General features: G+C 37.3%; 4 protein-coding genes and 1 long non-coding RNA gene across 6 annotated transcripts; 2 read left to right on the forward strand and 3 right to left on the reverse strand.

Annotated features, from left to right (window-relative positions):
* Positions 1–972: 972 nt before the first annotated feature.
* Positions 973–11,263, reverse strand: LOC121414719 (retinol dehydrogenase 8-like). The gene is made up of 6 exons (XM_041607784.1): positions 11,111–11,263; positions 8,641–8,901; positions 5,073–5,252; positions 4,188–4,281; positions 2,396–2,610; positions 973–1,894 (listed from the first exon to the last, which is right to left on the reverse strand). The coding sequence occupies exons 1-6, from the start codon at positions 11,124–11,126 to the stop codon at positions 1,746–1,748; spliced, it is 915 nt and encodes a 304-aa protein (XP_041463718.1). The 5' UTR covers positions 11,127–11,263; the 3' UTR covers positions 973–1,745.
* Positions 11,264–19,146: 7,883 nt separating this feature from the next.
* Positions 19,147–20,363, forward strand: LOC121414806 (high mobility group nucleosome-binding domain-containing protein 5-like). The gene is made up of 2 exons (XM_041607861.1): positions 19,147–19,755; positions 20,160–20,363. The coding sequence occupies exons 1-2, from the start codon at positions 19,147–19,149 to the stop codon at positions 20,361–20,363; spliced, it is 813 nt and encodes a 270-aa protein (XP_041463795.1).
* Positions 20,364–22,480: 2,117 nt separating this feature from the next.
* On the forward strand, positions 22,481–44,087 carry LOC121415069 (polyamine-modulated factor 1-like). Its single transcript, XM_041608152.1, has 5 exons — positions 22,481–22,681; positions 36,002–36,110; positions 39,421–39,524; positions 41,330–41,528; positions 42,649–44,087. Exons 1-5 carry the CDS (start codon positions 22,503–22,505, stop codon positions 42,727–42,729), a joined length of 672 nt encoding a protein of 223 aa, XP_041464086.1. The 5' UTR covers positions 22,481–22,502; the 3' UTR covers positions 42,730–44,087.
* On the reverse strand, positions 24,858–29,569 carry LOC121415070. Its single transcript, XR_005969947.1, has 2 exons — positions 28,105–29,569; positions 24,858–27,096 (listed from the first exon to the last, which is right to left on the reverse strand). It is a non-coding gene; the product is annotated as an uncharacterized LOC121415070 (long non-coding RNA).
* Positions 44,088–50,122: 6,035 nt separating the features above from the next.
* On the reverse strand, positions 50,123–56,397 carry LOC121415071 (kxDL motif-containing protein 1-like). 2 transcript variants are annotated; one of them, XM_041608153.1, is made up of 4 exons: positions 56,305–56,397; positions 52,482–52,766; positions 51,557–51,603; positions 50,123–51,234 (listed from the first exon to the last, which is right to left on the reverse strand). In XM_041608153.1, exons 1-4 carry the CDS (start codon positions 56,334–56,336, stop codon positions 50,909–50,911), a joined length of 690 nt encoding a protein of 229 aa, XP_041464087.1. In that variant the 5' UTR covers positions 56,337–56,397; the 3' UTR covers positions 50,123–50,908. The 2 variants fall into 2 exon arrangements, with proteins under 2 accessions (XP_041464087.1, XP_041464088.1); XM_041608154.1 differs by lacking the exon at positions 56,305–56,397 and adding an exon at positions 53,285–53,440.
* Positions 56,398–72,089: the final 15,692 nt, after the last annotated feature.

Genomic DNA, 72,089 nt, shown 5'->3' on the forward strand with positions numbered 1-72,089 from the left:
AAGTTTATTTTGTTGAAATACATTACTACAAATCACATCTTACAAGTTTTCAATTAGATTACATCTAATTTTATTTTATTGTATTTTTTATTGTTATTTCCCTCACATGCTAAAAGGAAAATTCAAGATTTAAAATGTGATAAAGGTTCAAACACAAATACAATCTTACACATATTTATAGAAACAACATGTGGAGATACAATCATTTTGGTATTTATGATTTTGCATGATTAAAGAGGTTGCTTTGTGCTCGATAGATCGCAAAGAAGTTCAATGTTAAAAGAAGAGGAGGGGTCACTTTATGCAACCAAAATCCTCATATTAATGGGAAAATGATATTCTAATGAAGTTGGAAGCAAATCTGGCCTTGAAACAAAATTTTCTCTTTTTAGGGATGCATAACTATACCAACTATGCCCATAAATCCATTGAACTTTATCATGAGTTGGACAGTTTATGGGTAAATGGAAATTGAATAAGATAGGGGCACTTAATAGGGTTAGGGATGAGGTGCAATTCTGCTAAATGACTATGGGAAGGGATGAGGCGAAGGGGATACTTGTATCGTGTAAAAAGTCCTTCGGAAGCGCATAGAGACATATTAATAATGTGATATGCGCTCTACTATATGGAATGTATATTATTATTATTATAAAGAGGTTTGTTTTTTATCATTGGCGTACCTGCATAATAAATAACGAGGTTTAATCAGGTCAAGATCACATTCAAAGAGAAGATACATTTAGGGCCCCGTCTTACAAAGAGTTACGATTGATCCGATCAATCGTAACTATGGACGGCCAGCAACATCTATTATGCATGTTTGTTCAAAATATTTTCTAACTATGATGTATATTCATGCATTCGTTGTTTTCTTGAAAATTCACTGTGCTACTTTTTGTTTAAAAAGGACATTTTGCAAATTTACTGTAGAATTTTTTTTCTCACATTGATGGATTTCCACAGAGTTACGATTGATTGGATCAATCGTAACTCTTTGTAAGATGGGGGCCCAGAAGTCATGGGTGTTAATATATAGGCATACTATTGTTTGACAAATAAAAAGGGGCATTAAAAAAATCAAACACGAGGCGAGAATAAGAAGCACCTGCTCCCTCTTTCCCTTTGTTACACCGCGTCCAATTTAGTTTTAAATGAATTACCCACATATTACAAGATATTCTGCATTCTCCTTTTAAGGTATATATATATATTTATTGCAGGAATTATATACTATAACATTCACTTGTTATAAATACAATTTATTGAATATTTAATCGAAATAAATCAAGGACAACTTCCCGTGGGTTCGACTGTGCGACTGGATTTAAATATATTAAATTTATGAAAAAATGTGACCTAATTGCTTTTCACCCTTTTCTCTCTGTTTCCCTTCCACCATCAATTTCTTCTCTTCTCTCTCTCTGCTTCTCTTCTCTCTTCCACTATTTCTATTCCTTTCTGCTTTCCATTTCATTTCCTGTATCCACTCATATTTACATGTATTTTGAATATTTTACAATTTTTTTATTGATCAGTGAGTATCGATTTAAAATTATTTATGAAATACTTTGTTACATATATGTCTGTATTGAAGTTTGTTCGTAGTACCATAAGTTATTTTTACCTTGTTATTGATGATTTTGTTTGAAATGTAAACTTTTGCAATTCGGCTTTGGCTGCAAAGAAAGGATTTTTAATTAACCATTTTGAATTGAATTGAAAAAATATATTTCTTAAAAAAGTTACTTCTTGAGTGAGTCGGGAATGATGTGAGGTACGATAGTTTCACAGAACTCGTCTCCGTAAGGATCCACGAAGTATTTCTTGGCGTAATCATAGCGGAGTTGGCTGGTGGGGTTCCGCAGGTGCGGTTTCTTGGACTCCAAAGACTCTAGATTTACAGGGGAAACAGAACGGGGAAATTATTACGTGAGCAATATTGCATGAGAAAATACAAAATATGAACGTTAATTCTCAAAAATCTAGATGATATTACTGGCTTATACTGTTTTATAATCGAAGAGTATATGAAACAGCGAGTTTATTTAACATTTCTAAATGCCAATATACAGCCCCCTATAAAAAAACAATCACGGGACCAGTAGCGGACCGTGACCCGGAGGAGACAAAGCATGGGGGGGGGGGGGGGCACTGCATTGTTTGTGAACAATGCCGTGCCCCCAATGCTTTGTCTCCTCGGGGTCACGGTCCGCCACTGCACGGGACGATGACTGTTCGTCCAAGTGTTCGTCAGACACTTTCGCTAAGGCTTATTATAAGCACTTTGATCTTAGAAATTGCAAAATGAACCTCATTCTATCCCCGGTTCTTTCCATGCATCCTTTCCCCTTCCCCCTCTCCGGCCCTGAATACAATTTTGTTATCATCAAACCTTTTATGACATTGGCAATTTCTTCGGGCGTCTGATTCTCTTTCTCAAAGTTTGGATTGGCAACGAGGAGTTGGATGACCTTCTGGCAAATATCTCTGGACTCCTTATCGATGTTCTTTTCTTCTGCGAGCTTGAGGAACTCTGGTTGGTTATTAGCTGATCCCATGTTAGCAATGAAATCAGTCTTCACTGGACCCGGTTGGATACTATTCACCCTGCAAAAACCACCCATCAGATAAGAAAAATTAGAAAATGTTGTGGCGTAGTGTCAATAATAATATAACAGACAAAACAATAAACAAGAAAATCAAGCCATGATGTAAAACAGTGGGAGAAGAAAATTCTTGACACGCAAGTCAAAGAAAAAGAAACTGCTCAGGAGAAGAATGACCCACATGAGCTCTTAAAAAAAGTGAAGAAGCTTGGACGGAAAAGGGAAAAGGTAGAGCTAGCAGTAAATAATAAAGATGGTGTAATAAAACCAGCACACCATTGACTGTAGGAAGCAGCAGAACACCCAGTTTCCTCCGGAGGAAGATCCTCTACAAGACATTCCTGATCCACTGCCAGCATGCACTCAAATAAATAGACCATTCACAATAGAGGAAGCGAGGTCTGCCCTAAAACTGCTTAAAAACCAACAGAGCATACGGTTGGCACAAGATAGCTGCTGAAACTCTGAAAGCAGGAGGTCTGAAAATGAGAGTTTCTACTGAAAATCCTTAACGTTAAATGGTCTGAATAGAACTCTCCTCAAGACGGGAGCAGTAGGCGCGATAGCTTAGTCGGTTTAGCGGGGGTTTCGGATTCCGGTGACCCGGGTTCGATTCCCACTTGGTGTGCTAGTGCCCTTTAAATTGGTAAAGGCATTTATACTCATTACCAGGTCCCTCGGAGAGGACCTTAAGCCGTCGCGTCGGTCCTCTGGTTGCTTAAACAAGTATTCATGCTTTCTTAGCTATCAGGAAATAAGTCAACACCAACTCCTGTGCTCAAGAAAGGAGAAAAACTGAATCCAGCTGACTACAGAGTTATTACTCTGCTCTCTATACCTGGGAAAGGTTTTTTTTTGCAGAATGATTTTTAATAGAATTCAGGCGACCATGGATGATCATCTTGCAAAAGAACAATGTGGCTTTCGCAGCTCACGAGGAGCGACTGATGCCATTTTTGTGGTCAGACATTATATGTCTATAGTGACACACTGTCACATGGTGACACTTGATTTCTTCATACTCTGTCACACTGTGCCTTCCTCTACAGGTCCGTTATGGGGGGGCGTTTTTTCTCCTGTTATACGCTGAGTTGATATGTAGTGGCTCAGTATCATACTGATCCACTACTTACTTTGTCAAATCTATCATTCTGATGTTTTACATCTATATAGAACATCTGTTCTACCCCAAATATGACATGATATTTATATACGTACATTCCGATGAAAAACAAGAGAAAAACAAATGAACTGAGTAGTAGCTTTTAAAATATATTAAATCATGGAGGTATTTATTGTTTTTCATCCGAGGTAAACTTTACAAATATGATACCTTTAAAAGAGAAGACAATTTGTTAAGCAATGTTAATTGATTGTCAGATGAGAAAATAAGTTTTCAAAATTGACGATATATACGATCATAATTATATTCAAAGTATATGTGGACACCAGCACCAAAGAGAAATGGTTGAAGCTATATGTTTGTAATTGATTGTAGTTTTTTAAAGCAGAAGTACGTTAATTGCTCAACACACACGCAAAGAAAATGATTACAATGATTTATTTCTATCAACTTACCAAATACCAAATGCTCGGTAGCCAATAGAAAGTGACTCGGTGAAGCCTTCTAGAGCGTATTTTGAGGCTGCGTAGATCTCTCCAAAAGGCCATGCTATGGTAATTAAACAGTGAAATCGAATTGTTGCATTATTTTTCACGTTCAAATAATTTGATATATGTCATGTTCCAAATATGAATACTGAGTTTTCATCATATCTTATTCCACTGAGAACTCTTATTTTTACAGAGATGCAGCGAACTAATGCCACTTATAAAGTATGTCACATAGGCCCCGACAAATGTGATATCACGGTGTACAGAGGAAACAAGTGATTTTGATTAAAGGATAACAAAATAAAGCTTTGATACATCAAAATATTAATAATCCTGCATGTTTTAACCCTTTATAAACCCTACTGTCCTAAAATCTCAGAGGACATACGGTTACACTTACAGGCGGTATGATTGTAATAGAGTTTTTTTCTCAGAATAATGTAAAGATAATGGCTAGGGTTTGATTAATTTGGGAGGTTAGGTTTTATGTTTGGCATTTAAGTGCAGATTTTCCATCGGAGCAATTACCGCCGGATAATCATGAAACCTAATAATATTCAACTTATAGTTTTAAGTAGACAACAATACCCAGGGTAGCCACTTCAGTTCTGAAAACTGTTCACCCAGCGGGCCCTGCTATTATTATTACCCTTGCTTTAGCTGGGCTGCATAGGCGCTCAAGCATTCAAGGGATTTCTTCCTACCGGGTACCCATTCACCTCACCTGGGTTGAGTGTAGCACAACGTGGCTAAGTTTCTTGCTGAAGGAATTTACGCCATGGCTGGGATTCGAACCCACAACCCTCTGTTTCAAAGTCAGAAGGGCCACAACGCTCCATAGTTAGTTACCTGTTATACCAGCTACACTACTGACGTTCATGATGCGACCTGAACGTTGTTTCTTCATTATAGGAAGAACCGCTTTCATCAGATTCACTGGGCCGAAGAAGTTGGTATCGAACAACTGACGCATCTGTTGCTCGCTGACAAGTTCAACGTAACCCGATGAGCCATGCCCCGCGTTATTGACTGTGGGTGGAAGATAATGAGAGAACTGGGATTATGTCACAGTGACACCGAGATAAATCGGCTCCAGGGGCCCGTTTCATACAGGACTTGCAACTGTTGTAACTTTGCCATTATGACGATTACCTTGGAAACCTTGATTTGATTGGCCGCTAGCTGAGCCATGTTACCAGAGTAGTTCCCCGGGCATGCAACTACTCTGGTAACAGCTAGGGCTCAGCGGCCAATCAAATCAAGGTTTCCAAGGTATGGCAAAATCAAGGTTTCCAAGGTATGGCAAAGTTACAACAGTTGCAAGTCTTTTAAGAAACGGGCCCAAGATCAATAAACTATTTATGATGACTCGGTTTGGAGTCATTTTGGTCGATGTGACTGCACCGTGATGACATTTTATCGTCACAGCGAGCGGCAATATTTTTTTTTTCTTCATTTTGGGCTTCATTTACGACGGAGTCGCTCTCGACGCACCAATTCCTTTGAACAGCTGAAAGGCTTTTATCGAAAGTGGTCGACCGGGACAGCAGATCATCCGAAGGCTTGCACCGGACGAACAATTGCAAATATTTATGTCGTTGTCCCGACTCATGTGACAGCGCTGCTGTCCGGATCCACCAACTTTCGACAAAAGCCTCTCAGCCATCCATTGTCATTAGACTTGCATTTTGAAAGGAATAGGTACGTTGTAGAGAACGGCTCCATCTTTAATGCGAAAACTCTCTGATCACACCAATTAATTGCCTCCATAAGGGATATCATAATTACAATGCTTGGATGTTTTATCCACTAAAGTCTGTATCATATATTCGACAGTTACCATAGCAACAGTCAAACACCTGTGCTTTTCAAGATTAAAACGTTACAAATGTTGATGAAATGCTCTGGATCCAGACATTCATCCAACAATATTAGGCCTACGATATTTGCAATGACACCATTGGTCGATTGGCTTGGAGCAAACGACTTCATTATGCTTTTGAGAGACGTCGGTGATATCTGTGACCATATATGTTTCGGAGATACATCGATGACATAATTATGTGACCATATATGTTTCGGAGATACATCGGTGAGGTATGTGATTATATATAAAAGTTTCAGAGAGACGTCGGCGATATAACATGGTCATGTCATAATACAGACTTAATCTAAAGGGGGTGGGGTGCGGCGATCCTTTTCAATAATTTATCCCTCTTAACCTATGACAATTACAAAATAAATATGTATACAGATAGGTTATACTTATTATGATCTCTCTTTTGTGTAGTAGTACCAAACGTGGTTTGTTTGTTGAAAGCAAACAAAGTGCCTCGTTAATCGCACTCCTGGTCATATCATATCAAATACTGTATTCCTCGCTGCTAACGTAATCACTCTTATCAAGGAAGATACTGACAGATATATTAAAAATTATCCCAACCGTAGTTTAATAAGATTCCTGGTAAATCAACATAAGACGAAAACATACAAAGTTAGAGATGTCGGCTGGGAAGCAGGTCCCTGGGAACGATTTTTTTTTTGGTGGGGTGCTGAAGTTAATGACAAGCAAAAAAAAAAGGTTTTCACTACAAATTGAAGGTCGTTATCGTTCCACAAAGAAAAAATGACAAGCAAAAAAAAGGGGGAGGGGTTCAACACAACCTTTTTGTCTTTTTTTTACATACATTTCTCACATTTTTACACACCTGCCAGAAATCCAGGTGTGTGATGCCTATATGGAAAATAATACACGCAGCACCCCCCCCCCCGGAAAATCTTGGGGGTGCTTCAGCACCCCTAGTTCCCCCTCTTCCCAGGGCTATGCTGGGAAGCACAAATTGTGTGATAGAAAGTGGTTAAGAATACGATAAAAATGATTTCCAAGAGATCGGGACGTTTTTTTCGTTTGTGTGAGAAAACAATCTTGCTTTACCAAATTTGAATTTATCCCCACTCCCCCCTGATACTCTATATTATCCACCGAGACTACAGATTCAGAGGTCATGTGGGTATTGACCCCTCTATCCATGGCCATTGTTTTGTTTTGTTTTCTATTCCTTTTACTTTTATTTAACAAAAATAATAATAAGCATTAATTAGCATTAATTCATATTTATATATAATAAGCATTAATTTATATAGCGCAGCTTTTTCAATCCACATGAAAGTTGCATTCATGATATCTCCATGACGATAACCTTCTCTTTTTTTAACCTCTTGTCATTTTTTTAATGCGAATGTTGTTCTCAGTGAGGGATGGTGACCCTTGATTTTATATATCATTTTTTAAAGTGCCCCCCCCCCTTTGGTAGTCCTGGATTGCTCCTATCCCCCATTCAAACCTCACGTACCGTGCACGTTACGGACGTGATCATTAATCCAAAAACAAAAAAGAAATACATATATTTTATAATGTCGACCCTAATAAAGAAATATGTTTATAAATCTAATGTCTCAAATAAATTTAAAAATGTATAATTAAATGAATAAATTGATAGATGGATAAATAAATGAATAAATAGATAAAATAAATACATACACAGTTAATTGAGTTCACAAATTCATAAAATTAAATCAAGTTCATCCCCACATTCGCTATATGCAAAATACAAAAATAAAGGTACACACAATAACACGATGAAAGTGACAGAAAGTTGTTAAAAATAAAATACAAAATATTGAATAATTGAATGTGAGAGTTTGGAAGGATGTGGGTAACAAAGGCCAGCGATCTACAGTCTATAGTAGTTGTTCCCTCTCGATATAATTCTATAAACACTTTTCTTTTTGGGAGGCACGTGTATACATTCTAAAAAAGAAGAGATCCACTCCTCCTCTTGAAAATACAGGGATAATATATAGTTTACGGATGAGATTTAAGTTATTGTTTTCTCAATATGGAACATCTTAAAAAAGCATTTGAAATCATTTCAGTTCCAGTTTGATAATCATTGCGGACATGTGCTTTTATCAAATGGATGTGCACAAGAGACAGATGGAATGGCAGATGATCAAGTTTCACATTTGCAAGCTGCCAGTGTAGGCCTATTATTGAGCGTTTCAGGGGTCTTTTTTTAATGAATTGATAAAAAAAATCAATTTGGATTTTACACATTGTTATACAAATATAATTGCCTCAATGATGCAATGAATTATACACTTATATCACAACTTATGCTATGCAAGGATCGAATAAAGTTCATATTCACTGTATGGTACGTGATTTATTATTTCTCTTTATCAGGTACATTTCATTAATAGCTCAAACATGCCTTCTATTACACTAAAATTGCGACCACATTTGAACGTTTCAAAACGCCACAACATCAAAAATGTTTATACCGAAAAATAATAATTGGTGTAAATGGGACAATATCATCGGGCAAATGAGGGTAGATAAATAAACCACACTAACCAAGGATATCGATACGCTTGTGCTTATCGAACACCACTTTGATTGCATTGTCGATGGAATCTTGTTTGGTCACATCCAGTGGGATGATGAAGAGGCTCTTATTGAGGGTCGCCCCTGCAGCCTTCTCCAGCTTATCTTTCTTGGCCAAGTTCCTCATGGTAGCGTAGACGATGTAGCCCTTAGCGGGGTCCTGTGCCAGGGTCACAGCCGCGGAGAGGCCGATGCCAGAGGAACATCCGGTGATGATTGCCACGCGCGGTCCTGATAAAATTAATGAATTAATCGAAAAGTAAAAATAAGTCATTTTAATTCGATTAAACATTCATTTTCTTCCAATTGATAGTTTCATATAAAGTCATACACACCAACTTATACGCAGCGGGGCCGGGGGGGGGGGGGGTGTTGGGCAACATATACTGTCCACATTGGTTAAAACGTCATGCAATTCTGGGTAGTTTTTTAATAACCAATAATGTGTGCTTTGGGTGAAAACTACACATTATTGGTTGAAAACTACCCAGAGTTGGATAATTTCACAACCAATTGTTGTGCATGTGGACAGTATGTTGACCCCGGTATTGCCCAACATTTTAAGAGTGCATTTTTTTACTAAATTTTTAAAAACAAATTCTACCAAAATGTGCAAAAATCCTTTAATTTCACTTTATAAAATGCAAAAGCGCTCCAACGACATACTGTCGCTTTGCTCCCTCGCTTTCGCGTTTCTTCATGTATCATTCATACATCAATAAATCAGCCTGTGGTTTTATTTGTATAGAGAAACTAAAATGTTTTTGAGAGGAAAAGTTCTTGTTAAACTACTTGGTAACAATTTTCTTTGCGGTATAAAAGTAATTGAAATTATTGAATTATGGGTCTATGAACACACTGCTCAAAATGATGCTTTATCGGTAAGGGGGAAAAAAGAAGAAAAATCATATGCCGGGTGCATGCACGGCTATTTAGACCGGTGCTGTATTATGTATATGAAGCTTGGTGCAGAGCGTAACAGATATATATCAGGGTTTGCTATACCTGATAAAATTGTGTGATTGACAATGGAAAACCTGTGTGCCATCTATGTATTGTGTTGACATTAAGACCTTAGAAATAATTTAGAAACCTACTGGAAACCATATTCTGGCACGTTTAGAGTATTATATTGGTTGGAAATTCCAAGGGTTGTGGTCAATATTGGTTTATGCGGTTCGGTGGGTATATATACTGTTCATACCACAATTATGATTCAGCAATTTTTTTCCAAGGCAAGCATAATATTATGTAGGTTATGATTTCGTGCTATACCTGTATATTCTCTCGATGGTAGGATTCAAGGCATTTATAGTATGAAAATATAGTATGAAAAAACTTTGACACATTGAAAATATCATATTTCACCCCTTTCCTTTGCCTTTCTCATATTTTCTCTCTATTTTTCTTGGTGTTAATGGCCCCAAACCATGCAAACTGTACGCAAGTGGCTAAACTAAAAGACATACCAAGTTTTAATAAAAGAATCTATGATGTCTGTATACTCACCAGGCAAAAAGCGCTTTATAGATCCAGCTGTTATTATTATAAACCTTAATCAACAGAAATTGAAGTTCTTCTTCTTCATTCTTTCAAGTACAGACTGCCGTTGGCATATTTTCATACTAGCTGTGCTTGTCAAGTGCCTCGATGAATAGTGCTTGTAAAAAATCTGTACAAACCTATTTGCGGTTATATTTTGGAGGAGATATTTCAAGCACAAAACGCTTGACACTGAAATCGCTCTCAACGTTTTCGCAACCGAAATAGATGAAGTTACCCGTACTATTTCGAATTTTGTATATTATTATCTGGATCGCAGAATGGAAATTGGAGGAATTGAGGAACTGAAACATGTTTAACAAGCCGACCTAAGCAAATATTTTTAAAAACTTATCATTAACACTGTCAGATTTCGTAAAAGATTAAGACACTCATAAATGATATTTTCGTCATGGCGAGTCTCTCTCTCTCTCTCTGTATATATAACTCTAAGAAAATTATACATGTACAACCGCTTTGGCAACTCTTGTATTATATATATATATATATATACACATATACTTCACACTTAACTTTACTGTCAACAACACTATACTTACGGACCCTACGATCCTGATGAAGGGCATGTGCCCGAAAGCTTGATGAAGACGGGTATTGACCTTGCTACGGCCCTCTCCATACTACTAATCTCAAATATATATATATATATATATATATATATATTGTGTATATACATACACGCACCAACAGCAGTCTTGGTGATCTTTGTGGCATACGGTTCTCCCTCATAAAAATGAAGGAGAACCGTAGAATGCCACAAGAAGAGAGAGATGATATTTATTCATTACAAATCATTAAATTGATAGCTCAAAGAGTGTGCCTGAACAAGTCTTAATTGCTGTCATTGAAAAATGAAAATAAAAAGAAATATCCTCACCTGTTTTGGTAGCCATGGTAGAAGTCGTGGTTATAAAACCAGAATAAAATCTGTAGATATTGAAGAACACAACTGACTCCAATCCCAGGTCCCGAATAGAATGAAAAATATTAGCTGCTCACTGACCTTTTATTCCAAAGGGTGAATTTTAAAGAGAATACTTGAATACAAAAGAATTGTATAGAGGATATTTGTACATGGTAGTATTTGAGCAAATAATGCGGTGCGCATGCGCATGCTGTACGTGATGCATATATGATTATTAGAAAATAGTCTGGCGTAGCAGACCTCTGACATGGAAACATTTCTTTTTTCTTTTTCAAACAGCGACCCTCATTCCAAACAATAATCAGATCCAGAATTTTGAAGGTAGGGGCAGAGGTGAATTCTCAATAAATAGAATAGAAATGGTTTATTTGAACAAAAGAAATCATTCGCGGCCCAAAGGCCGAATTACAGATTTTCAGACAAAATCATACAAAAATATACATGAAAATTACAACATAATGAGAAACGGGAATTAGAAACACAATTTTGGGGAAAAATCACATGCCTGGGGTAAATACATACATACGTTATTGCCAAATCAGTCATCATTGTAATACAATCATTTTATAACCATTTACTATTTGATTCATTATCATAATTAATTTAAGATTTGATTATTATTATTATTTTTATCATTATTATTAATATCATATTTAACTATCCTTTTATTATTCACATTATCATCATAAAAAATTGAGTATTGCACAAAGAGAAACATTGACACTTTGTATTACACTCATAAAAAAATAAATGATGTTCGTTCATAGTTTACCACTGGTTTATATTGTTACGATGTGAGTAGTTATATGTGATAGTAACTTGAAAAGTAAGGCTATAATTGTGTAGGACGGCTAACAAATGTATTTGAATTCCGGAAGACTTGGCAATTAAAAAAAAACTCTGTGAGAACTCATACATTAATTGATATATAGAGCGATTAGCAAACGTGCTATAATGCAGTTGTTATGAAGATGAAAAAGATTTAAACGACAGAGAGAGAAAAAAAATCTAAGCTCAGTTTGGTGTTGGAAACGTAATTATCTAAAGGCAAAGCAAACACAATCTTCACAAAAATTATGAGAATATTCAGTTACATAGAATTCAATAAGTCAATAAGGTAAGGGATGGCACTTTGTCGAAGTCGTTGAGTCCTACATTTCAATTGTTGCCTGACCCTACTGTTTCTTAGGGTTCTGCCGACATCCTTCGGCTTAGGGATCAGGTGTGATAGTCTTTCATTCTTTTCCAGTTTCTGTGCAAAGGAAAGACATAAATCTTTCCTTCGATCTGCAAGAGACTTTAGTAACCAACGTAGATTGTACACAGATCATCCACACAAAGACCGTGGCTCCTCAATATCCTGATCATGTACATTCTCCCATTCGCTCGCTGGAGCATGTAGTCTACATGACACTGCCACTTAAGATCACTTTGAACTCTCACTCCAAGAACTTTAACAGTGTCCAGGGTTTTCAATGACTGGCCATTAATTCTGAACACTGGGGGCTCAGGAGGCGACTTCATGAAACATATTTGCATTGCTTCACATTTGACTGGGTTGAGGGTCATTCCGTTAAGGTGGGACCAATCTTGTAACTTCCGTAAGGCATTCACAGTGAGCTCCTGGGATTCATATGCAAATCTTGTGTTAATGATACTCATATCATCTACAGTGGCGGATCCAGAGGGGGGCGCCCCGGCGCGCGCCCCCCCCCCCTATTTTCGCCGGATTTTTTTTTTTTTTTTTTGATGGTTATATTTACTGGATTGGTACAATGTAGTAAATTTCAAGGGCTAGATCTAGTCAAAACTATATTTTAACTTACGCTCATGGCCTTTGTGTTCGCACAAATGCACCTCTGTCATACTGTATTGCAATATGTAAATTCCGGAATTCCAGGGCGCGCAAGTCGATTGGTTGGAAAGTTGCACCACTTGTAATCGGGAGTTGCAGTGCAGTGACCAGTGTGAAGATGTTGGATTGGATATCATTTTTTCCCGAAATTTTGTGTTTTTTGTAACATGCGTTTGTCCGTCTTTATGGCAAATACATGTAAATTGTAAGTAACAGATCGCGAGAGAAAGTGTCAACGATGCGAATGATAATGTCTATCCCCGAGATTATTCTTCACTCAAAGAAGAAGCCCTATATCGGGCGCCACGTGCGCAGCATTATCATTCTGCCTTGGTCATGTACGTTTTCACTGAAATGTATAGGTCAGACATATTTGTATTTAATGTAAACTAACTTTTACACTTTCTGGTAGATTCAGAGGCATATTATCCAGGGCGCCCCAACAAAGTTTCGCCGAAGCAATCATTCCAACGAATTATCAAGGAGCAAAATTGTATATTCTCAATCACCAGTCGACCCCACTCCGCGTTTGCTGTGTATAGGCAGCTATATGTCAGCGTAAGGAGCGAAGATTTTATGTGACGGGGGGGGGGGGGGGGGGGGAGAAATAAAAATACTTTCGTGCTGGGGAAAAACGTCCCGAGGACACATTGTGTATTGTTAAAAAGTAGAAATTGTGACATTAACCCCCCCCCTTACCCCATTTTTAATGTTTGATAATCTATAGGTTTGCTGATTACATTATATATCTTTTTAAAAAAAATGCCAGCAAAATCGAAAACGTAAACAATAAAAATGATGAGAATCCCCTTAAGAAGCATTATATTACTTTGAGGTTGTGCAGAATGACTGGATTATTGAAGATGATTTGAAAATAACATGAGGGAAAAGGTTGATTACCAGAAGATGATGTCGTTTTTTCTGTAGTTTGTAACAATTTACTGTGCATTTTGGGGAAAAAGAACCAAATTTTATGCATGTTGCCATACGACTAAACAATTCTCGTTTGAAACACACAATGTAAATACACAAATGACAATAAACAGAATGGATTATTCGGAACTTATCGATTACAAGTCTCAGTTTCGTATCATTTAAATTTGACGTTTCAATCACACGATGCAAGCAAGTGAAGAGCCTTTGCCAAATGTATGTTTTGAATGACCGCTTATACGGTGTGTGACTGGAAACCAGCTCCTAAATGAGTCAGTATGTGTCTTTTATTCATGAAGTTACAGTGATTTAAGTGTGCATTTTTCTTCTAAAGGTGCTCTCAAAATACGACTTTTGGACATGATTTTAGAAAAAGTCCTTGCCGTGGGAGGGGGGTATCCCCCCTCCCACACCCTCCCCCCGCTCGGTCGCTTCGCTCCCTCGCCGCTGGCGCCCCCCTATTTCAAAATCCTGGATCCGCCCCTGATCTACATACTTCCAGTGTAATAGATGGTCACTTTCACAAGTATCGTTGATGACAGCAAGGAACAGTATCGGCCCCAACAATAATCCTTGAGGTACACCAGCGTGAAATGTAGTCCAATCTGACAACAAGACAACGACAAGCCTTATGCAAACAAAAACACATGTCGTGGCAAAGATTCAGAGTGTTCTAGGATATATCTAAAAAACAACAACAGCACCATCGAAAATGACAAATATATAGCAAATATAGGCCAACAATAGAAAAAAATGCATAATAATACATTCTGTAATGACTTTCATAACCAGATCAGGGGCCCGTTGCAGAAAGAGTTGCGATCAAACGCAACTCAAAAAATCTTAGGCAACTTGATTTTCAGTCGAAGCACCCGCATTCGGGACTTGCGCTTGAATAGTTTGACTCTTTCTTCAACAGGGCTCAGAAACATAGGATGCTCTCAACATCATGATAAAATGCAATTCGCTGCTGAATAAAATGAACAATGGTTTCGTTCAATCAAGTGTTTCATAGAGCCGTTTGTAAGTTAGAGCGACTTTAAAAACGGATGATAGACCTTTCTTACGGGCTAAATAATCACCAATGAACATTAATGGTGAATATCATTTACCACAAGAAAGGATCACAGTTCGTAAAGTGACTCTTAACTTAAAAATGAACAAACTTGAAAATGAAATAATCTGCTTCATTTTTAAAGGAAAACCTTTTGTCACTATGAAAATAAATATATTGTGATTATTATTATTTTCATTATCATTATTATTGATTTAAACCACGAGCCACAGAACCATTAATTTTGCTCTATTTTAGTCTGTCTGTTTCCGATCATATTACATAATTTTAACGGCGTTTTCATTTAAAATGATGCCTTAAAACGTAGTGAATATTATTTTCAACGTAACGATAGCAATCATATAATCCTATTTATTTGCATTTGTTCTTAACTTGAGAAGTTTTTGATACTTCATTGGTTTTTAGCGCATAGCTTGAGAATGGCGTAACATGTAGATGTTATTCCCAATTTATACAGACTTAGAAATATCAAATTAAAAGGTAGGGTCTGATGTGCAAGAATAATAACCGAAGTATGATCGATGGCAATATTTATACAATATTGTATAGTCAACATTCGGCTCTGACTCAGTGCGTGCATTTTCCTTGTACATATTATTCTCGCCTCATTTACTTCTCCACACTACTATGAAAATAAATAATCCATTTTTGCTGTGTCATTCTGTCTCTCCAACCTTTAGCATAGATTTTGCATGTTTTGGGGGAAGAGTTTATTGGTTATTAATGTAGCGGTGAAGGTTCTAGAAATTAGGAAAATGGCTGAATACCATGAATATAGCAATGTCATGGAGACTACAATATTAGAGTGGTCACTGATGCTGTCATTATATAACGTGTCCCATTAAAAAAAAGTTCATATTCTTGGCTATTTGTTTCAAAAACAATCAAATAGGCAAATTATATTTTACAGAATTTTCTTATTCCTCCGACAAACTCGTCGAATCAACAGCTCGTTTTTTCTCCACATACATAAGTTATACAAGTCCGTGGCCAATAATATCCCTGTCTCACATGATAGAAAGAAGGTGGGAAGAAGAATAATGATGGTGGATTATAACCATATTATCTTATTATAAGGGTGTTAGTGATACAGTTATGGTATAATAAATCAGATTGAAAAGATAATAAAAAAAAATCAGAAAGAATTTTTTTTCATTTTACTTCATTTATTGAGTTCTGTAACTTTTTAATAAACAAATTAAGAAAGAAAATATAATGATAATAATACACGTAATGAATTAACTGACTAGCAAAAGATTTGAACAAAATTGCATTTTCTAGTACATATATGATTTTAGAAGTGCATGGGTTTCCACTATAAGCCACTATGAGCTAAGTTTCGCTGCGTGGTAGTCAAGTTTTTAATCAAGTTTGAAAAAAATAATATGACTAAACCCAGAAACATTTTTTCTGTTTTTATAATAATAATAATATGTCCACTTAATATATCGCAGTTACTTGCATATACTCAACTGTGCTTTGATACTTGGTTTCATATTATTACCCCGGCTGTAGCTAAGCCGACATATTAATAGGCGCTAAAGCGTTCAAGGAATAAATCCTACCGGATACCCATTCACCTCACCTGGGTCGAGTGCAGCACAATGTGGATAAATTTCTTGCTGAAAGAAATTACACCATGACTGGGATTCGGACCCACGACCCTCTGTTTCACAGTCCAGAGACTAATCCACTGGGCCACAACGCTTTTGGAAATTTAAAATGAAAATTTGTGACCCCCCCCCTTCTTAAAACCGTTCTACTCCCCCAAGTCATATTCCGGGGCATGCATGCACGGTCCTGGGAATCATGGGGTATATCCCCAAGATTTTTCTCGGGTTCTGCTGTGTGCAAATGTTATGCAACACCCCATGGAAATAAGGATGGTATATAATTGCTAAGCTGTAGAAATTTGATCCCACGAACCCACGAATCTCCTTCATTTGGGAGTGAAAACCATTTATTTCTATTATTTTTATTTCTATCATTATTATTATTATTATTATCATTATTGTTGTTGTCGTTAGCAGCAGTAGTAGTAGTAGTAATTGTAATAGTAGTAGTAGTAGTAGTAGTAGTAGTAGTAGTAGTAGTAGTAGTAGTAGTAGTAGTAGTAGTAGTAGTAGTAGTAGTACTAATAGTATATAGTAATATCATTAATTGCTTTTTTTGGTGGGGGATTCGCTTTGTCCAACAACTATATGCTCCTCGTAGACATAAGTTGGTCTTTGGGTGATTTCAAGTACGGTGTTTAATTCTGGTGTTGATGTTGTGACAACATCAACACCAGCCACAACACCGTTCTTGAAATGAGTCTGGTGTTTTGATTGAACTCGGAAACTATGACGTATTTCCGGCAGATCGTGTTCAGCGCTGCGGTGTTGAATGTCGTCTGCTAAACCTGACTTTACACTTTTACAGCTGGTGTTAACGATCTACGTGTAATTTCTCCATTTACCAACACCCAAGGGGTAAAGACGATGGGGGAGGGAAATTAAACAATGGTCATCGATCAGTTATATTTTCTCAACTCTCACATCCTGAATTATTGATCTTATCATTGTCGAATTATCGACAAAGGTATTTTCTTCCAATTCTATAGAATGAGAATTATCGTCTTACTTCATCACAATTGCCCATACACTTTTTATATTTGGGCTTTTATTATAAACCATCAACGCAATAAAAAGTATATGCGTATACACTTCTTGATTTGACACTCAATGCATTGTGACGTAATTGCTGCACTGACGCACACGCATCATGATCTGCGCATGGTAACAAAGTTTACTTTGAGAAATTTCATCACTATTCACTATAATTTTATGATCGCATACCTGAGCTATTGATAGCAAAATCGGGGATATCTTTCATAATTTCAGAGTATTTTGGTCTTGAATCAAACTTTCATCATGAGTGACAAACGTAAGTCATATACAAAATATGTCTCTTCTACGCCCACCGCTTTATGATTTTATATTGAGTATCTCCAAAAACATTTTTTTATACCTTTTCACTTTTTCATCAACCCATTGATTATATTATCAGCTCTGCATCAAAGGCAGATGAATCTACCCTCGATTAATTTCCTCCTTTGGTTTCTTTTTTTAAAGTCAGAAATCAAGTATTCTTGTTATATCTAAATTTACTTACTTTATTAATTATAAATTATTTCAAAGTTACCTCTTAAATGTGATTTGCATTATGTTCCATGTATTGTATAAATGATGATTAAATTATTGATTGAAACCGATTCAAGATATTATTAATGAAGCAAAAAACCAACGATTTTTTTAAAGTGTGCACCTGTGTGCTATAACCTGGAATAATCCCAACGTTCTTGTAGTTGTTAAATTTGATCATAAGAAATGACATTGATTTTATCATTTATGTCTTTTGTTTTTTTAGCAAATCGTGTGGTGCCGAGATTTCGTCAGGAGCTTGAGAAGGTTCTTGTCTGGAATGAGCATATGTTTTTATAATTATGACATTCTGACAAACGTGAATGACGATTTTGTCCAGTGTCTGATAGAGCAAGGAGAACAGGTGACTAATGGACAAGAAGTCAGATGCGGGAAAGAATCGGAGGGAGAGGAAATAGAGGAGTTGGAGATAGAGGGGGGGGGGGAGACGGAGCAGGAGATGAAGGGCGAGGAGGTGGATGCAGAGGAGGGGAAGGAGGAGAAGTTGAAAGCAGAGGAGAAGGAGCTGACAGAGGAGTAGGTAGTGATGAAGGTAGGGGAGAAGGCAGAGATGGAAACAGTAGAGGCAAAGGTGAAGATAGAAAGGGGAGAGCCAAAGGAAGAACTGCAGGCTGCAGAGATGGCTGCATTGGAATGGCTGGAAGCAGATATAGTGGTGGTGGAGGAACTACTGGAAGATGAGGAGGTGGAGACATTGAAGGTAGAGCTGATGACCAAGGAGGAGGAGGAGCTGAAGATTATAGAGATGACTGCAGAGGAAGGGCTCACAGAGCTGGTGGAGGAGTTATAACTAATGGAAGATGAGGAGGTGGAGACAGGGAAGGCAGGGCTGATGGCTAAGGAGGAGGAGGAGGAGCTAAGGATTGCAGGAATGACTGCAGCGTAAGGGCTGGAAACAGAGCTGGTAGAAGAGCTAGAGCTAATGGAAGATGAGGAGGTGGAGACAAGGAAGTTAGGGTTGATGGCCAAGGAGGAGGAGGAGCTAAAGATTGCAGAAATGGTGGAGAAGCTAATGGAAGATAACGAGGTGGAGACAGGGAAGGTAGAGCTGATGGCTAAGAAAGAGGGGGAAGAGACGGTGGAGCTGAAGATTTCAGAGATGACTGTAGTTGAATGGCTTGAAACCGAGTTGATGGAGGAGCAAGAGCTAATGGAATGGGAGAAGATGGGTCAGTCAGGGAACGTACAAATAAAGGTTAACATGGTTAAAGAGGTTGAGGAGCTGAAGGCTGCAGAGATGAACGCAGATGAAGAGTTGGAAGCAAAGCCGGTGAAGGAGAAGGTGGAGGCAGAGAAGCTGACAACGCAGGAATTGAAGGTGGGGGAGAATGCAGAGGAACCAAATGAATCGGAGGATGAGGAGATGAAGAAAGACGAGAAGACTGAAGCAGGGGAGGAGGAACTTAATGAGGAGGTGAAGATCGAAGATGAGGGAGAAATTGGTGTCGAGAGAAGAGACATGCTGGCAGATGAGATATTGAAGGCAAATGAAGAAATGAAGGACGACGAGGAGAAGATGATGGCAGGGAGGGTACATTGGTAATCACTTCCTTGAACAACCTCACAAAGAAGAAGGAAGAGGTGGACAATGAACAGAAGCTGCCCGAAATGCTTGAGGAATCAACAGTTTGCCGAATCATTTCGGAATAATATACTGATTTATATAGCGCAGAAACTATGTTCTACTGCGCTGCAATTTAGAGCTGGTGAAATGCTTGAAAACAAAATTAGAAAAGGGGTTAAAGAAATGTGTGGGAATTATTTGAACAGATATAGGTGTCTAATGTAAGTTTGAACGTTTCTACTGATGGACAGGATCTCACTACATACGGCAAACAATTCCATAACTTTGGGGCTGCACAGGCAAAAGCACGATCATCTTTGTATTACTAGTGGGGATATGAAGAAGCAAATTATTATGAGAACTATACGCAGGTTGTGAGAGTGTCTGTGAACACTGAGATGTGGATGGAGAAAGTGAAGCTAGAGGAGGAGGACGAGCAGAAGAAGATAGAGAAGATGGAGGACACAAAAATTAATGAATTGGAAAAAGTGGTTCCAGAGTTTCAAGACTTTAAAGAGGAGACAAAGATGAGCGGAAAGGATGACAATATCAAGAAGGAAAGTCAACGGGGATAGCACGGACCAGAGAGTCGATAACGGAAGGAGACTGAAGTGGTGGAAGAGACTTTGCTGTTTTGGTTGGCGAAGGCGTGGGAGACACTCTTGAAAATATTTGATTGAAGAAATTGTACATAAGTGTAAATGAATTGTTAATTAACCTAAAAGTATTTGAATTGTGATTTCTCTTGCAGTTAAATAAATTAAGGTAGCAGATAGAGCGGGTGAAAGCGATAGAGGGATAAGAGTTTTAAAAAAGTGGGAAGAGAACAAAATGAAATGAAAGGGAGAGAGAGAGAGGGGGGGGGGGGGGGACAGAAGATGGAAATGTCAAATATAAAATAAAAAATCCGCCAGCGCTTTACGCTCACATCATGTTTAACGAGATTAGGGGGGACGCAGGAAACAACATTGCCAAGTAAAAAAAAAGGATATCAACAAAAAATTAGGGGGGGGGGGGACGTCCTCCACCTCAAATTTAGGAGAAGGGGGACAACAGGACATCCCCGCTTCCGCCGCCTATGACTGTTAATATGTATTTCACACGTAATTATGCTTTTCCCTAACTTTGAATAATTTGGCTAAGACAACCCTCATAAGTACACGTTATAGTTTGCACAGTTTGCCCTCATTCTTAACTGTACCAGTGTACAGTGTTGTTTTTACCCAAATTATTTCGAAAGTTCATTCCATCTCCTTTATGAAATATGCATGGTTATCATATAGCGTAAAAATATTCGGCCTTCTGATTTTCATGCTGCATACAGCATTGAATGAAATAACAGTGAAAATTATGTGCTCCCGTTTCTAAAGGACAAGTCCTCTCCAACAAAAAGGTGATTTGAATAAAAAGAGAAAAATCCAACAAAATCAAACTTCGGATGTAAAATAAGAAAGTTATGACATTTTTAAGTTTTGCTTCATTTCACAGAACAATTATATGCACATCCCGGTCGGTATGCAAATGAGGGAACTGATGACATCACTCACTATATTAAATATTCTAATTATCTCATTGTCCTGTGTAACAAAGTTTTATTTCTCCCTGAACTTGTGGAATTACCATTGTTTAACATTTTATGGCTCAGTCAAGTTGGTCCTTATTGTCAAATGTGTAAAAATAGAAATATTGTATAATTCAATAAAGAAATAGTGAGGGACATCACCAATTCTCTCATTTGCATGTGTCAAAATTGTGCATATAACTATTTTGTGAAAAATAAGCAAAACGTTAAATGTCATAACTTTCTTATTTTACATCCAATTTTGATAAAATTTTCAGCATTATGCTTGTCTGATTTTTCTCTATGGATCAAAATCATCATTTTTTAAAGGTGGACTTGACCTTAAAATCCGCGTGTGGTTTCAATTCTTTTTTCTTTTAAAATATATTTTATTTCTTCCTCTTAATATGATTTTACAATTTCAAATATTACAAAACAAGATATTCACAAAGTATCGCATATAGAAAACAAACAAATAATAGCATATAAATTCATATCAAAATTATCTCAAATCAATACAACTGTACAATTTCTTCAAAACATTAACACGAAAATATTTTATGTCAAATGTTATGACTTTTTTTAAAAAGTGCATAATATAAAAACACAAAGCTGCGGCAATACTTATATCAAATCAAATAATTACTTTTTTCATGAAACAAATCAAATAATTACTTTTTTCATGATCCTTAAGAGGAAGGTTAAAAAATGATATTTTTGTTTTAATTGATATTTTATTTCTTCCCCGTAATATGATTTTACAATTCCAAATATTACAAAACAAGTTATTCACAAACTAAGTATCTCATATAAAAAGAAAATAAGAGCATATAAATTCATATCAAAATTATCTCAAATCAATAATTATTATACAATAAATATTATAACTGTACAATTTCTTCAAAACCCGAAAATATATATTTTTTTCTTTATGTGAAAACTTTTATAACTCCCCCCCCAAAAAAGTAAATAATATAGAATAAAATAACCTCAATATTTATATCATGTTAATATCAAAATTATGTCAAATCAAATAAACTACTTTTTTCATGAATCTCATACATAATAAATATATAATCTTTCACTCACTTTCGTCACAGCATTTTGAAGAGGTACGGTACGCCCTCTCCAGCTACCGCGCGGGAAATTAGAAATGGAGTCTGAAATGGATGCAGAGCAGCAGAAGGTCGAGGAGGGGAAAAATCTCACAGGAGAATCTGAGATTAAAGGAGTTATTTCCAACGAAACTTCAGATGAGCCTGATGGAGCACGGATGATGCACCTCAGGAATGCATTGAGGAAAACAATCCGAAAGTGCATTGATTCTGCCAAGTGAGTTAGTTTGTCTTTATTTTCATTTCAGCCTCGGCTCCCGTTGTTGTCCACCTCTGGCTGCTTCTCGGTGCCCGGACTCCCCGGGGCACAGCGGGGGAGCGTATCGCCTTACGCTTGAGGGGTTCCTTCGAACTTTAGTTCTATCTTAACATTTCGCTTAATTTCACAAAACAGTTATCATGGTTATAATATGCACATCCTGGTTAGTGCCAAAACTAGAGGAGGCTGATGACATCATCCACTCACATTTTTTTTGTATTTTTCATATGAAATGTAGCGGCACAGCTTTGCAAGACGGCCGGTGGCCGCCCACCGTCTTGCGCTGCCCACGTACAAAAAAAGGACGGGAGTCAAAGAATGACAAGTTCGATGAAGTTAAGTTGTGTATCAGGTTTTATTCTAAATCAAAGTCAAATTACATGCTGGATAATAATAAATGTCGCATCTCTGGGCTGGACGACCGACGACAGACAAAAATTAAACCGACATGGCCTACGGCGGCAAAACAAATCGGGAACGAAAAACTGCCCCTTGTCAACTAAACACTCCCTTTTTATCCCCTTTTTGGTCAAACACCGCGTGGCGAAAAAGCCTTTCCCAAGTCGACCCTATCACTTTTGGTGTAATGCGCGAAATTAATCCGCCTATAATGTAAGTATATAAAACGGAACTTAATTATTGTGTACTCCGATTCCAAATTCAAGTTCTTCGGCTTTCCATTATTCTTCCAACTTACGTAACTCTCTTAACCACTCCCCAACTGCTCTCTCAGTCAATTAATCCTCTTTTGCGACTCTTGTCACTTCAGCCACTCCCACTCACAGCTCACTTCCACCAAGGAATTCACTCCTTGCTTCCACACCTGTTCACACTCTCGCTCTCTCTCTCTTTAATCACTGAAGAATGCAAGCGAGCCGAAGAACACGAATAAGAAGCAAAGTAGTAAATAACTGAAGTTCCAATGGACTTCTATTAGTCCTGAACGCCTAGCAACCCAGTCAGTTTGCCCTCTTTCACTTCCACATTCCAATCGCTAGCCTGGCCCAGAAAAACTAGCAAACGAAATCAACACCTTTAAGGAATGTAAACAATGGAAGAAGGCGAACGAACTTCTTTACCCAAACAAACAAATCTCTATTTTCCATCCCGCTATAACTCTCCCCTACTGAATCGATCTGTTCCATAAGATCGCAAAAAATAAGGAAAAAAAGATTTGTTGATACTGACGGTCGTCCATCCATGACACTTACAATTTGTCATAAACAATATAAACATTTCAACATCGTTCTATATTTATGCCAAATATTGTTATTTCAAAATCTTCCCTTTTTTGGCAAATAAATTGCATGTATATACATTGTACCTGTACCTTCTTCAATTAAAAATAGGATTTGGAGAGCTTCTATCAGGGGAATGTCAACGTATAGGCATTGGGAAGTGGATGACCCAAGCTTCCTGCTGCTTCATCGATGACATCACCCCTTCAAAGATAAACACTCCAGACCCCTGAAAAAATGGATTAAAAGGTTAAGTTACAAATTCAACCTCTAAACATCTATTAAACCTTCATTATACCTCTTATGCATAACTAGTTACGTCAAAATACTACAGGTACATAAACATACAGTAGTAATAATAGCAATGATACATGTGAAAAGTAAAATTATCCATATCCGTATCTGTATCCACCTTACAAAATGAAAAACCAACAGCAGTAAATCTGGTCATCTTATAAAAAAAACTATAAATAACCTTAGTTAACAAGTGCATGTTTCATGTCCAAAATGATACTAAAAAATATTTTGCATCAGCATACTTGTATAATGCCCTAGTAAAAGTGTTTATTAATCAATTGAACATTAATCAATGGATGGGTTGTAATTGTAAACCATGAACAATCAACTTCAGGCATTATCAACCATGAACATGTATCATAAACAGTAAACAGTAAATATTTTGATATTGGACAGCATGCATGCACATGTTAGACCTCGCTCTGCTATGGTTACAAATAATGACGCTTATTCTGAAAGTTACAATTATTTTATGTGTTATACTTTCAGAATCATTACTTTACAGTGTTTTTTTTTTATGTACAATTCATCCTTTGCTTCCAATAGTGCACCTCTAGGGTAAACCTCCACATTAAAAAGATAAACAATTGTTTAAAAAAAATCCCTTTTTTCATTTGTTCAAATTTTACAAGTCCTATTACATGGACAAAAAAATAACCCAAACATTACTGTTTTCTACCATTTACCAAGACTTTGGGATGATGTCAAAACTACCATCAGAGGTGGATATCCCATGCCTCCTCCAGTTCTGTTTGACACCATCCTGCCGTCTGATATGTGGTTTTCCTATAAGGACAAATATAATTACATATTTACAGATTAATTAATATCACAAAATATATTAAATGATCCATGTCGGCAAACCAAACTGGGCCAGTCAATCAATAGAACCAAGCAATCATACATATAACCCATAATCACTGATGTACATCATTTATCCCACAATAATAAAAAACTAATTAAATCCAAAAATGTGTCTGACAAAAACTTACTATTCTACGTAGGTATAGCTCCTTCCCCCTTTCTGTTATGGGGTGCATCCGGCAGGGAACGGTGCTCCCAAACCCAGAACAGATCCCTATGTATTTGTATTATGTACCATTCTTTCAAAGTTGAGTCCCCTTCTCCAAAACTTCTCAATATTAGTTATTTACCACCTACTTCCAAATTCATGCTCCTTACCCCACTCCCTACTAATCGTTTCACAAATAATAAAACTGTCATCGTCATAAATAATTGAAGGCGGAGTCCAGCCCAGAGACCCAAGGTAAATTTTTAATTTTTTACTTATTACTTTATTATTCCAATACAGACTTAGGCAAGTTGTATGGATTAGAATGAATGCCTTTATTTTGTCTTTAAGATCTCCTCTGGACGACACTTGTTCCGCTTCTGGTACGCCCACTTGTACGCCCCCATCCGTACTCTGGTTAGACCAGTACTCTCCCCTACTGTTTCTGTAGTTACTCTTTCTGGTACTAAAACATATTCATCCTCAAAATCTTTTCTAGAATCCTTGTAGCTAGCAATGATTTTCCTTCTCTCATAACCCAAAATCTTCCATATTTTGGTCAACCACATCTGATTCAGAAGGTACTTTCCTTACTAGCCTACGATTCACTATCTTTGGATTACCTCCATTAAGGTCGGATACGATAAATATCCTCAGTAAGATTTATCCAATCAACAACATATAATTCATCAAAATAAACATTCTCCAACTTGTGTCTTTTACTAAAAGCACACTTCTTTAAGTAAACAAGAGATCCTATGCCCAGGGGAGGGGAACTTGCAGAGATATTTGCATCAGCTCGGGCCTTATTCCGGGCTGCTACCTTGTCAGTCCTTTCTCTGACAACCTTTTGAGCCCTCTCAACCAACTCGGCTTGTTCTTTAACAAAGTCTTGTTCCCATTCTACATCAGACACACCCAACAAATGATCTAAAGGAATACGCTCTTTCCTACCAAACATAAGAGCAAAAGGGCTGACCCTCGTAGTTTCGTGGGGGGTGGTATTGTACATGTAGACAAGATGAGGCAATAATTCAGGCCATCTACGTCTATCACGCTGATCCAGCGATTTGATTAGGCCAAATAAAGTCCTATTGAATCTTTCAGCCTGAGCATTACCCTCAGGATGATATGGTGTTGTACGAGTCTTACGTATACCATAAAGCCTACATAATTCTTTTATCACCTGACCCTCAAAATTACGTCCCTGATCACTATGAATTCTATTTGGAATTCCATACTTTGTGAACCAGTGCTCTTGTAGAGCTTTAGCTACTGTTGAGGCGTGTTGATTTCTACAAGGGATTGCCTGAGCTAATTTCGTATATACATCTGTAATAACAAGTACATCCTCAAATCCTCCCTTACCAGGATCTAACTTAACAAAATCAATAGCAATAATTTCCAATGGACTAAATGCCATTAGATGTCTCATTGGGGTTCTTACCCGAGGCTGCATCTCCTTTGCCTTAGCACATTTAATACATCTTAACATAAAATTTTATATCACGAGCCATGCCAGGCCAATAAACTCTTGACCTAGCTAATTGTTGAGTTTTATTTCTACCTTGATGTCCCCATTCATCATGACATCCAACTAAAATACTCTTACGCAAACACTGTGGGAGTAAAATTTGAAATATATTACCAAATAAAGGATCAAGAACCTTCCTTCCTAATATTCCATCTTTAACAGTAAAATTAGACCATTGATATAACCATTGTTTCAAACTATCCGGTTCTGAAAAACGTGCGGGAAATTCATCCCCCGGTTTCCAGTGCGCACTCCACCGTTCCCACACAAATCTCAGTTCTGGGTCCATTTTCTGCATTTGAATGATTGTTCAGGTGAAAAGGAAACAAATTAGAAAAAGTGGGACCCAACAAATTTTCCTGGTCAGAAACACCAGACTTCGATTGGATTTCATAAAAGGCTTGCTGCAAAGATTGCAGTTTGTTTCTTTCCAAAATGTTTTTGAAGTAGTTCAATAATACTTTGAGTATCTTATGTCCCCGAAAAACAACTAACTTCTTTACGTGCTGCACCTTCCAAATTTGCTATGATTATGCCGCACTTTTGAGTTTCAGAGATTTGGTATTGTTCACAAAGATCTATCTCTTCTAACCATTCGGTAAAGGAAATGCCACCTTGTCCAGAAAATCTCTCAAGTCTGGTACTTCTATCACTAGGGGTAAACCTACACCTTTGTAATGCTCCGGTTAAACCGGTTACTAAATCTTCAACTAACTTTTCAGCCATAATTTTACTATGTATATGTGAATACTACTGAAAGGAGATGCAACCTCAACTACGATAAACCTTCAGTTATAACACACTTATTATATAGTCTACTATCTAACTCTGGGAGAGAAAGGTAACCAATCGAACCAGACGCAGAACCTAGGAAAAAGGCATTTAGTTAAAATTGTGACATGTGTAAGTCCAGACCACAATAAACATTGGGGGTCTGATATAGAGGTAAGCACAAAATACTGCAAAATCTATATAGATTTTCTAAAGATGTATTTTCATGTGTTGCCAAAGAACACTACCAGAATCTAGATTTTTACTATTATTATTCTGTCTAGTGGTGTATTTGCAGAATTTATTTGTGCTATCTCCTTCAGATCCCAATGCACACTAATGCAAAACAGACATAATAACAAACTGCATAGCTACACACATATCTTAACACATCGTCATGTTGAGAAGATAACGAGTTCATATCTTTTCAGATACATATCAAGCATATCTTATAGTTTGTAATATGAGAGTCTACATTAAATGTGAATGACTGTTCTGGAAAAATCTTAACAAGGGCTTCACTACATACCAGCGACTCCTGCTGCTTCACTCGCCAAGGCTATCGGCTTCCAAACGACAGTGCCAGCTTCCACCGTCGAAGATATCGAAGACAGGGTCTACCACACCACGTCGATGACGAAGATGAAGGGCCGTGTCGAAGCGTTGGTTGGAAGAACGATGTCTCGGAGCTCCTCGATAGCGTCCAACTCCCCGAGCCGGACTAGCGCCTGCGGCCTTCAGTACCTAACCTCAATCCATCCTCATGAGACGACCAAAGGAAAAGCAATCGCCCTGCTGAGTTCCTTTACAGCCCCTTCCAAGACGATTCTCGCGCAGTTAAACGACTCCTCTCACCGCAGTGTAATGTGAAATCACCAGACTTCGTCGGTACCAACTAATCCGGAGGGTTTTAGTGGAAACCAGCTATGCTACCCCGTCAGGTCTATTTGCAGTGGTTTTCACAGGTCCCTCGACTCCTCGCTACAATGCAGCCACGCGTGAGTCCCAGGACGAAGGGTTCTTTCTCCTGAGCTCAACGGCACATGTAAGGTCCCAACGTCGAAAACCCGGGCGATGTGGGGGCTCAATCCAACCCCTGCAGCTGAATTTCTCTCTCCAACGTTAAAGTTAAAATAATATCAATTCACATCCTCGAACAAAAAATAAGCCGGAACCGGTGACATGAAGTGAAGCTATCCTTGTTAAATTTATCTCAATGTCCGATAAACATTGTGTTTATGCGTAAAACCAGACTGAAGGACTAAAACGTTCCCCGAACATGCTGAAGATGACGGTCGACCCCATCCGTACTACCAATTTTGTAGCGGCACAGCTTTGCAAGACGGCCGGTGGCCGCCCACCGTCTTGCGCTGCCCACGTACAAAAAAAGGACGGGAGTCAAAGAATGACAAGTTCGATGAAGTTAAGTTGTGTATCAGGTTTTATTCTAAATCAAAGTCAAATTACATGCTGGATAATAATAAATGTCGCATCTCTGGGCTGGACGACCGACGACAGACAAAAATTAAACCGACATGGCCTACGGCGGCAAAACAAATCGGGAACGAAAAACTGCCCCTTGTCAACTAAACACTCCCTTTTTATCCCCTTTTTGGTCAAACACCGCGTGGCGAAAAAGCCTTTCCCAAGTCGACCCTATCACTTTTGGTGTAATGCGCGAAATTAATCCGCCTATAATGTAAGTATATAAAACGGAACTTAATTATTGTGTACTCCGATTCCAAATTCAAGTTCTTCGGCTTTCCATTATTCTTCCAACTTACGTAACTCTCTTAACCACTCCCCAACTGCTCTCTCAGTCAATTAATCCTCTTTTGCGACTCTTGTCACTTCAGCCACTCCCACTCACAGCTCACTTCCACCAAGGAATTCACTCCTTGCTTCCACACCTGTTCACACTCTCGCTCTCTCTCTCTCTCTTTAATCACTGAAGAATGCAAGCGAGCCGAAGAACATGAATAAGAAGCAAAGTAGTAAATAACTGAAGTTCCAATGGACTTCTATTAGTCCTGAACGCCTAGCAACCCAGTCAGTTTGCCCTCTTTCACTTCCACATTCCAATCGCTAGCCTGGCCCAGAAAAACTAGCAAACGAAATCAACACCTTTAAGGAATGTAAACAATGGAAGAAGGCGAACGAACTTCTTTACCCAAACAAACAAATCTCTATTTTCCATCCCGCTATAGAAATATGAAATATTGAATTGCCAAGTGACTCTACGATTAATTCCTCCCTGAACATGTGGAATTAGCATTTTTAATACTATGGATTAGTCAACTTGGTCCTTAATGTCAATTCTGTAAAAAATGAAATATTGTATAATTCAAATAACAACAACGTCTGACAAAAAATCTGATGCTATAGCGTTGAGTGTTAGCGTGCCTCACCACTATTCAGTGCAGGTGTGAATGCAGTTGGAAAACACTCTGTCCATCGGAAAGGACGCAAATGTTGGTCCCGTGTATAGGAGAGTCACAACCTATGCACGTTAAAACCAATACACTATTCGTCAAAGAGTAGGGTGTTCACCCGGTGTATTGCACCTGCCGGTCCCGGCAAAATTCAGGTCAAGTGAATCTTGATGTTCATATGCCATATAATAATCATTATAATGATTGTGGGCATTAACAGAAAGACAAAACAAGACAAGAAAAGAAATAAAGGGATGCCTGATGGACATCATCAACTGACTCATTTGCATGACACTGAATTGTGCATATCACTGTTTTGTGAAAAATAAGCAAAACTCTCAAATGCCATAAATTTCTTATTTTACATCCGATTTTGATGAAATTTTCAGCGTTGTGCTAAGCTAGTTTTAATTTCTCTATTCAAATCAAAAATTTTCTGGGGTGGACTTGACCTTTAAGCTATATACTAGTGCTGTAGCTCGGAGCCTTCAACTCGGCCCGAAATCGGCTCGGAAATTTTATAAGAATCAAAGTCCGTCTCGGTTCGGTTCGGTAACCCGGAACAGTTTAATTTGATGTGCGTTGTGCAAAAAATGTAATGTTTTGACCTTTTTGACAGTAACTACTGTGGCTGACATCACCCCTCTGACCTTGTCCTCAAAAGAAAAAACACGCCCGAAAATCTTATCTTTTGTTTATACGCCACGTGCCAATACTCTGTCTTGATAATTAATCTATCATCAAACTCTCTACTATACTGTCAACACCGTATTCGACTTTTTTCCTCATCCGCTGCGCACCTGTGCTCCCGCCCTGGCCCTCGCTATGATAGTCCAATGTACGTGTACGTAGCATCTCCGTTCATCAGCTATTGGCTGAGTGCTGGGCCAGTAGAAATACGACCACTCCCATCCGTGATCGCACCAACACACCCAATAATGGTTAACTTTAGTCTTTGCGAGCTGTAATTGGTTCATTCATCTGTCAATTACAGAAGTCACTCTCTGGCCGTAAGCACATGGTCTTGAATGAAAGACCAACATGCTTGGAATGTGTGAAAGCCGAAACCACATTGTTTATAATACCCGGCTGTCGAAATTATTCTTCGCGGTGACCTAATTCCAGATACTCTCCAGACATTGTTTTTGTCAATAACTTATAAACAAGGGCGATGGAAATTCCAGTGGAATGAAGCCAAAGTTGATTAGAAATGGGTTTTGGCTTTTGGGGTACTTCAATACTTTATTAATAGCTACTAGTGATCAGAAAATTGGAAAGGGGATTTTTCATCGTGAATTAAGTCAATGAACTAAACCAATCACAAAATGATTGAAATATAGTTTTAAAAAAAAATAAGACGAGGAAGAGCATTGGGATATATTGTATACTTTTCATCTTTCGCTCTGGAGAAAGAAAGAATCCCATTAATGTTCAACATGTATTCCTATTTCTTTTGTATAGGTAATATTTATTTGTTCATTTTGTTGCAATATTCTCCACAATATCAAAATAAAATGAGATGGAATAACATTCATATCTTTTGAAATCTTGCCTGGTCTTCTTTTTCTTCAATTTCTTTCAAAACATTCTTGTACAAATTTTAAAACTTTGCATGATAATGAATTTTTCTCCCCTCTTACCCTCACATCTCGCTCTCTCAAATTCTTGATTTCAATATCCATTGCTTTCTTCACTCCGTCACACTTTAAATAAACAGAAGCCGTAAATGTACCATTGTAACGCAGGGGAGGGGGGTGGGGGGATTTTAGTTACTTCCGAGCACAACATCGAAACCAAAAAAGTCGATAGTGAATGAGAATGTTTATTTTGATGAAAGAGACATCTGTAGGATGATTGGATCATTGAACAAAGGGAAAGAGACCTCACTTGTTTTTAAAAAGGAGCTATTTGATTTCCTTGCTTTGTATGCCTTTATACAATTAGCCTCAGTCAAATAAGTGTGTATTGCTACATCATGTTATCACTGACAAAATCAAATAAAAGTTGGATGACATTTTCATGTGTTGAATGTTTTTGGACTACATTTATTTGGTTTCTTTTGAAATGGAAGCCAACAGTTATTCGTGAAATAAACTATTATACACTTTATAAGCCTTAATATTGGCCCCCTACGAAAAACAGCATGTGCTGATAGGGTGTTCCATCCCACAAGTGGTAAATAAATAGATAAATACAAAAATAGATAAAAATTGGCAATCATCACGACACTAACCAGAACTCGTCCAGTCCGCTCCCCTCCCCCTTAAAAACACATACACAAGGGGGGGGGCGAACAGATTAGTATATTTCACCCTTGAACAAAAAAGTCATTTGTTTGTCATCACAATCATCTCGAAGGAAATATAATTCTCATTCGGACTTCTTTATGGCCACCTCCGATGACAGTTACATGTAGCTCACAAAACCAAGAAGATTAATGTCAACATGACAACCGGGCCCTCGATCAAGCAAGTGATTGAAACCATTCCTGACCAGGTGATCAATCACATGATTCCATTCACACGCATTCAACATGCACTGTGCACTACTAGTATATTATATGGACACACACATTTTACAGTGCAGCCGCACAGCCACATGTACACAGAATAGACGCAGGGCGGGCTAGGCTGCGGGCAGCGCAGGGGCACGTGGCTCGCAAAGATTGAAAGATTGATTGAAGAAAACACAGCTACATAGAAGTACAAGGGCTAATCATCATGCATGGCATGGACGGACCGGACGACCTATTTAAAGTTATGAATGAGCGGTAAGGCTTGGCTTGAGTCTGCCTCTAAATTTGAAAGGCGTTGCAGGTGAATAGATGGCTTTTTAGTTTAATCGCGATGACGGAAACAAGTTGTATAGCATTCGGGTTAATTTTCCGGGTTGAGAGAGCTTGGCAATGAAGCCCGGTTCGTATTTTCCGAACCGAACCAGCTCAACCCGGCGGGATTCAGTTCGGAAGGTGATCCGAGCTACAGCACTACTATATACAGTGTCACGTGTGTTGTATGTGGACTTGTGCCAGGGTTATTTTTTTTATTTGAAAGATGGATTTCGGCTAAGTATAAGACTAATGTTCAGTCAAGACTTAGTGTGTTAGAAAATCCACATTTAGTACTCTTAGTCTGTATCTGATTAGTTGGGTCAGCAAAATGTTGTTGGGAGACACATCCATGCTAACTTAGTGAAGAGAGTAGCGCAACGTGTGTGGAATGATTTTAATTGAAGTTGTTTCAGTTTTAATTTAAATAACTCCAGGGAGGGGCAATTTACAATCGAGGAGAGGAGGTTATTTGAGTCTTTTATCGTGCTTACAAAGAAGGAATCTTGAAAGACCCTGGCCTTGTGATGAACCTGGAGGAATTTTGGGGTATTCCCCCTTGTATGTCTTTAACCCATGGAGCTCACGGGACTAGCGTGATTTATGATCTAAATATTTCTCCAAATGAATTGTGAATCATAACAAAATGGCCGATCGAGACTGGGGTAGAAGGAGAGAACTTTTCGTTTTTTTGAGGTTCCAGTCTGTGCCTCGATGTCAGGAAACTGCCACTTGTTGAACCTTCATCCATATAATCGTGGTAAGTGCATAATTTCTGTTTTCACAATTCATTGGGAGAAATATTTAGACCATAAATCACGCTAACATTAGTCCCGTGAGTATGGTCAAATACACGGTAAGCCCCTGGGCTCCCTGGGTTAGTATGTCTTGTGTTCCATTGAACAAAATCATTTATCTTGATATTGACGAGACCGGTGTTCATTTTGCATAGCATACAAAGTCTAAGGTTTCTTCTTGTCTGGAGAGATTCCCAACCAAGATCACTAAGTGCTTTAGTGACAGAGCCTCTTCTCTATGATAGTTATCGGTACAAAACCTGGCAGCTTGTGGTTGAACTCTTTCTAATGATTGGATATTTGACTTAGTAGAAAGGTCCCCAGCTGCTGCTGCATACTCTAGCAGTGGTCTCACCAGCATCAGGTAAGCCATGGCTTTGGTTTCCTTATCACAACTCCACAGATTCCTCCTGACTACATTCAAGAGTCCTCTGGGCTTTGGAAACAACTTCCTGTGTATGTGTATTCTAGCTCAGTGTGTTTGAAATGTGTACACCTAGGTATGGATGGGATGTCACGCAGTCCAATTCCCGACCACAAAACTTATAAGGATGTTCAGGAGGATTCCTTTTCCCAATAGTCATTGTATAGCATTTATTGGGATTAAAGTCCACCATCCAGATATCCAGTGTTCCAGTGACTGGAGATCTTGCTGTAGTCTATTGATGTCATCAAATGCTGTCACCGGTGTATACAGAATACAATCGTCTGCAAACAACCTAGACTTGGAGATGATATTACTAGGCAAGTCATTAATGAAACCACAATGGCCCATTCATTGTCCATCTGGGGCACTCTGGATGTTACTAAGGCAGGAGTCGAGGATTGTTCGTTGATGACTACTTATTGAGTTCGATTATTAAAAAAAACTTCCACCCATGAGGTGATTTCCCCTCCAAGGTCGTAATGCTTGAGTTTGGATATAAGACGACGGTGGGGGACCTTGTCAAAAGCCTTAGAGAAATCCAACAAGGCCACATCCACGAGGTAATTGTTGTTCAGTTCCTTACCGATATCATGAATTGTTCAAATAAGTTGTGTTTCTGTCGATCTTTTTACACGGAAACCACGTTGACAGTCTGTGAGGATACTCTGTCCCTCCAAGTGTTTCATCACATAGAATATGTTCCATTACCTTGCAGATGACTGATGTTAAGAAAACTGGTTGATCATTGGCAGGACAGCACTTATTCCCTTTCTTGAATATAGGTGCTACATTGGCTTTCTTCCAGCCTTTGGGTACTATTCCCAGGTTCAATGAAGACTGAAAAAGATCCTGTAAGGGGCAGCCAAATGCTCTGCTCCAATTTTCAGGAACCAGGGAGATACCATTAGGCCCTGGTGCCTTGTTTGTGTTCAAGTTCCTTAAGAGTTTCTCAACCCCTTCTTTGGTGATGGTGAGATGACCAATACTCTTATACTCTCAATTAATTGAAATATTGGAACTCCAGAAAAGAGAAATTTGACCCTAATGAGAGTTTTGCCTGCCCGTATGTTCAAATGCTGTACAGCACCGTTAAAAGTGTTTTTTCAGAATTTTTCATGAGACGTTATGGAGAGGCAAATAATTTTATAAACTTTAAAAAACAAGTTTAGACATGCTAGATATCTGACCTAAATTTAATCCTGTTTTTGTTCACCTTACAGTTTAACCCATATTAAACTGTGGGGGGTCAGTTTGACCCCACCCCCTCAACAAATTTCGCCGCTATGCTGCCAAGCAAATATTTATGACCGCGCCGCTTGCTGACTTTTTACTTTAAAGTCTTGTGCATCTTTTGAGACCAAATTTCCGATGCCCGGGTACGCGGTTCCGAAATTACGCAATTATTTTTGTAAGCGCATGTCGGTCCCAAAATTGCTCAAAAATTTGATTTTGTGTACAAAGTCAATGCAAATTGTGTTTTTATGTTATTTATGATTGCAAAAATGTCCCAACAAATTTCATCAAAAAAAACAAAAAAAACAAAGGTTTGAATATCACAATTCATGATGACGTATTGACAATAACATCTCGGTTATGAGGCGCTGTTTGTAACACAAAGTCAAATTCAAATGATTCTTCTTAGCCCCTCTAAATTCGGATGATCGAATCACCTGTATACACTATATTCTTCTTCAAAGTATGGTAAGTGCTTCTTCAAGATGATGAAGATATAAAATGCACTGGTTGTGTGTGTATGTGTAAAACTTTTCACATACTATTGTGTCACATTGGATTTGTAATATTTGATTGACTTCAAACTAAGCATTTTGATTCATGTATGAACGAATATTTGCAATTTGTTTTGATTTTTGGTTGCAGACTGACTGTACATGTAGTTGTGTGGTAGTGGGCTCAACAATATCTTGTCTCTCTGTCTTTAATAGGTACAGTACCTTCAACAAGCACTACGGGAAGCACATGAAAGATAGAAATCCACAAGCCTTGAAGAGTCTGCTGCAGCAGTTTAAAGAACAGTTGGAGAAATCCATCAAGGTGGGTCCTATATTCACTTGGCCTACAACAGGGTGCTACATACAGCACTTGCCCGGGGCATGTAAAAGTTAGAGTCGGGCAAGTGTTTCTTAGTAAAGACTAACACAACTTGCCCAAATTGGGCAAGCGAAATTCTCACAGTAGAATGACCAAATTACATTGTAGGGTCGATAGAGATATTGACCTTAATTTTGGTCATGGCAGGCAAGATAAAATCACTTTTAGATAATGAAATGCAATAACAAAGTACCGGGTAGATCAGTTCATGTCCAAAGAGGAAAAAGGTCAATGGTTTTTAAAACTGCAAAACTTTCTGTTGAAGAGGAATTACTTTTTTTTGATTTTTTTTTCGGGCAAGTGAAATAGATTTTTGGGCAAGAATATTCCAACTATATAAAAATTCACTTGCCCGTCAGTATTTCCAAAAAGTTATGTAACACCCTGCCTACAAGCAGTTGGTCTAATTGTGAGATAACATAATATAACATGGGCTAATTAAAGTAAACCATTTTGTTAATTATCATTTTTGTCTGATTGTTGTTTTATCTAAATTATACTTGTTCCATCACCCACTTAGTCTAATTCTTAGTTATTGAGGGTGCGTTTATTCGACACTTTTTTACCCTAGAATCATGATTCAAATCACGATTCTGCAGAATCACGATTGCGTTTAGTCGAAAGTGGAAATAAACGTCTTTCAAATCACAAACATGAAACACGGAAAAAGGGGCGTTTGGAAAGACGTTTCTGTAGAATCACGAACGAAAAAGGTCGTATAAACGATATCGTGATTTGAATCATGATTCTATGACGTCATTGTGTCGTGATTCTTCCGTGTTCGACTCAAAGGCGCGCGCTGTGTTTCGTGCAGGTTAATTTTCGTGTAGCAGTATTGCCAGTGTACTAGTACCGGTATATGCCAATTGTCACGTGCATTTAGGAATTATCATTCTGTGTATTGTACCCCCGGTGTTGTACTGTAGCGTCATTTGTATATTTCATTGTTTTCATCAATCATATCTTCAAGTTCCAAAGGCACAAATTGGACTGACGACGAACTCAGGGCTCTGCTTGTGCTTTGGCCTGAAGCAAAAGCATCCCTTACCGGGATTCACAGAAATAAGACGATCTACGAATCCCTTTCAGCGGCGCTTGCGAGGGAGGGATTTCTACGGAGATGTGGCACCGCCTGTCGAGACAAAATTAACAGAATTCGGTGCCAGTACTACGGCTACCGAACACTATTTTCGATGAACCGACAAGATTGAATACAAAACAAAAACAATACGAGGTACAATACACGGAATTCTGGAAGTAAAAGATTTATTTTTCGGAAGCCGAGTAAACGTTGCACAAACGATCGCGCGTTAGCTCGGGCGGCAGCAAAAATCTAGCAGCCGACTTGAAGTTAGAAACACGCGCGAAAATGTTGACCTATACTTCCTGGGTCAAACTGCGCACTGTGATGCGCACTGGATCGGCCCGAATTCAGGGAGAAACAGCGTTAGAAAGATGGTCGTATATTCTGTGGGATCGTGATTCATGTTGCTGTTTTGAATCATGATTCAAATCGTGATTCAAATCATGATTCTGGGTTGAGGTCGCATAAACGCAGCCTTAGTTTTAAATGCCAGGTGGTCTTATTTCCATTTTGTCTTCAAAATATCTTACTTTGTCAAATAAAAATTTGATTCATCAACAGAAAATATTCATGAGCTTGAGATCACCAGCATCAAACTTAAAATCATGATTTTTTTTCCCACTCTGTAGGGGTTGGCGTGGCGATTGGGAAATTAATGCTCTGTTTAGCAGACAGCATTTCATGCCAGTGCTCTTACCAACTGATTTAAATATGTGATGATCCCAATACCATTTAAGTATGATGTGGCTGTTAATGGTGTTGTGGCTATAACACCAAAACTTGTTTTCAACACCGTACTTGAAATCACCCAATGTTTGGAAGTCACAAGAATAGTTGATAAAAGTCAATACTTAAAGGACAAGTCCACCCCAACAAAATGCTGATTTGATTAAAAAGAGAAAAATCCAACAAGCATAACACTGAAAGTTTCATAAAAATCGGATGTAAGATAAGACAGTTATGACATTTCAAAGTTTCGCTAAATTTCACAAAACAGTTATGTGCACATCCTGTTCGATATGCAAATGAGGAGACTGATGATGTCATCCACTCACTATTTTGTATTTCTTCATATGAAATATAATGTTCGAATTTTCTCTTTGTTATTAAAGGACAAGTCCACCCCAACAAAAACTTGATTTGAATAAAAAGAGAAAAATTCAACAAGCATAACACTGAAAATTTCATCAAAATCGGATGTAAAATAAGAAAGTTATGACATTTCAAAGTTTCGCTTCATTTCACAAAAACAGTTATATGAACGAGCCAGCTACATCCAAATGAGAGAGTCGATGATGTCATTCACTCACTATTTCTTTTGTTTTTTATTGTTTGAAATATGAAATATTTTGATTTTCTCGTCATTGTCATGTGAAATGAAGTTTCATTCCTCCCTGAACATGTGGAATTCCATTATTTTAACATTTTGTGCTTCAGGTAAGGAGGTCCTAATCGTCAAATTCGTAAAAATTGAAATATTGTATAATTCAAACAATAAAAAACAAAAGAAATAGTGAGTGACGTCATCAACTCTCTCATTTGGATGTAACTGGCTCGTTCATATAACTATTTTGTTAAAAATAAGCGAAACTTTGAAATGTCATAACTTTCTAATTTTACATCCGATTTTGATGAAATTTTCAGCATTGTGCTTGTCTGATTTTTCTCTATTGATTCAAATCAACATTTTTCTGAGGTGGACTTGACCTTTAAGTGAAACAACGATTAATTTCTCCTTGAACATGTGGAATTAGCATTGTTTGATATTATATGGTTCAGTCAAGTTGGTCCTTATTGTCATATCTGTAAAAAATGAAGTATTGTATAATTCAAGCAATATAAAACAAAAGAAAAAGTGAGGGATGTCATTGGCTGCCTCATTTGCATGTCACTGAGTTGTGCATATCACCGTTTTGTGATAAATGAGTGAAACTTTAAAGTGTCATTACTTTCATATTTTACATCCGATTTTTAATGAAATTTTCAACGTTTTGCTAGTTCTATTTTCTCTATTTACTCAAATCAACATTTTTCTGGGGTGGACTTGACCTTTAATAATTAGCTGACTCATGAATAATAATCTCAGCTTTTCTTATCTACACAAGCATGTAAGATCAACTTTTTCAAATGTTATACATGTTTTAAAGCTGTATGCATTTTGTTTTGCAGGAAGAGATTGAACTGATGATTGATGAAGAGAATTTAGTTCATTTGTTCAATGATCTTGACAAGCTTGTAGAAGAGGCAAGCGATGAGGACACCCAAGTAGCATGGTGAGTATTAACAACAAAGGCTCTTTAAAACACCTGTGTGTAAAAATAATGATTGATGATAATCGCTATATATGTGTAACTTGAAAATAAATATAAAAATTGACCAGGGCCCCATATTACAAAGAGTTACGATTGATTGGATCAATCTTATCACTATGGAAATCCAACAGTGTCATAATTTTTTCTACAGGAAATTTGCAAAATATCGTTTGTGAACAAAGGAGAACACACCAAATTGCCAAGAAATCAATGAATTTATGGATATACATTCATATCTAGAAAATATTTTGAACGAATTTGCATTTTAGGTGTCGGACTTGTTGGCCATCCATAGTTGTGGTTGATTCGGATCAATTGCAACTCTTTGTAAGACAGGGCCCTGATGTCTTATTTGTATTTGATAGATACCTGACATGTTTTTGAGTAGATTTTGGTCCATATGCTCTATATTCAAATTTAGTTTGGAAAACAAAGGACTTGAAAAATTTATGAAAATCTGTGTAGATTGCTCTGTGAAGATGTTTTCGGAAGTGTAAGGATTTGTGAGACAGTCATCAGTCAACCATGATGCAAAGATAATATTCTAGATGTCTAGGAATTTTGCAAGGGATACAGAAAATAATTTTTTTTGTGGCAGTTGGGAGTATTGGTTGACTCATGGCTTAGCATAAAAAGGCTATCTCAACTTACAACTACAAAAGTTGGGGAGGGGACTGTTAGACTGCTAAACCCTGTTACCATTTGCAGGGCTCGACATTAGCAGTGGACCAGGGCAACCAAAAATGAGAGTCGAGCCACCAAAATTCTGTAGAGGCTCACACTTGGTGGCCCGGTAGGGCTCCCAAAGTTTTGATAAATTGTAGTGGTATTGTTTTAAGGCCACCAAAAATGCTTTGCGTGCCACCAAAATATGAAATTGATGATTTTGATGGAATAATCAGGCCACCATGTGAGTTACCACAATTTTACCATATTACGAACTAGCAGCCTTAATAGCATCACCTCATGTCCTCAACTACTCATATCTGGCCCAGTTCATAACCCATGATGCAACATTCTGGACAGTGTAGTCTTGGAATACAGGCCCACTTGAATAATAACACAATTAACTCACCATTCAATGCGTTCGCAATAATTAAGTCGCCAAGTAGCAAAACATGTATGATCCCAGGCCTATCCAAACCATTTTAGCTTCTCTACACATATAAAAGTAGAGGCTATTAGTAGTTTACTCATAAGATATATTTTAAGACTATATTAAAACACACTGTCAACTAGAGACCACTGTATTGGTAAGTTTGCTCCCCCTTTAGCAAATATGACCTTCAATTTGACATAAAGTGGTAGTGGACTGGCAGGACTAAGTACGTATTGAATGAAATGTGTTTAATACCCAGTAAACTAGAACTAAGATTATAGAATTATCAAGGCCTAAGACATTCCAAATTAAACCCAGAACAAAAACTCTTATAACAGTTTGGCCGAAACGGTAGAAAATTTAACATGGTGAGAACAAGTTTGATGTCTGATAAACTTAAAATGAGTTTGATACTGTCAGAAAAAAGGTTTGTTGTATTCAGGTGTTTTTTTTTTTACTTTTAGGGGTGGGGGGCTACTTTTCACAATTAACTTCCTAAATGTGCAACATTGGAAAAGCTTTAACATTGCAATAAATGGGGGTTTCCAGGGCTGTTTGAGCTTTTTGGGGCTAAATCGCCCCTAGCCCCCCTATTTTTTTCCCTGGTTGTATCTATAAGACCTACTCGCCTAGTCCTTCTTTATTTCATTCAATTATGCTCTTGTAGGCGGCCTTCCGGTGAACCAGAGAAAGATTGTCTTGCTCAAGTTTACAGGGAAAAGCTGAAGGAGAAAGAGAAACTGGAGAGAGTTCTACAGCAAGTGGAAGCAGAGGGCGGCAGACTGCAAGAAATTGTGAAACGCCAGAGACAAAAGCTTGGAAAGACTCAAACAAAGATCAAGCAACATCTAGAGGCATTCAATCAGGTAGGGTTCAGGACCCTGTCTTACAAAGAGTTACGATTCATCTGATCAACCTCAACTGTGTGGAAATCCATCAATGTCATTAATATGGAAAACATGTAACACGTTGTTTGTAAACAAAGTAAAACACACTAATTTTTTAAGGACGCCTTGAATGTATGAATGTAAAGTATGTTTAGGAAGGATTTTGAACAAACATGCACTTCAGATGTTGATGTTGCTGGCTTTCCATAGAATCCATAGTTGTTGATAAGAACAATCGCATATCTTTGGGCCCCAGAACATTAAAATTGGTGAAGGTGATGGGCAAACTATCCCATTTGAAGTTAGCTTTGCTTTGGAAAAATAGCATGTGCACGAAGCTCACTGAGGAAGTGAGAGTCAGTCTTGTCATGTTCTTAGTATTAGATTTATATTTCTTTGTATTCTGCATCTAAAATTATGTAACTGAATAATACTGCTCTTCAAGAAATATATATGGGTAAAAATCATGTGTTTTTTTTTTTTAAATAGCACTTGATTTAAATGCTTGTTTTACTGCCTTTTCAGTCTTATCTAGATGTTGATCAAACAAGGTCAGTGACTGCGGAGTCACCAAAGAATTTTACTGTCACTGCATGTGATAGTGTGAGATGGATAGGTTGAGCTAAGACAATGAAATTAAGAAAAATGAGGGGCAGTGCACTTTTCTTCTGCATGTCCCCAGTATAATTAATGTGTGATTACTCTGTAGATAATAAAAATGGTCAATGAAATTCAAAAGTTTGGTCATCTTTAGTGATCAGTGATGGAGGAATCCAAGCTTTATTACATGATTAATGTTTGACCAATCCCAAGCAAAATTATTAGTATGTGGATAATAATATTACTCCATAGTTTATGGGAGATATTTTTTGCTCTAACATTGTGTAACATTTTCTGTTTTGTATAAGTATCTCGATTTTGAGGAAAGTGTACTTTTGTTAATGCATTGGCAGTGTTGTAAATATTCCCTTTGCTTAGGTGATAAAAAGACAAAGACGATATTGAAAGTTTTATCACTGTTGAGGTATTAATGCATCTGTTGTATTCGGTTTGAGTCCCTTATATTTTCAATCATTTTTGTTTTCATTTCATTTTAAAGGCTGCCGTTACATGCGACCAAGTTCCCGTAACCCAACTTGAAACGGTCCTCTGTCAATTAAGCTCAACATCAGGAATGTGAGGGATCTAGTCCTGCATCAGGTTCCAATAACCCAGCTCAAACCTGCCTTCATGTGTCAAAGGTCAAGTTCCAATATAACCCTGCTCTAGTTCATTCATCTGCTGTGCTCCTCAGCTCCCGCATTGTGACAAATGTCAAAATCATGTGCCTAATACTTTGCTTCTATATAGATCTAAAGTGGAGCTTTCTTGCTAGAGGGGGATGTATACTTTTATCTAATAATTGAATTATTGGATAATGTCTCAAAACATGATAATTGTCACACAAGAAAATCCTGAAATAAATTCCAACTTTTTTAAGCTCCGGAAGACTTGCATCATAGTGACTTTGGACGCTGCCTATAAAAGTGTCGATGTCATCCGAACACGTGCCCAAGCTCTACAAACTGGCTGCTTTATCTATAGCATGAAGTGCTCTGCAGAGCTCAGCTAATCACTGGTGTTAACACTCTCGCTGGGCACAGAAAGAAAAGGATTGCACGATCAGCCAATCAGCGTCCAGGGATTCCGTCTACTGCGATGGTGTGGGATTCTTCTTTGTGCGGAAGCGAAAAGAAAACAAATCCAATGCCTTGGAACAGGTTTTGTTTGGCACCTGGCCATGGAGGGGAAATTGGTATGCCCTGAAAGGAAGATTGAGTGCTGAAATGGGTGTCCCCTCTGAGGAATGTACCCACTGTCCAAAATATTACACCCCCCACTCCGCCCCCGGGGAAACTGCCCAGATTGGGAAAGTTCTCAAGATTCTGATCTAAGAGTTCAATACTGGATCTGGAAGAAAACTGGTATATCCTGTTGTGGGAGGGGTATGAATGCATGCATTTGAACATAGTTCTTGGAATCCAAGGAAATTCTTTTTTGTGGATACATTTTGCAATTATGAAGGAAGCCTTAATAACGATTTGCGGCATCAGTGTTTTTGTAAAATAAAAATATACTGGTATATTGAAACCATGAAATGCAAATAATGATCCAAGTTTTATTTCATGAGAGAATGTGCCCCCTTTTCATTTTGAATTCTTAATTTCACAAATTCAATTAGTCATACATCCCATGTATCCAATGTCCTTAGGCATCTCATCAGTAGTCAAATTAGAATCTGTTGGAAAACTTTGTGAAGCATGAGGCTTATCTGCCACAAGGACCATACATGATGCCTACTCAGGTATGAAAAATTCACTTAAACAAGCATCAGATGAATCCCATATTATTCAGGTCATGACATTTTATTTCACTCTGTTGAAGCAAGTGATTTTTTTTTGTAATTGTTTGGTTGTACTTGGACTTCAGTGAGGCTCCTCAGAGTATGATGCCAGGTTCTTGCTGCGGATTTATCGACTCAATCTTGATCGATCAAGCCAATATGTTGGGGACAGGTTCAGAATATTTGTGTAGGAATCTAGAGCCATGCCAATCAAGATAGAATGATACATTAATTACCAATCATGGCAGAGTCCCAAATACCTTATCAGGCCAGACTAACCTGGGCCTTGTTGCTATTTACTATTTTGGTAACTTTGTCATCTGGGGCCCGTTTCATAAAGGACTTGCAACTGTTATAACTTTGCCATTATGGCAACTACCATGGAAACCTTGATTCTGATTGGCTGCTGAGCCATGTTACCATGGTAGTTGCCATTATGGCAAAGTTACAACAGTTGCAAGTCCTTTATGAAACAGGCCCCAGATAGTAACTTTCATGGAATCCTTTTGATCGGCTGATGAGCATTGTTAGCATGGTAGTTACCATTGGACGGCAAAGTTACCAAAACAGAAACTTTTATGCAATGGGGCTTAGGTTGAATGAAGTGATCAGGCTTCATTGAGCCAAACATTTCAGCAGTGAGAACTTGGCATGAAGTATGTATACATGCAGATTTATGTTAACATAAACATACACACAGAAGTGATAAAGATGAGCATTTTATAACTTGTTTTTAATAGTCATTTATATATTGTATTTAATGTATATATTTGTATATAAAAGCATTAACATTATACAAAAGAACATTGCCTATTTTGACCCTTTATCCATTTGACCTTTTTAGAAATAAGTTCTTGTTTCAACTTGGTGAGAACTATTTAATTCTGGGAAGCGTTTCATGAACATTATTGTCTGACAAGTGATATCTAACAACTTTCCTGGATTTGATTGGCTAAGTAATATTACTATTATAGCTGTCGGATAAAACAGGACTTGTCAGATAAAGCATCCGACAAGTCCTTTCATGAAACGCTCCCCAGAATTTGTTTTATGTATCAAGAGATTTATGATAATTGTGCTACTGAAGTGTCTAAGACATGGCTGCCATATTACTACAGGTTAATTTACCCTACTTTTGCAATTTAATGCATAAGATTTTGGCAGGGAAAATATTCCAAGACAAAAGTGCATTTGACATGTTTAAAGCATATAAGCTATGAAGCACTATGAAGCACATCATGGTCAAAAGTATTGACCAGAGCTTATGTAGGTTTCATTGATGTAAGCATTAAATACTTTCATCCCATCCATTCATGATATCAGAACTATTTCACTAGTTTGTATCAAAACCTATTTCCTGACATTGATTGATATTTCAGAACAAAATGCCATATATATACACACTGATTGCAATCACAATTACAAAAGTAAAGAAATAAAAACATGTTTTTTGTTTTTTCAAGATTTAGTGTTGCTTTATCAATTTGTCACTCCTGCAAACAGACGATTGCACCATTGATGTATTTTGCAGGAATGTACAGAAACAAGGCAGTGTATCATGAACAGCACCTAATGCAAATTATAAAAAAAAATACATATTAACTTATTAATAATAATAATAGCCAATTTTTATAAAGCGCTTTTCCCAGAATGGCTCAAAGTGCGTTACAGCATATTATTACCCCGGTCATTGGATTCATTTCAATCCCGCACGAGAAGTGCACAATTTCCACTCCCTGGGGAGCATTCCTTGCATTCATCGCATCCTCATTATGGCGCTGGCAAAATCAAACATACAATATCTTTCGCATCCTACCGGGTACCCATTTAGCACCTGGGTCGAGAGTGGCAAAGTGTGGATTAACGCCTTGCCAAAGGACGCTAGACTGCGGTGGGATTCGAACACACGACCCTCTGTTTACAAGGCTAGAGTCAGAACCACTACACCACGGCTCTTCCACATTATTACATAGTAATAACTTATTACAAAGTAATTATCACCAAATACAAAGATATAACGCTTTAGGTCAAAACAGTCCATAATTTAACCATATAACAATGGTGGTACCAATAGGGCACAAACAAAAATATTGCAATGCCAAAGGTTACCAAATACTGAACAGATTCTACACAGGACTTTATAATAATGAAACGGAAGAGCTCTGACTCTGCCAATTACGCAGAGGGCTATTGGGTAAGAATGGAAATTATTTAATTTCAAAACACACTGTATATAAGTTCATACTATACTTATTTAAGGAAGTTTTAAAGTGCCATCGACCTTTCAAGATGCATTATCTCCTCAAGTCCATATAAAAATAGGTAAGTAATCATGGCATATACAGTAATGCTCAAAAGTTAGTGAACTCCACCAGAAAATGATATTTTTAAGTGTTCAACAGGGTGCTACATAACTTTTTAAAAGCACTTGCCCAGTCGGGCAAGTAAATTTCTAAATAGTTGAAATATACTTGCCCTCAAAAATCCTTTAAAAAATAGTTTTACTTCTTTAAAAGAAAGCTTTGCAGTTTTATAAACCATTGACCTTTTTCTCTTTTGACATTAATTATTCTACCTTATTGCATTTCTTTTTCCAAATTGTTTTTATCTTGCCTGCCATGACTAAAATTCGGGTCAATATCATATCGACCCTAATTTTGGTCATTCTACTGTAAGAAGTTTGCTTGCCCAATTCAGGCAAGTAGCTTTGGTCTTTACTTCAAAACACTTGCCCGACCCTAACTTTTACTTGCCCCGGGCAAGCGCTTATGCAGCAACCTGTGTTCAAGTTCTGCCTTGTCTTAGATGTCTAATTGTAAAGTCAGGTGATAAATTACTGCATTCAATAAAGTTTGTTAATCTGAGCTTGCTAAACACTGTAGTGTTGGTGTCTTGTGTTCAACACTCAGCATGAAGGAGTGCATTCTGTGGTTGGGTTCACTAACTGTACATTATCTTGCCAAGTCGACATATAAAAAGTTATCAAGTAATCTTACTATATTGACAAATAAAAAGTGGCAAGATTTAAAGGGGTACTCTGGGCTGAAAATAATTTATCTAAATAATTAGTGTAAAATCTATGAGCAAAATGCTGAGAATTTCATCAAAATCTGATTACAAAGTATATGAATTTTAAAGTTCAGCAATAGTTTATGAAAACGATTACATGCATTCATTACATGGACTGATGACGTCATGCCCAACTTTCCTTTTTATTTTTTGAGATTAAATGAAAAAATCAGAATTATTTCATATTTTCATATATGTGTATGATATTTCTCCCTTATAATACTGCTACATAAGTTGCTGAAATGAATCAAATCAGTTGTCAATCCAATATTCTTTAATTCTTGAAGGACAAAATTTGAATTAGCATCGTTGCATATAATAAAATTATCATCAATTGCTCATTGAATATACATGAAGACACTACCAGTCCTTGAAAGCATACTGCCAAATTTGTCGAAAGCAAGCATATTCTGTTTGCGACCTGAAGCATGGTTACCTGCATTGTGTCTTAGATGAAGCATCCAGTCATCTGACATTTGCTACGCCCTGAGGTCGATACCAGTGGAAGCACTTACCGATGTCATGACATAGGCATCGTTCTGGACAAGCATAAGTGCCAGTTTGGGTAAAGAGAGATGGTGTTTCTTGGACATATAGTGTCAAGTGCTGGACTGAAACCAGACCCGTCCAAGATTGAGGCCATCTTGAAGAAAGCTCCTGCTAACAAGGATGACATAGACCGCTTGAGAGGGATAGAGAATTACTTGTCTCGCTATCTTCCCAAGCTAGCTGATGCGATGCAACCACTCAACAATTTGTCTCGTAAGACTGTTGCATGGACCTGGGACAAAGTCCATGATCAAGCTTTCAAGAATCTTAATGAACTTCTGATAGGGGCACCAGTACTAACCTACTACGACCAGTCAAAGGAGTTGGTGATCCAGGCAGATACAAGAGCATGTGGCTTAGGAGCAGTGATGATGCAGGGAGGCAAGCCGATAGCGTATGCCAGTAGGGCTCAGAGAGATGCTGAATTGAGGTACTCGGTGATTGAAAAGGAGATGCTCGCCATTGTCTTCAGTTTGGAAAAGTGGAATCAATTCACTTTTGGTCGAGAAGTCAAGGTTTACACAGACCACAATCTGCTGGAGAGCATTGTCAAGAAGCCTGTGGACAGGGTACCGAAGCAGCTGCAAGGAATGCTCCTCAGAGCAATGGCTTACAACATTGATGTTCATTATGTAAGAGGCAAAGAGAACTTCTACCAGAAGAAGAGGTCCTTGAATGGAGACAACATACTGGCAGTGATGAGACTCTCTAGGCCCTGAAGAAGGTATTGGATGGTTGGCCGGACCAGAAGCACCAGGCCCCAGCTCTCGTACTTCCATACTTCAAACGTCTGCGACGAATTGACAGTGACTGATGGGTTAATCTTCAGAGGAGCGCGGCTGGTGGTGCCAAAACAAATGAGGAAGAAGGTCATGAAAATCTTCATGTAGGTCACAATGGTGTGGATTGGACATTGAGTCGAAGAAGCTTGTATTCTGGCCGAATATGACGCAGGAGATAAGGGAATGGATCCAGACATGCGAGACTTGTACGGAATATTCCAGTGCTCAAGCTCCTCAGCAACTCATGTCACACCTAGTTCCAGACAGACCATTGGAGAAGATCCGTGTAGACCTGACGACTCTGGATGGGACTGAATACCTTGTAACAGTTTGTTACTTATCAAATTTCTTTGAATTAGACAAGGTCAACATGGAGACGTCTGCTAGAGTATAACAATCAAGCTTAGTAATCATTTCAGCAGATACGGCAAGGGAATTTGATACATTTGCAAAGGAGCTTGGAATCACACACATAAACAATATCGCCATACAGTAGCAAGTGAATGGATAGGCAGAGGCAGCTGTGAAGGCAGCAAAGAAATTGCTGAAGAAGTGCAGATCGTCAGGAGAGGATCAGAACCTTGCCCTGATGAACTCAAAAAATTCAAGGCCTTGACTCAAGTCCTGCCCAGCTTTTCTTGGGACACCAGACCAAGACAAGAATTCCAACAGCTGAATCTCTCTTGCATCCCGAGACTCAAGAAACAAAACATGAGAGAGAGCAGCTAAAATGTAACCAAGAGAGACAGGCAAAGTATAACAATAAGCATGCCAAGGACTTGCCTGTTCTTACTGAAGGTGATGTAGTAAGGATGAAGCCATTTTATCCTGGAGAAGACCGTTGGAAGGCAGTAATACTTCGACTAGATGAACGCTCTTATGAGGTAGACCATGATGGTACTATCTACAGATGTAACAGAGAACACGTGAGGGCTAGCAGAGAGTCACTTGATACACAGAACTCTGTTCTGGTCACCTCTAGACCAGAAACAGATCATCCTTCATCACGTATCCAGTCGTCGAGACAGCCTGTTCTGGTCATCTCTAGACCAGAGACAGGTCTTCGCACTGAGGGTCAGCGTTCCACTACCAACACTGGAGGAGTGAGGTCCACTGATGTCAACCCACCCGGGGAACCAACTGCATTAGCGTTGAGACGCTTGACTCGCCAAGGACGAATTCTAGAGAGGTAAAAAAAATTAGAACTTAATCTGGCGTAAAAAAAAGTTTTGACCCGTTTGTTTTTCGGCATATTTTTCACATTTTACAACTCTGACATTACCAATTATGTCAATTTTATCTAATCAGATCTATAGGTCAATATCTAAAATACTTCTTGTGAAATTTAAAACTTGGAAATTTGGATTCCTGTTTTCTGAAATGTGAATTATGCATTAGACTTTAACAAAGTTTAATTCCGGAAGACGCCTAGTGAATGTGAAGTTATAGAAAGTTTGTTTGCTCCAGTGATCTGAAAAGAGGTGGAATTTTAATGGAACTTTAAACCTACCAGGACATGAACACATAAAGAAGAAATTTTTCTTATACATGCATTTCATGTTTATCTGATATGTAAAGGTCATATAGACGTGTAGTCTGCTTAATGTTTTGGAATATCGTCTGATTTTGATCGATATGATTTTGTTTAAAAAAAAAATCTTTCACCAAAACTACAAAAAGGGAAGGATAAGATAATATTGTGTCTATGTGGTCCAGTTGAGACTATAATGTTTATACTGAAATAGGGTGCTATTAGCATATATATATATATAGAGAGAGAGAGAGCTATTAGAAATATATATATATAGAGAGAGAGAGAGTTTGGCACTGGAAATCATTGTTTGACATGTTGCTATTCAGGACTCCCTATCTTCAGATAAGGACCAAGATGCCATAACATGCATAGATCTGTTTCACCAAAACAATGCAAATCTTCAAAATGTCATAACTTTGTTCTTCTCTGTCTGATTTTGATCAAATTTTTTTCATATTTTTTGGTTTAGTTTTTCTTTATCTGTTAAAACCTTTTCGTTTTCAGCCTTGAGTACCCCTTTATATCCACAGCGTGCACGCAACACATCCTCTTTCAATCCAGGCTGCAGCGTAGCTGACTACAGATCAACATCCATATGCACGCACAATCAATTAAGTTCTAAAATTAAATCTCCCCATAAAACTTGTTAAATGTCAACACTTTGACATATAACTTCCTATAAGTCAACTTGACGAGATAGTGTATCTCGCCACTTTGACATCCAACTTTTCATAAGTTGACTTGGCGAGACAGGTTATCTGGACAAGTCAATGGCACTTTGATTACAAGTCAACAAATAGACAAGTATTTTCAGCCCTTCCTGATTTTTAGTGCTTTGCGTACAGTATATTGTCCAGGAATTGAACACAACACTTAAAGAATTTCCCACTAGTGTCCAAGGAAATCCAAAACATAATGTTTTCAAAATGTTCTTTGGGCTGTGTAAACTTGTATCAAATATAAATATGGCAATATCAACAATTCACGCGGCTAAAACACAGTCACTGACACAGATTAAATGCTGAATTAATATGGACTTCTGTCATTTATCACCATCACTCCCGCCTCTGGAATCTGCCGCCTGTTCCCTGGATCCAGGCCGACCCACATTGTCCAGCGACCGTTGCTTTGGCAGTAACTGCTGCTTCTGTTCTTGTAGCGTACGTGGCGGATGGTGCTGCTGAGCTTGAGCCATGTGTTGTGCATGTTGCGGCTGTTGCTTTGGATGCAGATGCTGCTGGTTTTGTTGTTGTTCTTGTTGTCTAGGTGATGACTGATGATGTTGTTTGGAAGGAGAATGGGAGAGTCCTGGCCGAGTCTCGTCCTCTTCTTCATCAAGGTCGGGTGGGACGATGTCTTCAAGAGCAGCTGAGAAAATGGAAGACATACAGTACAGTTTTCATTAATAAGTCAACCTTAAGTTGAATCATTTTTTTAAACCAGAATAATATGCTAGACATTTTATTAAATGACCTCTACTTATTAAAACTAAAATCCTCTACCTACGAAGAAGTTATTATAACAATCCATATGTTGTTTGAAATCATGGGCTATGAAGCCAATGAGTAGATTCAGATCGACGTTGCACTATCCCCTATGTCATTGAACACCACACGGAAGGAGGAGGAAGAGGAGAAGGAAGAGAACGAGGAGTAGGATAAAAGAAATTGACTTAAATGCTACCACTTACCAACAAATGCCCTTGGATAATCTGTAGCTAACTTCTTTTTCAGTGCTCTAGAAGAAACAACATCAAAATGGTAGTTAGTATCTCATTTAAAAATAATTTGCACATTTACCTACATTGCTTATTACACTTTGTTTCTAAGTGCATTACATTGTAATTATTATTACTAAGAAAGAATCAAAACCGCTTCTCACATTAAAAACAAATTATTTTGATTTTCCTCAAAAACTTGGTCAACAAAGTAATGAAAGAGCTTATAGGAAAAGCATTTATTAGAACTTAGAAGCATGTTTTTGTTTCCTCAAATGCTTATGTATTTTAAAAGAAAATTGCAATAAATTATTCAATTAGCATGTGCACTGAAAATCTTTAATTTTAACGAGGCAACAATGGTTAAGATTGCAAAGGCCATAAGGAAAAGACATTTTCAGATCTTTGCTTGATAACAGATAAACCATAAGTATCTTTTTGCTTCCAAAATACATTTTTATCATTTTTTGTATATAAGGGTGGGTTAAAGTGGAATATGGATTAAGGAAGTACCTACAGTACTTGCAAGGAAAAATATTGAAGGAGAAGTGTGTTTCTTATTTAAATAAAATGATCAAAACCAGTTTACTAGTGGTTTTCTGAAGCAAATGATATTATTGGATGATGATAAGGACGAAGATGAAAACAATGAGGATGATGAATGAATGAATGAAATTTGAATCTTGTCAACATGATTCCTTCGCATTTACCTTTTCTATTTAGTGCTCAGTACGGAATGTGCACATGTATTCAAAACATGAAACCTAACCCGATAATCAAATAAATATCCCAATCCTCCTATTTCTGAACCAAACTATCATCTTAACCATATATCTTCAGAGAATTCACAGCAGATGAATTCACCTCAAAAGTTATGCTGTTTCACAACCAACATTACCTTATCCTGCGGAACACGGTATCCAAATCTTTTTTCATGGTCAAGAGAGTCTCTGTATGCTCCTTGAACTGCTCAAACGTCTTCTCGTATCTTTTGGCCGACAGTCGATTGAAGTTCGAGAGCATCTCATTGGTCTTCTCAAAGCGATCCAGCATCTGTGATTGGGCCTTGAGGATAGCGATCATGTCCTCTTGGTTGACCATAGAGAGTAGTGAGTCCAGGAAAGCATCAGAACCCGGAGTAAGAGATGTCCCCGTGTTGGAAGAGGTCATTCTTGGTTTAATGCTGCAAGGATCGTGAGTGTAAAACATCATAAGGACAAGGTTCAACATTTTCATATTTCTTTAATCAAGTAGGAGTGAAAATCAGAAATAGCAAGATGGCAGGATAGATAGCAAATTGAGTAGATCTATATGAATATAAAAAAAGACCTAAGTCCTTAAGAGGTAATTTCGAGAAAATAAAAAAAATTGATATTTTTAAAATTTGGGCAATTAAAATATATTTGGCCAAAAGACATCAAAAACATTATAAAACAAATGTTCACTATTTGCATATTCATTTATCAGGAATACTTATGAAGATTAAATGATCTTGAGCTGCGATCAATGCGCAATTGCATTAACGAGGTTTTGGAATTGGCAGTGAATTAATACGTGTGAGGAAACTATCACTGCCACTGGCTCTAAATCACCAATTTTGAGACTGATCGGATGAACACAGAGTGAAATTCTAATGAAATCTTAAGGTCATGTTGTTGCATGACTGAGTTTTACGTTTAATACACATTTAATAAGACACACCTTTGTCACTCCTAGTATCAGAGCGAGTTTTAAGATTTGATGTTTGGGTAGGTAGCAGGAGTGAAGTGGAGTGGAGCCTACACGAACATCACTTGACTCTTGAAGTTGACCTAGGCTTTTCCCAACTCAACGACAACCAGTCGACATGTCACACAAGGTTGACAAACATCATGTTCCATGTATCATGACATGAGTAGAGTCTACATCCTGGGGGGGGGGGGGGGGGGGGCACTTCCATTGACGAATGGATACCATGCGCGACCATGGGGTCTCGAAAAGCACCCTAAACACATATTTTCCATGTTCTGAAAATGCACCCCTTAACAAGTATTGGCGTCTCAAACCCTACCCTTAACAAGTATTGTAAACAAAACGATACTCTTGGCAAGTATTACCTGAAATGAACCCCTAAACAAGTACAGCGATATATTGTCACGTACGGGTCCGTCGGTTTTACCTTTACACACCATTTGGTTTCGTACGGCCCCACCTTCCACAACTCGTGCAAATCGGACTCTGAACAGTGTTGGGGCAAAAAGGACATCCTTTATCAAACATTTTAATTTTGTTTTGTCACCCCCGCAAATTCGACCCTAAACCCGTAGCTTTCCTAGCGAAATAGACACCCCTTTTTTCATTATTTTGGTGTTTTTTATACCCTTATCACGTTACATACGTAACGTGCCCTATCGTGAAAAAGACATCCTTTTTACGTTTTTTTGGTTGCGCATGGTATCTACTCATCAATGTAAGTGGCCCCCCGGTGTCTACATGTATGTAACTCTAAGCTAAGGTTTATCGCTAATCAGATTCAGAACAGCAATGATCATGGGATCGGAAAGGGGGCCGTTAGCTAGCTATGTGCATGTGCACTGCCATGACTGAAAAAATCTCATGCTGTAGCATTGTGTGTTAGCGTGCCTCTCCACTGTATTCAGTGCAGGTGTGAATGCAGTTGGAAAACACTCCGTCCATCTGAAAGGACACAAATGTTGGTCCCGTGTATAGGAGAGTCTTAACCTATGCACGTTAAAACCAATACACTACTCGTCAGAGTAGGGTGTGCACCCGGTGTATTTATTGCACCTGCTGGTCCAGGCAAAATTCAGGTCAAGTCAATCTTGACATTCATATGCCAATCAATATACTGATTGTGGGCATCAACAAAAAAACAAGGCAAGGTATAAAGACAAGAATGCGGACTGTCCGTAATGCGTGTACGCTTGATTGCCCCCTTTTAAAAGTTTTAGTTTTCGATCCCATGCAGCCCAGGCCATAATGATAATCAGATGACAATAATGCAATGCATGCACTATCATGACTATTGTCGCCTATGAAGTCTATTTTTACCTCTTTGGTACTAGGAGTGATAGTGAGTTGCTTCAGGTTAAACTCAAATTAAACTAAAAAGCGAAAAGTTAAGAACAAATAGTAAATAGGCCTACACACAATTCAGCAATGTTCAGTTAGGCCTACTATAGACAGCTGGCAGCCGTCTGTTTCGAGAAGTTTTTTTAATATTTTTTTTTAAATTTCTCCTCGTACACAGACGGCTCGCTATCGTGCACCCACCATTAGGGGACTTGCAATGCAAAATCCCCCCGTCGGGGCTCTTCAATTTTTGTCCTTAATGAATAAAATTTTTGAAAATTAACGCGACCAATTTGCAAATTAATATTCCCTCTTGGCATTAATTGCAAAAAAACGGAGAAAATGAAGTTAAAAGGAACAAAAACAGTGATTTACCTCGGCTGTTGCGCAAATTTACTATCCCGTTTTATCCGATGTTAAGTACATAAACATATGGCCATTGCGTCCCCTGTACAGATCGTGCTAGAACTTCGGTCTCCGTATTTGGTGAGTAAAGCCAACGGAGTTCAGCTGAACAACCGACATAACAGAGACCGAAGCTTTTGGTCTAGGCCTACTATACTAGTACTAGTACCGGGCGGTACTACTTAGTCTTGAGGACGCAATGATGATGATTTTTTTAGATATGTCTTACATTTCTTCATCATTGACGTCTTGACACTCTCTCCATACTGCCTTCAGCGAACGACCAAAACAAAGATGGATTTCCCCCCAAATCCATCTTTTTAAACCGAAATGACTAGAATTTTGTTAATTTTATTAATTCTTACACCTTCCTACGCCTAATGCGTAGGAAGGTTTTAAATATTACTTTAAAAAATGTAAAAAAATGAAGATTTCTTACCCAACTGATGCCGCGTAGACCTCTCGTTCCACATGTAAACAACGGAAATACAATAGCGTCGACCCTTGAACCGCTTTTGTATGACGTACTTCCGGAAAGCAATGCCGTCTTAACGAACAATTTAGAGATAAAAATCTTATCTAACAAATATTAAAATTATTTCGTGATCACGAATAATTCATATATATTGATATGAATTATTTATGATCACGAAATAATTTTAATATTTGTTAAATAAGATTTTTTATCTCTAAATTGTTCGTTAAGACGGCATTGCTTTCCGGAAGTACGTCATACATAAGCGGTTCAAGGGTCGACGCTATTGTATTTCCGTTGTTTACATGTGGAACGAGAGGTCTACGCGGCATCAGTTAGGTAAGAAATCTTCATTTTTTTACATTTTTTTAAAGTAATATTTAAAACCTTCCTACGCATTAGGCGTAGGAAGGTGTAAGAATTAATAAAATTAACAAAATTCTAGTCATTTCGGTTTAAAAAGATGGATTTTGGGGGGAAATCCATCTTTGTTTTGGTCGTTCGCTGAAGGCAGTATGGAGAGAGTGTCAAGACGTCAATGATGAAGAAATGTAAGACATATCTAAAAAAATCATCATCATTGCGTCCTCAAGACTAGGTACTACTACTACTAGTTAGCGGGACTACACATGGCTTCAGCCTTCAGAATCAGAGTTCAATAGTTAGCTGAGTGAGTTAACTCTCTTGAGACAGCTATTTATTATAGCTGCATCTCTCAATAAAACAGTAATAAATTTCTAAAATCTTACATTACATACTCGGCTCTTACCAATTATATGGCTTCTGAAAAATGATTGTCATCGAAAACCAAAAACTGTTGCAGTCAAAACAGCGGGTCACATCCGAAACCAAACAATAGCACTTCCGGGTTTACCTTTAGTCAAAGACATTAGATCAAAAAGACACGCAACGTTGCTATTGTAACGTGTGTTTTATGATTGTTGTTCTCAATTTGCAATGTGAGGGATGGAAAAGTTTTCTCTCTAAAAACAGCAGGATTAGTCAAAATAGCTGATGTAATACTATGTTTCTTTCCAGCTAGATTGTCCCAACCGTTTAGGCCATCAGATGCACTTTGTTACTGTTTCGTCTTCACCCTGGGAAGCATTCGAATGAACAGATTTCAATTAAAGTCAATTGCTAGATATTTGTCCACGGTCGTTGCAGAATTTTCCTTGGGGGGGGGGGGGGGTTGAGGGGACAAGACTCATAAAAAAATATCAAAAGAGTGGGAGCAAAGCGACCGAGCTGATCCTGGGGTGCTTTTTCATTTTTTTAATTATTAGAAATTGAGGAATCCTCATGATGATTTGGCGGGACCAAAAAACTTACTGCATTTCGCCATGAAGCTTTAAAGCCTGTGTATAGCTTTGGTAAAGGGTCAATAATGTGATTGATAATCGAATATCATCTAATATGACAGTCTTACTGAAGCGTAGAAACCGTTAGATATTTTTCCAACTGCACTTCTCTGAGAAAATTTCAAATATTCAAATCTTGGATATATAGCGCCCTCTCTCGGCGATGCTTGTTTTAAATTTAAAAAGGGGCATTCAAGCATTTATCTTATAAATTTAGTGATTAGATATCCAAAAGTTACAGACAAAGAACATATCTTGAAAGTTTCAGCCCATTCCATGATTTGGAATAGGATTTAATTGAAAGACAAAAACACACAGATATTTTAATTTGATCGGGTGACCCGATCAAGTTAAATTTCCATGTAAAATCGCAAAATTTATCCTGTAAAACACATTTTCATTTCATATCCTCCACATCATAACTGTTATAGGGCATATCCATTCATATTAGCTAGCAATGAATTGGAATAGTGATAGGTGCATTTTGATGGATTTACCAAAACTATACACAAGCTTTAAAAGAATATCAGATTGAATAGGATGAAAAACTGCTTCACAAAGGCGCATGCATGCAGTTTTTCTTCTTTTTCTGGAAACAGTGCAGGCCAGTGAGACCACACTCTAAAAATTCAAATGTTAAATCAACATTTGAAAGGTTGGAGGATATAGTGACAACCCTTTCCAAATGTTACATCCAACCTTGCATAAAGCTGAATCCAACATTTAAAGTGGTAAATGCAACATTTAGAAAATGTTGTCACTCCTCCAACCTTTCAAATGTTTAGTTAACATTTCTTTTTTTATTTTGAGTGCACCGTCTGGTGTATTGTTGAGTTAAACAAACATTTTATTATGAGCAAAATAAGGTTTCATCATTAAATTAACATCAAACACTTTGCATATTTTAAAAAACATAAAAACAGGGATTTACAAGTCTGAAAATCTACATTTACAGTGAGTCCATTCAAGTAATAAACAAACTGGCTCTTGCATATAAGAAAATGATTTTCTCATGCAAAATGTCCTTGCGTGTGAAAGTTGGAGGGGGCAATTTAAAGAAAAGTGCATGTGTATTATGATTCTAAATAATTCGATATTAGATTATTTAGTATTTTAAAACAAGAATGCAACCTTGATATATTCAATTCGCTGCTTAGTTGCCATTATGTGTATATGAACGTATATATAGTCTTCATTCACAATCATTCTGGCATATTTATTTTGGTGTTTTTGTATCATATGAGCTTCTGCACAGCTTCCCCTAAGATGTACATAATATCACAGATTCTTCATAATTTTAAATGACAGTAAATGCTTAACCCATAAAAACCTATACATATTGCCCGAGATATTATACAAAGCATATCATACGACCATAATTTTCTTTACATTTTCCAAATGTAAGTTTCTGAAGTTGATTGACAAAACATAACATCTCTATATTTTTTCTCACAAACAAATGCCATGATTTTAGAAGAAATGTTATAGGCCTAAATAAAGAGGCACTGATTTTTGAGACGCGGAAACTTGTTTTAAAAAGCTTCGAGAGACAAAATAATGCAAAGCACGAAAAAGAACCATCAGTCGTTCCATGCAAGAATATAGATAAAACAAATTCAGTGCAGACATGTACATTTTTTTCTCGAAAATATACATGTATACTTTTACAGCTAACTGATGAACACTTACAATTCATGTGGTGCTTGAGAAAAAAGGGTAATGTATTTTACTTTCATATAAGCTTGAACTTTATGTGCTAAATGGAAGAACTGTAAAAAAAAATGCATGATCCGATACTGCATGGCCCTTGGAACATGGAAAAGCGGTGTGTGTTTTTTTTTTACTATAGTCAAATTTTGCCAGAGCAAAATCACCTTCAAAATATTTTGAAATGGAAACTGTTTGAAAAATCGTTCCAAGTGCCCTTGGTAGGCCTATTTAACCGTCATGTGACAAATATATCAATTTCACGGGTGGACTAAAATTATCCATGTTGAGTTTGATATAATATGTGCACCTTAGATTATACAGACAGGTATTTGTTATTTTAAATTAGAGTATATACCTTTCTTATGGAAAGATACTCGGACATCGCAATGCCGCCCTCATCCCGTTTTAGAGGCATTGGACCAATAGTACAAAAAGGACCAAACTTTTAGTTTGTCTAGGCAAATCAAAGACATCACCCTGGTAAAAACTTTATTGTAAAAAATAGCAGAAAAAATGATAATAAAATAATAGTGAAAATTTGAGGAAAATCCATTAAAGATTAAGAAAGTTTTTGACGTCATAAACGAGCAGCTGCCTCATTATGACGGCCCTCATAAAAAATGTAGGCCTATAAATTTTATTTTTGAATGGTTCTTGTTGTCTTCTTTTTAGGAGCGGGTGTTGAATGACAAGTGTATTGACATACTGAAGGTAGAACCCTTTTCAATTTTCTGAGCAAATTACAATTCATTGTTTTTTTTTAACCATGTATATGATATGGAGGAAAGCTGCTCGCATAATGACGTCACATTGGAAATCTCATGAAACCCATTATAAGTTAATACAAAACGTGTGCGAAACGTAGCTGAATTTTTCGGATATTTGACCTGAAAACTGAACATGTTGCGCATGGATGTTTTATGATAGGTAGCACCCCTGAGGTTGACAAGCCAATAATAATAACAAAAATCTAATAAAAAGTTTATTGCTCCCAAATGATGAAGATATGGGAGCAACAGCTTATTTTTTAGGCTTGTCAAAATTTTTAAAGGACAAGTCCACCCCAACAAAAACTTGATTTGAATAAAGAGAGAAAAATTCAACAAGCACAACACTGAAAATTTCATCAAAATCGGATGTAAAATAAGAAAGTTATGGCATTTTAAAGTTTCGCTTATTTTCAACAAAATAGTTAATGAACGAGCCAGTTACATCCAAATGAGAGAGTTGATGACATCACTCACTCACTATTTCTTTTGTATTTTATTATATGAAATATGAAATATTTTGATTTTCTCGTCATTGTGATGTAAAATGAAGTTTCATTCCTCCCTAAACACGTGGAATTCCATCATTTTAACATTTTGTGCTTCGGGCAAGGAGGTCCTAATTGTCAAATTCGTAAAAATTGAAATATTGTATAATTCAAACAATAAAATACAAAAGAAATAGTGAGTGAGTGATGTCATCAACTCTCTCATTATAACTGGCTCGTTTATATAACTATTTTGTTGAAAATAAGCGAAACTTTGAAATGTCATAACTTTCTTATTTTACATGCGATTTCGATGAAATTTTCAGCATTGTGCTTGTCTGATTTTTGTCTATTGATTCAAATCAACATTTTTCTGAGGTGGACTTTGACCTTTAAATGACGACCATCCCATGAACGCTGAACGCCAGCATGCACCCCTGATTTAAAAAAAAATCATTCCCAGCTATAGGGCCCTGAATCCCGCCAGAAACCCATTCGCCTCAACTGAGATGAGAGAGCAGGCTCACACTTTCAAAAAATGAAAAAAGAAAAGAAGAAAGAAATAAATCATGCTCGAACTTTACAGGGATTCGAACTCAGGACGAGTCTATGAGAGATCGCGAAGTCCCCGACAGATCAAAATACCCTCACCCGAGAGCTTCATTTCTCAGTAGATTTCTCCGTGATTTCATTTACACCGTATATATCTCCACAGAGATACGATCTTACGTATACGTAAGCTCCCGAAGGGAGCTAGAGAGGTAACTCTTTTCGCGCGCTTTTATTTCCCATAGGTTTTGTACACAGCTAATATGGCTGCCGGCGGACAATTTGAAGGGTGATTTTGGAGGGTCAATGTTTAATTCATGAGAATGACGTCAAATTACGCAAAATGCACTTCTATGATTGGCTAAGACGCTAATGTTTTATTCATATCCTAAGGAATTAAACACATTTTTCCTTCCCACAATTCCCCACGAGATCTGTGCGAAGTGTTGTTCTTTTGGACTCTGCGAATTTCCAGTTTCTACAACGAAATAGCTCGACTAATCATCTGTTTATAGAATTGATGTTTGAAATCGTGATTTCTGGGTGAACTTCATTGGAGCAGAAAATCTTGGAGGGAACATCAATATTAATTTAATGACATTCCATAAGAATAAAAGTAAGTTAAGATCATTTTCATGTTTTGATCTCACTTGCAATGGTGATGTGTTTGCCGGGGTTCGGGCCATCCCGTATTACTTTACTACGTAAACCCCATTTCCATACACTCCCATGTCTTTTGCCTGACTTCCAAATAAATCATCTGTAACTGAGTTTCTCAAAAAGATAGGCCTAACTTACCATTTCATTTTGTCGTAGACCTTCATCGGAATGCTTCATTTAGGCAAAAAGTAAATATGTATTTCAGTTTTATTGTCAATTATCAGGGGTAGATGTGGACTTGTTTCCGACCTCCTTTTTTAGTAACGACAAATTGTGATTTTGGTCAGAGCGAGATCCGGCCTTGATATCGGCGGTGCAGTGCTAGCCGGATAGCTAGATTGTCGATGTAGTCATGGGGTATGAATATAGCGGGGACGGACTAGGCCTAGGCCCAAACTTCAAGCTTGAAAGTTGAAGTTTAGGCCTAGTCCGTCCACGCTATTTCCTCTTCATATGAATAATTATAATTCTCAGCAGCTTCTTTTATTCAGAAATTTTTACTTCAGAGTAATCATGATGAAATCCAATTGATTTTGTGCTAGATTTGAATGAAATGACTTAGACGTAAATTAAGTTTCTATTCGAACAGGATGCCCTGGGCAGGGCCTGGTGTGGTATTCTGAAAAAGTTCTTAGTGTTTACTTCATTCAAATGTGATGTGATTCTTTAGTTATATACAGGACCAACAGAGACCAGGTCCTGATTCAGCTATACAGCTGGAGCAATATGTGGTTAGAATCATTTTACTTTAATAAACAGTCGGGTACCTGGTATGCGTATGCCTCTCTGTGAAACTTTATGATAGAGAGAATGAAGTTTTTGGACCAGATAATTTAGTTTGGAATATTCATGGGCCAATGATATGGGCAGCTGGAAATTTTTTTGATATTGTTTAAGAAGAGTAGTTTTATTTGTCTCTAATAATCTCAAACAAAAAAAATTTTATTGCAGATTCAATAGGACAAAGATCTTAGCAGTTCACACCCGGTCAGAAGGACAGAATTGAGAACCATGCAGATCAGCAAGTGTGAGTTACACTCTAATGAGGAACAGGACATCTGAATTGGAAAATTGCAAGGTATGCTTGTTGTTTTAATAAAAATACAGGCTGTATCTAAGCTCATCCCCCCCCAAAAAAAAATAGTCTACTGTAAATAAATAAATATTCACTCTTTTGGGGGGGAGGGGGTGTATGGCCAATTGAGCTGAATCAAGATAAGATATCATGTAAAATTAAAGCTCCATTAATATTTGCTTGAATTCAGATTCACCAGTATTTCCATTTTCACCAACCATACCTTCTGTCTATGTACATAAAAAACCATGATATTAACAGTTATCATCTGATGAATATTTGAATTAATTTGCACTCTTCATTATCAAAACCTACAGTAAATAGTTATATTGATATATCAATTTATCTGGATGTAGGACAAAAGTGACAAAAGTATTAAAGAGAGTTTAAATCTTCTTAATAAAACTTGACTAGATGAGTAAAATTAATTCACATCAGCAGCTCATTTTGTTCTTTCTCTATTTTTTACAATGCAGGTTTCCCACTGCCCAAGCTGTTTAAGTACTGGTATCACAACAAGTACCAAGGTGGAAGAAATATGAAGGCCAAGTTGATAAGTAGTTACTTCAAATTAATTTGAATAGATATATCAACAAAGCATTGAATGTTCTTTAAACTGCACATCTGTAGAAAAGAATGCAGTACAAGTTCAGGTTCATCAGCGGGCAATGACATTAATGTATACACAATTTCACACAAAATACAAGTAAGAGATTTTTTTTTCCAGTGGGCAAATGTATCACCTTTTATCGATATTTAATACTTCTACTAGTTCTTAGTAGTTTTCGTGAAATTAAATATAATTTCCAGTTTAAAGGCCTATTGTATACAAGACAAAAATTTATATTTTGAAATAAAAATCATGTGTAGATAAATGTAAATAAAGGTGATCAGAGGATTAAGAAATAATTTTAGTATCACTCCCGGACCTCATTTCATAAACAAGTTATTACTATTGTAATCTTGTCACTATGACAATTACCATGGTAACAGGGCTGAGCAAGAAATCAAGGTTTTTATGGTAGCTGCAACGGGCTTGGACAAAGTTATTGCAAGTCTTCATAATGCTTGAATAATTATGTAGGGATATTAAGTTGCATTTAATGTAATCTTACTTTTTAAAAAGTTTTTGAAATGGGTTACCTCAGTAAAATTATGTATAAATAAACTATTTTTTAAATAGATTGAATTCTAAACACAGTGACAGTAGACAATATCAAATTTTGTGAATGATTCACTAATGTATTGATTGGGAAAGGCACTCTTTAGGGAGAATCTGGAATGCCCCCCCCCCCCCCTTTTTTATGAGGAGTGCTCTCACATCAGTAGAATATTTCACATCAGCAAATCTGGAAGGAATTTACAATTTTTTTTGAGTGACAAACTTTTGTGGAAAAATAAGTAAACAGAATATCACAGATTTTTAAGCTCTTTTTATGAAATCCTGGATACATCCCTCATATTAACTATTAGGCTCATCGACATCTTTTGAATGAAATTTTAATGAACATTGTACATTTTGACTTAAGTGTAGAAAAATGTACTTAATCCTTTATTTTTTTTTTAAATGTTTGGTAGACTCTAATTATTATTGTTATGTTATTTTCAATGTTTTAGAAAATGGATTCCTTAATAAACATGTTAAATTTGAATTGAATTATCTGATCTTGGTCATTTTGATTCATTTAAATTGTGATGATATAATGCTACCGCATTGTTTTATGCACAAATGGCACAAGATGTTACACTCTGTACTGAAATGTGATGATGCTACTGTGACATCATGAGAGCAAACAGCAGTTAATTGAAATATTCTTCAAGAGAAATAAGGATCAGAAATAAGGATCAGAGTGGGAAAGGAGTAAATTGACAGGAGAATTGTTTGCCTTTATGCATAGTTGTGTGTGTCAGTTTCTGAAAAATGAGATAGAGAGAGAAAAGGGGCAGGAGATCAGATGGGGGGGGGGGGCAGTTAGTGAAAGTTCATTTTGTTTTGGAAGAAGCAATTACAAGACCTTACTGTTCATGATGGGAATACGGGAGCGGGGAATTAATTCTAAAAAAATTGGAACATTTATATTAAACATATTTTTCTTTCCTTATAAAGATTACACCAGATTCATTTCCAGTTGAAAATTAAAAAAGAAATAGCCTATGATCGGTTTGCTCTCTTGCCTAGATAATTTTGAGAATCTCCCTAAAATATTGTACTTGGGTCATTGCCTATTGATATATGATAATGACAAAGTACTGAGTCGCCATTTAAAATTAAGTGCTCCTCACTGCTATTCATAATAGGACCTATATTGGAGACTGTACAATAATTGTGTAAAAGAATTTGATTTGTTCTAATTATTTTTGTTCAAATTATGAAATAAAGGTTCATTTCGTTTTCTGTATAAAAAGAAAAGATTGAAAAATGAATAAGGGTTTCATAAACATAAGAGATGTCATCGTAATTACATTCAACCATTATTGTCAACCATGCAAGGAACACTTTCAAGATTTAAGGGAAAAATATAATGGCAACAATTTCTTTGGGAACCTCTTCTGTAATATAAAAAGTGAATGTAATTAGTAGAATGAAAATGGTATGAAAAGAGGGCAAATCAAGCTCAATTAAATTCCCTCCCATAAAGTTTCCAGTTATTGCCTTAGCAAAGATACTGTCAACTTGCAGCTAAAATAAATCAAAGGTGCAGTAATAATCGTGACAGGCAAGAACAAATAAATAAATAAAAATAAGATAACTTAAGAATGAATGAGCTAGTGGCATGATGTATTATAATCACAGACACCAACGATATTAAATTAGGTCGCGCATTATGCTAATTAGTGACCAAATGCTCATTTACATATTTTTACGCTATGCGCGAAGGACGTTCCATGACCACGCCTCCATTTCGCTGGTGTACCAAAACAGTGGCGGTGTCAATTGGCTTGTACATGTAAAATGGGAGCAGTGTGCACTTTTGACCCTCCAAAATTTACTTCAATTCTGACCGGATGCAGAAGCGGAGTTTCCACCCCCTATATATCTCTATGTACACCGCCCACTTTGCGAACGACCGCCCCCTTTCTTCCTTATGCATGATTTACAAACGAAGACTTCAGCTCCATTTCTCAATTTTTTGGTTAAACAAACCATTTTAAAAGACATTTCGAGACTGGAACGCTAAATACACTGACTTTGATCGTCACAAATACAAGGGAATAGAAAGAATCCTCGAGAAAACAACAACAACACAGACAGTCAAACAATGTTCGGTGATACATCTCGCTGAGTGTTGCTACACTGTCTTTGTGTGGTTTGTCGAAAGAGTTGACACTCTCTGGTATCAATACCCTTTGCGCAATCATCACAAAGAGATTTTTTGTGCATGCAAATAGGACTTTCGCATTCACTGCGCCGAGCAAGGTGTATCTCAAGAATCTATATTAGAAACGAACTGTCACTTTCAGAGCCATTTTCTAGGATTTATCGTACAGGACGGAATGATTCGATAAAAAGGGAACAATCATGTCGAAATTCCTGAACAAAATCTTCCCAGGGAAGAAGAACGCCGCCACGACCCGAGGAGAGTACCTGGGCCGACCATACGACAACTACTGCTCCAACTCGCTCGGGGATCTTACGGCGGACAATACCCAGATCCAGCCGGCTAGCAGCCTCGGCAGCTTCCACCATGCGGGGCTTTCTTCATCAGCATCAAATCAACAACAGTACAGGAATGCTCCTCACGATTCCCATGCATCGTCGGATAGATATCGTCATCATAGCACAGAAGACGATGGGGCTGGAGTAACTGATGAGTTTGTTTTTCGAGGAGCAGGTGCTTTGAATTTGGTCACAAATGGTAATCGAAGGATTAGTGATGGTGGTGATGGCATCAGACGAAATGAGATGGGTGCTGAGCCAAGAAGCCCAACTTCGAAGAAGGTAACTTTTCTGATTTTTCTGCTTAACCCTCCCCCCGATATAATAATTTCTATGTGTGTATATTGTACCCTCAAAATAAATTAAACAAAATTATGACTAATGGATCAAATTAAAGAAATGATTATTACTATTAACATTAGTATTATTAGATTAGCAAGGCCCTAAAGTTTGGAAAGACAGGAAAGTTATAAGGAGGTAGCCAAGTCAAGTGGACTCCATGATGATGATTTATGAAAAATCGCAGTCATCTTTGCTAAGGGGGGGGGGGGGAGGAAACTACTTTTGTTCTCTTGTTCATGTTGTTTTGAAAGGAATATGGATGCAATGATGTACATCATACAACATAACTTACACTAATTTTGTCTTGAGAACTGTTATGTTTTTTATGCTTAGTTACATGTACATATAGTACCGTATGTAGTAGGTTACCCTCTGATTTTAAGGTATTATTTAGACTCATTGTTAAAAATGATGCAAGGAAAGTCCCGAGCTTGTTGCCTTGATTAAAAGGAAATAAATCCCAGTTCTTATGTGAATATGCATACACTGTCTGTAGGACCTTCCTGATATAAAAAAATCATGATAGTAAACTACATGTATTGAAAAGAACAAAAAGGGCAGAACTACTTTGTCTGCTGTTAGAGTGCATTGGAAGTTTTGATGTTAATTTCAACTGCGCTGTTTTGCCGTTCTTACATGTACTTCTTGGCATTAGACTTGATTTTCATCTCATCTTCATATAGGCCTACATTATAGCCCTACCATATGTCATACAATGATATGAATAACTTTTCTGGTACAATGCATGCATAGTGCTTCAGAAATATCCATTAGGCCTACATGTATGCAATGTAAAAAACAAGAAAATTCCTGATTTCACTTTCATGCACTCAATCTCAATTCTTAGCTGACCAGTACGACGTGGAATCATTTATTCAATTATTTATAATCATTTATTCCTGCTTCATTTTCTGCAATATTATTTCCTAGTCCATCCAAACAAGTTGATTTTCAGAAATAAAAGAAAAAGTCAATTGATGGAGTATGACAAAAGCAATCATTAAAATGGGATAGAGATCAACATGGAATACAAAATTGTGACATTTATAGTTGCTTTAAATTCACTTGCTTAAACACACTGAGAGAATACTGAGGAGATTATTTGGGTGTGGAAACGACCCACAACGAATAACAACAACAACAACACTTGTAATTACATTCACAATGCTTGCCTTTTAGGTAGGCCTATCTACTTGTACTGTCATACACTGAAGTGAAGTAAAGTAATGTGCTCCTGATTTAATTACGATAAGAGAGAGAGAGAAAAAAAATGTGTGTTTATTTGTTGTCTGCATGTACACAAGATTGTCAACAATGAGGGATTGGATGTACTGTAATCAGTTATTTTGACCTATACGTGTACTTAGATACATGTACATACTGTATTACAAATGCATGTATTGTTTCAATACTTCATCATCCAGAAGGTACATGCACCCAAGATATGCTTCAACAGAATTGACCTTTATTTATACAATGTTCATTGCCTTATTTGCTCATTTTTCTGTGAAATTAATTTCAGTAGATGTGTACTGTACATCTTGCAAAGTACATTTAGTATGCTTTTTATAAAAAAAAAAAACTGCCAGAATTTGTTCTTGTTTTCATGATTCTTGAGCCATAAACCATGTCTGGTCACTCTGGTGTTGATGTGTACTTGTGACATGTCTGACGAAGCATTCATTTGTCTGCAGGCTGCATCAAGCAGCATGCATACATGAAAAATACTGACCGAGTCTGAAGCTACAGTAGTACTGCAGGTCGTGAGCCACCAGCATGGGCTATACCAAATGAATCATCACTACCCCCCCTCCACATGAACAGCATTCGTCATCCTGCTATGCTGTGTAATGGATTCATACCCAAAGCAGATGAATGACAACAGACGCATCACTACTGCTGAATGATGTCATATTATTACTCTTGTCATTTTATTGGCTTCAGTGAACAGCTGTACAAGCATGTACATGTAAGGGTAATGGTCCAAAACACTGCATAAAATTTGCATGTACAGGTGTATATGTATACATGTGTAGCACACATACATGTAAGCCTACATGTACATAAATGCCCATTGCCCATGACTTTGTAAAATTTGTTTGAATTGAGCAGTCATGGAGCCTTTCTAGAGAGGGTCTTCAGTCTACATTTACAGGGCTACAGTACAGGCCTATATTTATACACTCGCATACATGTACATGTACATCTTTTCTTCTTGAAATTAAAAGTACTACATCTATTTTGCCAAAGGCACATACATGTATGCACATTCATGTAGGGTGGATACTTTTTAGCCAAAGACATAAAGGATTACAAATGAAACTTATCGCTGTGATGTTGATTTGAATGCATTATGCTCATTGAGTTCATCTTTGGTAGTCTTTAAAATATTTCCAATACATGTTGTACATGTACAACCAGTATTTTTGTGTGGATAGCTTTCATATTGATGTTATGGCACGTCCCCCCTATCTGTAACTTTCTGTATTCTGCTTCAGCGCTGTACCTGTTCTTATTTATTTTTATGTCATGAACAGTATAATACACAATGCAACTCCTGCCTTTTGATACAGTATTCAGTACAAAGGGAGGATTTTGTCTATTCAGTTGTTTGTTCTATTCAGAAGAGTAAAGTGTTTTCTTCAGTAAGCAGTTAGTGAATGTAACCAAAGTCCATCCCCCTTTTGTGTTGTGAAGTGAACACAACTGTGCAATGTACTTTGATTCTTTGTATCTAAAAAAGTAACAGGGAACGAAGCTACAATTTTTGAATGAAGAGAAAGAAAAATCAATGACAATCCAAAGCATGATTTCTTGGTTCATACATTTACTGTACTGCATGATCCTGTCAAATGATAGATATTAAATTGAGTTCTTAGGAGGGCATTTTCACGGTAACTGACGTTACATGCCACAATTTTACACACTTTTCATTGTTGTTTTAGAAATAAGCATACACACAATGAAAAGTGTGTAAAATTGTGCCGTGTAACGTCAGTTACTGTGAAAATGCCCAGGAAATGATATTACCTGTGGCTGTTGTAAACAAGTAGAAACTTAATTTTACTTTCATAAATTTTACTGTCTGTTCAATGACTTTAATATCATCATTACATGTACTGTATGCATGTGCATGTAGGCATACATGTATGTCTAATGATTCTTCTCCCTAAAATGTATGTATCTCCATGAAAACATATCTCCTTTTCTCCCCCTCTCTCTCTGCCACTCATTCCTATCCTCCATTTGTTCATGTACAATGCACATTGTAGCCTATATACAGGAATGTACATGTAGGCCAATATTTTCTTTAAAAAAAGAAAACAATTCTCTCAATTTCTATATGAAATCTTTTTTTTTTTTTTGGGGGGGGGGGAGGAGGGACAAGATGGAATCCATCTACTAGTATTCTCTCCTCCCCCAAAATATTGTCATCAATTGTATGAAAATAATGTAATACAATTTAATTGTTGCCTGTAATTTGAATATACAGTATGATGAATATCTGATTTATTCTTATTAATAGGCATACCTGAAGTTTAATAAGGATTTTTGCATAAAGATTGTTTTTGTATCAGGTCTACATGTACATGTATACATCTATGTATTGAAGCAGAGATCTATCCAGACAAGGTCATTAGGACTACTTTTTCCTCTGGTTTAGTGCTACATGACTCATTTCTATTTTATACCCTCCGGTGGACCAACAAATAGCGCCAAAGGGTCCAGAGGAAGGAAATCACCCATGACCGATTGCTCTTAATTTTGGACTATTGTTTGGGGTTTTGTTGTGTTTTTCCATGGTGTTTGTGAGGAAAGAAGGAATAATTGAGGTTAAAATGACTTTTAAATGACAAATCACAGAATGGTTTGACTTTCAGTGAAAAATATTCTTCTTTCTGCTCTGTTGCACTGCATCACAATACATGTACATGTACAGTAGTACCTGATACTCACATGTGTTCTGGTAATATCCCATGATGACGGCAGATGGTCATGATTGCTATGACAACAACATATCATTAACAGAATTAGATGAGTCTTTGGAGAATGTTGACTTTCAAACATCTGTACATGGGTCTACTGTCTGTACATGTGTTGTATTGTATGCCTACATGTACATATTTATATCCAACCGGCACTCATATTTACATTTAAAGGGAATTTTTTTTCAATATTGAAAATATATGATTTTTTTCAATTTCAAGATTTTTTTTTATTCAATGTCTAATTGAATGTCTACAACTCATGACCCCCTCCCCCCACTGCCCATACAGCTGAAATGTTCAGGTCTATCATGGAGTGCAATTCATGTGATTTATAGCAATTTTTTTTAAATTTGGATAATTCTAAATTACATCCTACACATAGGTGCATTATTGACAATCACCTCCAAATCACGTTAAGATATTTCCTAAATTGTATTAAGAATTCTGTCCATGAGCAGGACTCAATACTGTTTATTTTCAGTATTATCATGTTGTTGTTTTCTTCAAGAAATTACCAGTGTTATTATTTTCATAGATGTTCTTTTCGTTTTTCAATGCACTGTAGAGACCCCATTATATACAATGTATCATAGGCCTACACAATGTACATGTATTTCTACCACAAGTTGCATAAAAATTATTGTTTATAGCTACAGTGTACAGTATAAAGCTTAATAGCGATTGATTGTTGGGCTGAAGTTAATCATAGAAATTAGCTTCATGAACAAATTATGTGATTAACAAGGTTGTGATTTTTGTTTAGAACTATAAAATGCCCTTGTCTTCTCAGTACTTCTATGATTCCACTGATGAAATTGGTAATTGTGGCCCCAATTGTTATTTGTGACAGGTATCCTTTAAGCATCCCTGCTTTGTTTTGTATATATTGTCAGAAAACTAAAGGTTTAAAGAAGAAATATAGCTCTGAGGAAATACTTTATGAAAGTTATTTTGTCACAGAAAATTAAATATGTTTTGGTGATGTATTATAACAAGATAATATACAGGAGATGAAAAATATTGCTATTTTGCATCAGAATTGATACAAGTGCAACTTGGAAGTTTAATGTTTATTATAAAAATAAAATAATCTAAATATTTACATGCACACAAGTTTGCTCACATCAATTCAAATGATAAATGAATGGATCAGAGAAGGATAGACTGTACAGTACAATACAATTTTTTGAAAAGTCCATGAGTTAAAAAGTTTTCACTCAAGAGCTATCAAACTCAGAGTGCCTGGAACATATTAAAGCCCAAAGCTAGAAATAAACAGGGGAAACATTGAGCGAGGAAGCAGACTTGACACACATAAATTGGACTTGCGGATGTGAAGGTCGGAGGTCACAGGAGGTCAAGCTCAAAGTAATTGAACCAAGAGCATGTTTGTTGCATTGGCAATCTTTCTTTTCCGCTGTCGTTTTCTGATGAACGTGCAGAAGGAAGAAATATTGTTTGGGTAGAACAAACTGGCCTTCATAAAAGCCTATTATTATGTTACAGTCTACACAGGTGCAAATTTTCTCCCCCATTTTTTTTAGGCCTTCGTGCAAGTTATTATAGGGCTGTACATGTAGGCCTATTTGTCTTGTACACTGTTGAATGAATATGACACTTGTTCCAGCTGCTGATTACTGCTATTACCTCTACTAACTATGGCAATGACGATGGCTGCTGCTGCTACATGTACTATTAATATAAAATAGGCCTACTACTACTACTACTACTACTTCTACTACTACTACTACTACTACTACTACTACTACTACTACTACTACTACTACTACTACTACTACTACTACTACTACTACTACTACTACTACTACTACTACTACTACTACTACTACAATTATTACTACTACTGCTGCTGCTGCTGCTGCTACTACTCATAGGCGGCGGAAGCGGGGGGGGGGGGGGGGGGGGGGGGGGGGGGGACGTGTCCCCCCCTAAAT

This window comes from Lytechinus variegatus, chromosome 5 (genome assembly GCF_018143015.1).
Source record: "Lytechinus variegatus isolate NC3 chromosome 5, Lvar_3.0, whole genome shotgun sequence".
NCBI lineage: Eukaryota > Metazoa > Echinodermata > Echinoidea > Temnopleuroida > Toxopneustidae > Lytechinus > Lytechinus variegatus.

Excerpts from the sequence above, each read along its gene's own strand:
- LOC121414806 (XM_041607861.1), top strand. The coding sequence starts at position 19,147 with ATGGAAGATGAGGAGGTGGAGACAAGGAAGTTAGGGTTGATGGCCAAG. Across the intron at positions 19,756-20,159 it reads AGAAGATGATGGCAGGGAGG|GTTGTGAGAGTGTCTGTGAA; the intron begins GTACATTGGTAA and ends AACTATACGCAG.
- LOC121415071 (XM_041608153.1), bottom strand. The coding sequence starts at position 56,336 with ATGACAATCATTTTTCAGAAGCCATATAATTG. Across the intron at positions 52,767-56,304 it reads TTTCAGAAGCCATATAATTG|CATTAAACCAAGAATGACCT; the intron begins GTAAGAGCCGAG and ends CGATCCTTGCAG. Across the intron at positions 51,604-52,481 it reads ACCGTGTTCCGCAGGATAAG|AGCACTGAAAAAGAAGTTAG; the intron begins GTAATGTTGGTT and ends TGTTTCTTCTAG.
- LOC121414719 (XM_041607784.1), bottom strand. Across the intron at positions 5,253-8,640 it reads CAAGCGTATCGATATCCTTG|TCAATAACGCGGGGCATGGC; the intron begins GTTAGTGTGGTT and ends TTCCACCCACAG. Across the intron at positions 1,895-2,395 it reads AATTGCCAATGTCATAAAAG|AGTCTTTGGAGTCCAAGAAA; the intron begins GTTTGATGATAA and ends CTGTAAATCTAG.
- LOC121415069 (XM_041608152.1), top strand. The coding sequence starts at position 22,503 with ATGGAGTCTGAAATGGATGCAGAGCAGCAGAAGGTCGAGGAGGGGAAA. Across the intron at positions 22,682-36,001 it reads AAGTGCATTGATTCTGCCAA|GTACAGTACCTTCAACAAGC; the intron begins GTGAGTTAGTTT and ends TGTCTTTAATAG. Across the intron at positions 36,111-39,420 it reads AGTTGGAGAAATCCATCAAG|GAAGAGATTGAACTGATGAT; the intron begins GTGGGTCCTATA and ends TTTGTTTTGCAG.